Source organism: Acartia tonsa, chromosome 2 (assembly GCF_053477335.1).
Source record: "Acartia tonsa isolate MP-2025a chromosome 2, ASM5347733v1, whole genome shotgun sequence".
NCBI classification, from domain to species: Eukaryota; Metazoa; Arthropoda; class Copepoda; order Calanoida; family Acartiidae; genus Acartia; species Acartia tonsa.
In genome coordinates, this window is record NC_137261.1 from 54,887,911 (window position 1) to 54,954,451 (window position 66,541).

Here is a 66,541-nt window from a genome sequence, read left to right on the forward strand (position 1 = left end):
ATGCAACAGATAAAATTAACCTTAAAAACATTTCTGACCGAAAAAAGAATTTAAAAAAATTGAGTTTTAGAACACGACCACTTAAAAATATAATTCATTTCTTACTAGTATGCAAAGACGACATTCAAAAATAATTTTGAATCAGAACTATGGCTTCATGGTGCTCCCTGGAAAGGCCTTGAGGAGCTGAATCAGGAACTTTTGTCCGTTTCAAAATATCTCGTTCCTAGCCTTAGAAATCACTAAAAAACCAAATTTTTTTAAGGTTTATTGAGAATTGTCCAATTTGTAGAGGTTTTTTAGATTTTCTCAGGCTAGGAACGAGATTTTTTGAAACGGACAAAAGTTCCTGACTCAGCTCCTCAAGGCATTTCCAGGGAGCACATTGAAGCCATAATTCTGATTCAATAAATTTTTGACTCCCATTTTCAAATAGCTATACAATTGAATGTCTGGTCGTCAGCGGTTTTAAGACTTAGGATAAATTTTAAATCATCCAGAGGTGTATTATATCTATATAAATTGAGTGCAGATCCCCGCTTTGGCCTCAGAAAAAAAATGTCCAAAATCGACCCACCCTAATAAGTATAGATAACTACCTAGATCCAGTGTTGGGGACTTTTTTCGTCTGCTAAGCAAATTACTTTCTGCACTTTTGTAGCGACTGTGTTAGCATTTACGACGCTAATGGCTAATATTCAAAGACCCCATGGAAAGTATGCACAGGGTCCACGGGGGATGGGGACATACAGTTATTTAACGTTTCCCACTATGTTGTTTTAATTTAATATTCATGAAATATGGATATCTGTAAGTAGCGCGGCACAGTAACATATATTAAAACACATAAAACACCCTGCAAAATATTTTTTTGATATTGAAGAGAAAATTATCTGTTTTTGATTTAATACTTAATTTATAACATCTATTCGAATTTAAGGGTCATATGTATAAACCTTATTTGAACTTTTTATTTCAATTTATAGAGACTAGTGGCTGCGTCCCTGGCATCTAGAGGTAGGAAAATAGCCTGAAACCATCCAATGACCTATGTAAACCTTCCCTATTAGCGAGAACACAATCTGATCATTGAAACCTTAAGCTTCAAACAAAAAAACTTACTTCTTTGTATAAAAGGATAGTGCTTTAAAAAAATTGAAATGTCTGTAAAAAAACATAGATGTCCTTGGGTTGGGGTAAAGGGGTGTTTTTTACCCCCCTCAAACTTCGAAACATCAAACTTGCCCCACTCAAAATGTATAAAATACATTAAATTATCCTACTCAAATATTTAAAACCCCTCATTTTACCCCCCTCAAAATAAAAAGCTTGGACGTCCCTGAAGACACATTCGTACAGGAAATGCTTCGTTTTTATTTTTATTTCAAGTGTCACATCCCTGTTCATGAGTTATTTACTGCACCATCAAGTTTGTGTAGAAAACATGAAGAAAAACAATCTTTGAATAAAACAACTTTTGCATAAACTAATTGGATCAACTGCAGTTCACGGTAAAATATTCCTGGTAACGAATATATTCAAAAATCTAGGAATTTTAAAGGCTGCTAGATGCCAAACGGTTGAATGTACAGATCATACCCGCCCACCATTTTAAGCGGAATAAGAAGGACTACAAATAATCTGAAATAGCAAAGATCCAATAATGCACAGGGAAAGCTTCAATGAAGAAAAAACGCGTAAAATGTGTCTTTTTCGCGCATTTCTCTGCACTGCGAGATGACTATGCATTATTGATTTATTGCTATTCCAGATTATTTGTAGGCCTTTTTATGCCGCGTAAAATAGTGTGTGGGCATGATCTGTACGTTCAGCCGTTTGGCAGCTAGTAGCCTTTAAAATTCATAGATTTTGGAAATATTCGTTACCAGGAATATTTTACCGTGAACTGCAGTTGATCCAACTAATTCCCTATGGGCCAACTCTATAGTAACAAGGATGACAACACCAATAATAGTGAAGCTCTAAAACGGTAGGACAAATTGACATTAACACTTATAGTGTCAGAACTGAATAAGCAGAATATAAATATTAAGTCTTAACAAAATGGTAAGTAAATGTGTTGCAAAGCTGTTTTACATAGATGTACGGACTTTCTGGTAACGTTTATAGAGTTGCTACACTTGATATTGTATCTAACAGGAATCATCATCCAATGTTCGAAATAACTTGTACAATTCTGATAATACAAGATTAAGGAGAAAGAGATATTCTTTGCCGAAAATATGCTGTCTTGTTCAAACAATCATCTTAAGTTTAAAGTCCGATACTATACTCCTAAATTAACAACAACAACAAAAAGCTAACCGTGACGGAGGTCGTAGAGGCGGACGGAAGTAGATATCTATATTATAGAAAAGTTTCGCTTTTGTAAAATAGTAAGCATATTATTTAAATAAAAATACTACAATAAAGTTAGTAAAAAAAACCTGGTTGAAAAGGTTTTAAAATTCAAAATTTGATTCCAATGAGAATGTAGTAAGTAGCATGTAGGAGTTCCTGTCTGTATACATTAAAAGATCTGACGGTAAAACTGATGTTAATCCAATAAAATTGCGCAGCTCCTAATAAAAAATAAGAATAGTTATTTCTCGCATCGTATTATAAACGGCTTTCCGCGGATATAGAATGTACAATTATAAGATTAAAACTAGTTTTTTTAGCCCCGAGGTGCCAAAGGCACCGGCTAAAAAAAATAGTTTTAATCTTATGATTGTACATTTTTATATTCGTAGAAAGCTGGATATAATACGATGGTAGACATAGCTTTTTCGTATGGATGAGAACCGGTTCCTATCCACCGGATTCGAATGAATACGAAAAATGTTTTTGTCAGATGCAAAATATACCTAAACGACTAAGATTTTATTTGTTTTATAGTTTTGTATAAACGTTATTTATCGCATCATATTAAACAGCTTAACGCAGATTTGAAATGAAAAAGGCCTAGGCTAACAAACAAAACTTATTTTTCTCGTATTTATTCGAATCCGGTGGATAGGAACCGGTTCTCATCCATACGAAAAAACTATGTCTAGCATCGTATTATATCCAGCTTTCTACGAATATAAAAATGTACAATCATAAGATAACTATAACTATTATATTCGTGAAAAAATTCTGTAATACAATGCTATACATGATTTTTTAGTATGTCTGAAAAGCGGTAAGAGTCGAGCGGATAGTAATCAGATTCGAAGCCATACTGTAAAAGAAGATTACACCTCCTTGAAATTATTTTAACAGCGGCTAGAAAATTATTTCTGTGTAAAGAAACACAAAAAGAAAGTAATTGTACATAAAATCCAGGTATCTAAAAGGATAAGACAACCGCCGATAAATTGATGTACGTCCCCAATGATGATACACAAAATTGGACATTCTGTATATTACAAATAGTAGCTCAAACGTTTGGACACTCAAGAAATGAACCAAACAATAAAAATTAAATTAAAGTCCCCAAAGTTTTTAAGGAAACAAATAAGAAAAACATTATATAAAACTTTGGGGACTCAATCTCCTCTCCCTCCCTGCATAAAAGCGCAGTTTGCAATAATCAGGTTATAAATATCCAATAAAATCTCTTATATCCTCTCTAATTTGGACTCTAGGGAGATATTTAATACAACAATTTCATAAAAGTAATTCTTCCCCACTTATTTCCAATATTGTTTTATTTAATACCAGCGGCTGCGTTCAAACGGACAGAGAGGGGCTGAAATATAGCATAAAACAATCCCAAAACTTAAATCTGAAAATGAAATAGCCCAAAAATCAGTTGCTCAATATATGTAAATCTTACCTAAAAAATAAAAGAGAACAAAATCAGTTCAGAAGTTCTTAACATCTTAAGCCTAAGAAAAAAAACCTTACTACTTTATATAATAGGATTTCTCGTATTCATTCGAATCCGGTGGATAGGAACCGGTTCTCATCCATACGAAAAAACTATGTCTAGCATCGTATTATATCCAGTTTTCTACGAATATAGAAATGTACAATCATAAAATTAAAACCAGTTTTTTTAGCCGTTGCCTTCGGCACCTCGGGGCTAAAAAAACTAGTTTTAATCTTATAATTGTACATTCTATATCCGCGGAAAGCCGTTTATAATACGATACGAGAAATAACTATTATGTTATCTTGGCATTTTTTCAGAAGCGCATCAACTCATGAAAAGTGGATTTGTAGGTCCCACAGCAACAGATTTAATTCTTAGAATTAGTATTTTGTTATTATCCAATTAATTTTTTGAAAAGACTGGTTTAATCATTTTACAACCGTTGAATAGTTCTCTTAATAAAGTGAATCACGCAACGGGCTAAAATAACGATTCACCCTTCCACCCCCATTACTTCATCTCCTCCTAATGAAAGAAAAACTGAGAAATAGCATGTTCCATAATATCAAGCTAAATTGACGACAATTCTTCCCCTGTCATAATATCCACGTATATTCTACATCCATTGCCCTAAGGCATTATATCAGAAACATATTTATATTTTTTAAGTTATAACAATTTCTATTATGGTCATATAATCATATTTATTGATAAAAACAAGCAGAAATAAAATATATTTAATATATATTGTATTTTATATATCTTTACATACAGTAATTTTAAATGATGGAGTATTATATTTTTAAAAATATCAAGCAATTCAAGTTTTATAAGATTTAAATTTTGTCGTTTTAGATTGAAAATACTTAGTTACAATAAAAAGAAAAGAAAAATAAATTGAAAAGATTTTAAACGTAGTTTTTAGAACAATCTTTTATTCCAGCAAAATATGAATGACATTCCCTATTATGATTTTTCAACAGAATTTAATTAATGTTCTAAATTGTTTGTCCTTGTATATATAACTGCTAAATATGAAACTTGCTTGCATAGAAGTCCAATGTCTAAACTTAGAAATCAGCAATACCCCCCCCCTCTCTAAATTTTAAAAATATTAGATTGACCCTTCAAACCTTTGAAATCCCTCATTTTACCCCCCTCGAACCCTTGAAACCCCTCATTATACCCCCTCAAAAAAGCTTGGACGTCCCTGCTAGCATAGCAATATATTTAATAGATTATATTTTAAGTTCAATATACATCAATCTTTATAGGTCATCTTGAAATAAAACAACAAAAAATGTAATACTAGGAATGCGCAATTTAATTATCAAAAAAAATCTGGGAAAATATTGAGGAGATTATCACAGCCAGAGGAGGGAGAGAATGATGGAGGGAAGGATTGTTGCCACCAGGGCCATGGTGTTCAGGGAGGGGGCTGAGTTGCAGAGGTCCCCCCGACACATACACATGAACACCTCACGATGTTGCTCCTCAAGAAAAACATTTCCACACCTGACAACAACAAAAAACAATTAATCTCTAATTATGGTTAATTTTATGATTTTTATTTTAATATTCATGGAAAATTGTTTGTAAAACGATGCTTTACATGACTTTTTTTAGAATGACTGAGAACACCGAATATAAATCTGTTTAGAAGCCATACTGCTAAATTAAATTACTTAAAAGGAAATAAGTGAGTGTATCTCTGATACTGTCAGACAAGTAATCAAAACTTGTGAAAAACAGGTGTAATTTAACAAACTAACAAATGATTAGATTTCTATACTTTTATCGTACCCAACTACACTAAAAGTGATTGTGACCGTCAGTCTCTTAGTCTGTCATTATGTCTGACGTAATGCTACGTTGGTCCGTTTTATATACAGCTTCGCCCCTAGCCTCTAGGGGCTTTGGCCCAAGAGGTAATTAATGAAAAAAAAATTAAGTACCTTGTGAGAAGACAACACTCCACCACTAATTTTAAATAATAGAAAAAAAATTGAGGGGGGGGATTTTTTCATTTTTAGGGGGGTTGGGGGCCATTCCACAAGAAAATAGCTTAAAACCACCACAGGACCAATATATAAATAAATAACCAATAAATACCCTGAAGAGTAGAATCCGATCGGTTCAGTGGTTACCGAGATCTTAAGGGACAGACAGACGGACAGATAGACATCAAGCTACTTTGTATTATAGATAAACTTTTACCACAAGAATGTTTGCAAAATAAGGAGAATAGTTATTTCTCTCGTCGTATTATAAACAGCTTTCCGCGGATATCAAATGTACAATCTTAAGATTAAAACCAGTTTTTTTGGCCCTGAAATCCCGAAGTTACGGGCTAAACAAACTGTTTTTAATTTTATGATTGTATATTTTTATATTTGTAGAAAACTGGATTTAATACGATGCTAGACATAGTTTTTTTCGTATGGATGAGAACCGGTTTCTAATCCACCGGATATTAATCAGTTTCGAATGAATAAGAGAAAATTATTTAGGCTACTTTTTTTCGTTTTATTTCTTTTCTTAATTCTCTACCTAATTCTCTCAGTGGTTTCCATACAATTATTTCTTATTTTGAATAGTATTGCTACTATTGGATATAATCACCCTTGTAAGACTGAAACAAATCAACTTTTACATAACCATAAATTAAATGTCTACAACAACAAAAATTGTACTTAATGTAAGAACTGTAAATTTAAACACTATAAATCAATTAATTGACATCCTATCATATAAAGTAGTAAGGTTTTTCTGTCTGATGCTTAAGATTTCAATAACTACTTCTACGATTAAATTCTCCGTTTTAGATAATTCTCAAATAGGTTTCTACCTTCGAAAAACCTTATATATAAAAATAAACAGTGTGTGTGTCTGTCTGTCTGTACCAAAGGATCAATCTAGCCGCTGGAACGATATGTTTCTCTTTTAAAATGTAGCTTCTAATAGGTCCTGGGAAGGTTTATAACTCTTTTTGGGGAGGGTACCAATAACCTCTCAACAGAAATCACCCTGTTTACATTATAATATAGGAATCATTTGCTTGACAATCCCAGTAGTTATCAAAAAGCGGGTCATGGAAAGAAAACGAAGTTGCGGGTTTCATCGTATTTTCACAGTAGCTTTTAAAAGGTTATTTTAGGTTAGGTTAAGTTTATGTTATATGAAAAAACAATGCTTAACATTTCAAAGTTTTTTTTCATATAAAACCATGGTGAAACCTAACTTATTAGTCGATAAAGCAAATATTCAGCATAAACCTAGAATATTTTATAAAAATATACTATGCTGGAAGATGCTTAGAATCACTTGCTCTTGTTCGTGGATAGTCCTCTTTACCTTTCTTGTCCATCACTAGGCCCTCTGGCCAGACAATCCCTTTCCGTGGCCAGATCAAAGTTCTCAATTGTGTTCTTATCATTTCCATCTAGAACCTTGGAACACCATCCTGAAAAATAAATCATTTGTCAGTATGGCTTCGAAACCGTTTAATATTCGCTGGATTAGAACCGGTTCTAAGACATGCTGAAAAATCATGTACCATATCCAGATTTTTATGAATATGAAAATGTATATTTTATATTAACCCCCGGATGCGATACTCTTAACACCCAAGGATATTAGGTAAAGTATTATCCAACATGTTACAAACTATTTTACTGCACGACATTTGTTTGTAAGTCCTATCTGAGTTGCGCCTGTTTATGGGCCAAGGCATTCCTCCTACTCTCACTACTAGTGTCACGTGCCGGACATAGCAGCAGATTTTACTATTTTTAACAACTCTAGTACGCTGTAGATTACAATTAGTGGTTGTAACGTTTGGACACTAAACTTAATAAATAAAAATTCATTAAAAGTCCCCATAGTTGTTAAGCCAACGAATAAAAAAAGGTTATAATTAAACTTTAGGGACTAGTGTAATAAACAGCCCATTGTCCCCTCCCTCCTACTATGCTGTACCTGAAGAACATGGAAGCTCTGAAATAGGATTGGAGTGTGCCTCAGTTAGGGCCCCGGGTACTTTAGATTCGGGGGTTATGAACGGGTCCCGACAATCACCTTTCTCGCCCCGGGAACGGCAAACATAGCACCTAAAACAATAAATCATATATCCTTGAAATAAAGGAACAGTTTTTTCTGTCTGTCTGTACCGAAATATCTCGCTAACCACAGAACCGATGGTTCTCATTTACAGTGTAGCTTTTCATAGGTCCTGGGAAGGTTTATAACTATTTTGGGGGAGAGTAACACCATTATCCCAAGAGAAATTGTTGACTAAGAACTATAGTCAGAGAGAAGGGATAATTACCTTTGTTGTGTAGATTTACTAAGAACTATAGCAGGGAGAAGGGATAATTACCTTCATTGTGTAGATTGACTAAGAACTATAGCAGGGTGAAGGGATAATTACCTTTGTTGTGTAGATTGACTAAGAACTATAGCAGGGAGAAGGGATAATTACCTTTGTTGTGTAGATTGATTAAGAACTATTGCAGGGAGAAGGGATAATTACCTTCGTTGTGTAGATTGACTAAGAACTATAGCAGGGAGAAGGAATAATTACCTTTGTTGTGTAGATTAGCTAATAATAATACCAGGGAGAAGGGATAATTAACTTCGTTGTGTAGTATGACAAATAACTATAGCAGGGAGAAGGGATAATTACCTTTGTTGTGTAGATTGACTAGAACTACACCAGGAAGAAGGTATAATTACCTTCGTTGTGTAGATTGACTAAGAACTATACCAGGGAGAAGGATAATTACCTTCGTTGTGTAGATTTACCAAGAACTATACCGAGGAGAAGTGATAATGACCTTCGTTGTGTAGATTGACAAAGAACTATAGCAGGGAGAAGGGATAATTACCTTCGTTGTGTAGATTGACTAAGAACTATAGCAGGGAGAAGGGATAATTACCTTCGCTGTGTAGATTTACTAAGAATTATAGCAGGGAGAAGGGATAATTACCTTCATTCTTTAGATTGAGTAAGAACTAAAGCAGGGAGAAGGGATAATTACCTTCGTTGTGTAGATTGACTAAGAACTATAGCAAGGAGCAGGAGAAGAATTAATGAATTCTTTGTTGTGTAGATTTACTAAGAATTATAGCAGGGAGAAGGGATAATTACCTTAGTTGTTTAGATTGACTAAGAACTATAGCAGGGAGAAGGGATAATTACCTTAGTTGTTTAGATTGACTAAGAACTATAGCAGGGAGAAGGGATAATTACCTTCGTTGTGTAGATAAATTAAGAACTATAGCAGGGAGAAGGGATAATTACCTTCGTTGTGTAGATTGACTAAGAACTATAGCAGGGAGAAGGGATAATTACCTTCGTTGTGTAGATTGACTAAGAACTATAGCAGGGAGAAGGAATAATTACCTTCGCTGTGTAGATTGACTAAGAACTATAGCAGGGAGAAGGGATAATTACCTTCGCTGTGTAGATTGACTAAGAACTATAGCAGGGAGAAGGGATAATTACCTTCGTTGTGTAGATTGACTAAAAAATATAGCAGGAAGAAGGGATAATTACCTTTGTTGTGTAGATTGACTAAGAACTATAGCAGGGAGAAGGGATAATTACATTCGCTATGTAGATTTACTAAGAATTATAGCAGGGAGAAGGGATAATTACCTTTGTTGTGTAGATTAACTAAGAACTATACCAGGGAGAAGGGATAATTACCTTCGTTGTGTAGATTGACTAAGAACTATAGCAGGGAGCAGGAGAAGAATTAATGTTCTTACATTCCAATCCATTCTAAAATAATCATAAAGAAATAAGTAAAAAGACAAAAAAATAATTCAATACAAACTTTTGTCTGCTAGAAATTGTGTTATTTATTTTTATTGATTGTTGTCTGCTAAGATCATAACAAATTCAGTGGCAATTGTGCGCGAGTCCCCAAAGACAGTCAGAACCAGCAAAATCCTTCACAAACACTTCATATTGAATATTAGATTCATTGTCCTATCTCTAGGGCCCTACTATTGCGCCAACCCTTAAAAGATTTTGTGTGAAAAAAAAACTATCCACCTATAGTAAAGAAAATCAAAATAAAAAAAAGGCGAGTTGAAAAGTTATTTCTCGCATCGTATTATAAACAAATTTCCGCGGTTATAGAATGTACAATTATAAGATTAAAACCCCGAGATGCCGAAGGCAGGGGCTAAAAAACTGGTTTTAATTTTATGATTGTACATTTCTATATCCGTAGAAAACTGGTTATAATGCGATGATAGAAATAGTTTTTTCTTATGGATGAGAACCGGTTCTAATCCACCGGTTTCGAATAAATACGAGAAAATATTTTACGTTACCTGTAGTTATAAAATATGTGTATTTTATTATATATTTTTATAAAATTCTTTAAGCAATAAACATCTAATCTATTGTCTAAATTCTTATTTCACTTAAAACATTTTTTTCTGAAAAAAAAATAATTATAGTATTCTATTATATAGTAAGGTTTTTTGTCTTATGTTTTATAGGATTTCGTTAACTGCTCAATCAATTGATATCTCCATTTTATGGAAACTTATTATATGGTTCCTGGATGGTTTTAGGCTTTTCAATTTTTATATCTAAGTTTGGATTTGGTCTATTTTTCTACTTTTCTTTCGAATACACTGATCCAAGATGCTATGAGAGTAACCGCTAGTAGTTTAAATGACACACTTCAAATACGTTCCTCCATGGTTAGGGTAGGGGGTGGGGTAAAGTCAAAAGGGGGAAGATTATTGATATATTAGCCAGCTCGGAAAAACATTTTATTATTGTAGGCGAAAATCTTTAACAATGTCTATATATTATACTAGCGGTTGCGCCCTTAGCATCTTGGGGTTCTATATATTCGAAGGGTAAAAAAAAGCATAAAACAATACCCAGACTTATTTTTAAAAATTAAATAGCCTAAAACAATCTCAGAGCCTATAGGAGGCTTCACTTTAAAGAAGAACCATATCGGTTCAGCAGTTAGCGAGATCCTTCGATACAGACAAATAAAGCTTCCTACTTTATATTATAGGATATCCATTAATAAACATGAGCAAACAAGGATGATAACATCCATAAAAGCGAAGCTCTGAAAGGGTAGGACAAACGGACATTAACACTTGTATAATGTCAGAACTGAATAATCAGAATACGAATGTATAAGAGTCAAAGCAAAATTGTAAGTAAATTTGTTGAAAAACTGCTTGATGATAATTGTTTCGGTACAACGGCATTTGGCTGGCCGTTTACCAGATCTTTACGTACAAACGTACGAAACCTGCTACTTCCCACAAGAATCAAAACCAGCATAGTTACTAATACAATTTATTGTATGAAAACGGTCATGCTGAAATAGAAAATAACAAAATTAATAATCAAATATTAAAATGTTAAATACATTATAAAATAAATTTTGTAAAAGAAAATAAATCTTTTTCTTATTTGGAACAATCGTCTATTCCTTATAAAAGGTTGCGTGACTTTGAAATTATATTTCAAAATGTATAAAAAAGCTAGGGTTATTTTTTGCTTAAAATTTAATCAAAATTGAATGCGAGTTTGAAATTCACAAATAAAATCATCATAGACTACTATTAAAATATTCTGGTACAAAAATAAATTAATTACTTGGTCTAATTTTAGTAAAAATGAAAAGATTAATTTGCCATCTTAAAAAAATCACTCCACTCTATTATAAATGCTTAAAGAAAGAATTCTTACCGAGGTCATTGATCTTGTCAAGCCGGGAAGCACTCAAAGGTATTTTTCAGTACGGATAACACCACAATTTTGACTATACATGGTTTTTTATCACACAGATATTCCGCACATCTTGAAAGAAAGATTAAAGATGGCTGCGCTAGCTTTGTTTTGGTTTGCGCAAGCGTTGTTTTGATTGCCGCGTTCAATTATGAACTTTATTTAAACTTGGGCACTTTCCAAACTGCCATTAATGATAAGGAAAACAAAAGGATAAAGGTTCGAGTTCACAAACGCATCACACTATTATACTTCCAATACAATAATGATTATGGACATACTTACATTTTTAGTACTTGATTATAGAGTTGCTTCGCTTATAATGTTGTACTTTGTTGTCCCAGGAATCAGTATACCAAAAATTTGACCAATCGGATAATTAGGTCACATACAAATTTGTTGTTAAAATGTAAAAAAAATCAACATGTTTAAAATGGGAGTACGAACATTCTGGTAATGATTATAGAGTTGCTACGCTTTCTAACTCGTACCTAACTGTTACAGGAATCACCATGCAAAATTTGAAATCGATAGGACAATTCTAACATGCCTAAATTAACGAAAAAAGCTATTTAAAAAAGTAAAAAAATCAACATGTTTAAAATGGACGCACGGACATTTTGGTAGTGAATATAGAGTTGCTACGCTTTCTAAATCGTGCCTAACTACTAAAGGAATCACCATGCAAAATTTGAAATCGATAGGACAATTCTAATATGTCTAAATTAACGAAAAAAGCTATCCGTTACGGACGGACGGACCGACCCTAATTATAGAAAAGCTTCGCTTTTAAAAATGTTGTTTTTTACTTAAACACGAAATGATAAAATGTATTTAGCAAAAATTTTAATAATTACGAAAAATGTTCAAAATTTCACATAATTTTCTTGTATATAATTAATTATGTAATGTTGCAAGCAAACAGAAAGTTAATAGATTAACAAGGATGACAACCTCCATAAAAGCGAAGCTCTTTAACGGTAGGACAAACTAACATTAACACTTGTAGAGTGTCAGAACTGAATAAGCAGAATATGAATGTTTATTATTTAACAAAACTGTAAGTATATTTGTTCAAAAATCCCTAACTACGGGATAATGTTTAAGGACATACTTACATTTTAGAACTTGATTATAGAGATTCGTCGCAAAAAATGTACCTTGCTGTAATAGATATCTTTGTTCTAAAAATTAGATAAATATGATAATTACATTACATAAAATTCTTTTGTCAAAATGGTAAAAATGGCATGTTTTAATTGGACATGCGAACATTCTGGTAACGATAATAGAGATGCTTTGCTTTCTAAATTGTAACCAACTACTACAAAAACCACTATGCAAAGTTTGAAATCGATAAAACAATTCTAACATGCATAAATTAACGAAAAGAGCTATAGGTACGGACCGACCATAATTATAGAAAAGCTTCGCTTTTAAAAGGTAAAAATATATAGACAATTGCTGAACTTCATGTAAAATGATTTTGTGTATAAAGATATAACATCATAACTACAATTTTCAGTTAAGTTTACTATTAGTCTAGGGCAGAAAAAAAACTTAAAATTTTATTGAACATTTATAGTTCAAATCACTTACAAAATGCCTTTACAAATAAGTCTATAATCATAATTAATCAATTATAACAAAAAATATCGAATAAAATGATCACAAACAAAAGTATAATAATCTAACACACAGATACAGTCTCCTTGCGTTACAATCACTGACATTTTCCCTTGCACTAGCGCTATGAACTGGCAGGCTAGTTCTAAGGACCAAAAATTGATACGTTGCCCTTCTGTTACAGGGTAGTCTTCATCGAAAAGTAACTGTGACTTGATCATATTATAAGGATTTAGAAACAGGCTATTATCCTTGCCCCAATACAGCTTATGGAGATTTTTTCTCTTGTATGCATACCAAAAAGCTAGCTTGTAAAAAAATTTATATTTTAAATTTTTAAGTGAATTTTAGCCTGAAGGGTCAAAAAAAGTGGTTGATTTTTTTTAAAGTCAGCTTTATGAAGAGAAAGTGTTGAAAAAATTCAGATTGAAGGCTGGTTCTACCTCAAGGTCAGATTCACGCAACTCGCGCATTTTTGTAAATTCCATTTTTAAAAAGAAAAAAACTTGTTTTAATTTTAATGTTATTTGTAATCATTTATTAAAATTAAATTCTTGCTTTAAAATTATGAAACATATACACTCAAAGATATTTTTATACGTTAGATTATTTTTAAAATATCAAACTAAGAGATTTATTAGTGAATCAATTTTGTGAATAAGGGCTGTGAAGGGTTTAGCCACTTTTTCTTAAATTTCATGGGCGAGCTAATGTATTCTGAAAAAAAAATATTGAAACAAAGCATCCAAAAATTTAAATTAATGGTTGTAGTTAAAAATTATAGGTTTTTTTATAATAGTTGTTTATCGCATAGTATTATAGACAGATTTCTGTGGCTCCGGACTGATTTTAATCTTATATTTTTTGTTTTAAGATTCATTGAAAAATGTCTGTTATGCAATGTTATACGAGATTTTTCAGTATGACTGAGAACCAGTTCTAATCCAGCGGATATTTATCGTTTTCGAAGCCATACTGGAAATAAATTTAATTTTTTTTCAGAATTGTTATCTCTAACTGGTGGACACTGTAGTTGGTTTGGGCCTTTATAGATTAATGATAAGGCATTAAGTAGGCCACGATTTGGAGCAGTGCTTCGAGGTGTAGCTCTTCTACAATACAGGTGATTCAAGTCAAAAACAAGTCATACCCTCTTGAGAAAAAAAAACGACTATAAGGTTTTATAAATACCATCCCTTTTACTGTAAGAAATGACTCATTAGACTTAGGATAGGCTATATAGATAAACTTGCTTTGTGTTTGTGATTCTATATTATGTGTATTTTCATCCTTGTTGTTAGTTAGCGCCACGTAATGTATATCACAAATGCTACTGAAACACGCCCTCTACAATCAAAGCATACTTGGACAACAGATCTATAGTATATATGTATATACATACAGACAACTACCTCCTTTCCTTTTTCAAAGACGCCTTTCGTCTGCTTCTAAATTATTTTCTGCTACTTGGCTGTGTTAATATAAGCGACACCATTGGTTGATTTTCAATAAACCAATAGAAAGGTTGTTCCAATGTACAAGGTGGTTGCGATGGGGACATACAGTTATTTAACCCATTCTCCCTCTAGTGTTTTACTCTAATACTTGGACAATTCTTTAGAAAATAAATGTATAAGCATAGATGTATAACCCAGACAAATACCTGGGGCAATTGGTCTGGACCTTTTATGTCTGCTAGCAAATTGCCTGTGTGTGCATAGTTATTGACTCTGGGCAGCTTTAATGCCATTTAATAATAGATAGTTGAACCCTTATCTGCCTTGTTCTACAAAAATATATTTGCCCTTATTCAGATTTGATTCAAACGTATTTCTTGATCACTAAAACACCCTCTGCCCACCATAATTATACAGGGATGTCCAAGGGGGGGGGGTGTAAAGTGGTGATTAACCCTCCCCCCCCCCTTGCGAATTTGGGGCGCAATTTTACCTCCCCCATATAGAAATCTCCCCCCCTAAAGTTTTTTTACCACCTCCCCCCCTAAATAAAAAGCTTGGAAAGACGTTCTTATCCTTATGTATAGTTTTTTAAAAACAATTATCTGGCGTCTGAGGGGTGCTCTAACTGTACAGGTCCCTTATATCAATCTTCTACCCTTTGAATAACCTTTCCTAAACAACAATAATATGTTTTTCAAAAAGTTTGTCTTGGTCCAAATTTGATAAGAGGGAAGCCACCGGACTAACTATATTGTACGATCAGCAATTGGAAAGAAACAATTTTAAACTGAATTAAATTTAATTTAAAATTGTGTTTTGATAAAGCTAAACTAAATAAATTAAGATGAGCTAAATAATGGATGCATTCTAAAAATGTTAAATTTTATTAAATAACAACACGTAATAATGGTATCTTTTACTTGAAGTCTATTGTGAATGTGATTATACTTTTGGAGGAAACAGAAATATAAAACAGAGAAAAAGCAAGAGTAGGGAGACATGTATTCTCACAGAAAAAAAGTGGTAGGATGTCTCAATGAAAGAACAGAAGAATAAAAATGTAAATCCTGATTTAAAATTTGATGTTGACTAACTTGTCTGATTTTTGTGTCTTAATATAAGTTTAACTATTGGAGATAAATATATATTTTATATTCTTTTTTAATCTCACCTAGTTTAGAGCTACAAAAAATTTGGCCCGCCATTTTAACGTCACCCCCATCCCCCTCCCAACAAAAATAATAAAAAGCTTGGACGTCCTTGTTCTGTATAACACAATTTTTCTGTAACAACATGTCCCTAGCCCTGCGGGGAGTGAAAGGGATGAGAGAGAGAACGGACATTCCTAACCAATCAAAACTTTGTCAGAGGAATTGTGTATTTTAGTCCGGGGATGATTAGTCGTCTGTGAAATGAACCTCGGATTTCAGACCAAAATGAATAGGTATATTCAAAAAATAGAGTAAAATACTAGAGGGAGGACGGGTTAAATAACTGTATCTCCCCATCGCAACCGCCTTTTGCAACCTTTCTATTGGTTCATTGAAAATCAACCAATAATGTCGCTTATATTAACACAGCCAAGTAGCAGAAAATAATTAAGAAGCAGACGAAAGGGAGGTAGTTGTCTGTATATACATCTATACTATAGATCTGTTATTCAAAATATTGAAAATCATTCTTATAGAAAAGTAACAGGATGTGTTTGTAGTAGTAGTAAAGGATCTTTTTAATGGCTAAATTGATATGGTTCTCCTTTACAATATAGCTTATCATGAAAGGTTTATAATCATTTTGAATTCCCTACCTCTCTTAAGTGACCCTAGAGGCCTCTAGGGGCATATCCGCTAGTATCATAGAAAGTAGTAAGGTTTCTTTCTTCAGAATACTATTTATTTAAGGGAAGCTTCACACAGGTTCGGTCATTAAGATTTTTAAATCTTTTTTTATTTCTAAATAAAAGATTTTGGATGGTTTAAGACTATTTCATTTCATGACGGAAAGTCAGATGGACGGGTATAATTACAAAGTTGATTCGATGCTGAAGGAAGGAGAAAAAGTTCACCAATAGTAGCTAATCTTTTATCTCTGAACTAGAAACACACTTATACACAAAAATACACAAAACACAATCTGTAACACCAAAACACACACACACACACTCACACACAGACACAGGCACACACAAAAGATGTACTGTACAAAATTAAAGGGAGAATTTTTCAGTTTTTTTTCTTATTTGGGATTAAATAATCTGAAGTGGGGCTTTGTACATAAGGAATGTATCAATAATAATATAAAGGCATATTTTAAAAAGCGAATCTTTTCTATAATTAGGGTCGGTCCGTCCGTACGTACGGAACGGATAGCTTTATTCGTTAATTCAGGCATGTTAGAATTGTCCTATGGATTTTAAACTTTGCATGGTGATTCCTTTAGTAGTTAGGTACGATTTAGAAAGCGTAGCAACTCTAGAATCATTACCAGAATGTCCGCACGTCCATTTTAAACATGTTGATTTTTTTTTACTTTTTTAACAACAAATTTTCATGTGATCTAATTATCCGATTGATCTGATTTTTGATATATTGATTCCTGGGACAAAAAAGTAAAGTAACTCTATAATCAAGTCCTTAAAATGTAAGTATGTCCATAAACATTAACCTGTATCAAGCAGTTTTTCAACAAATTTACTTACAATTTTGCTTTGACATTTATATTCTGATTTTTCAGTTCTGACACTATACAGGTGTTAATGTCAGTTTTTCCTACTGTTGCAGTGCTTTGCTTTTATGGATGTTGTCATCCTTGTTTATCATACGGTACGAGACGGTCATTAAAAAGATAAAGTATCTTGGAATTTAATACAATTTTTTTGTTCTTTTGCAGAGGCGTATAGAAGGAGTATTAGGGGGGGGGGGGGGTCAATTCACCTCCTCTGGCAAAATTAAGGCCGGCTGGATACACTTCCCTAGTGATCCACTCCTTAAAACCCTAAACACTCCTCTTGACACATGTCTACACCCTACTGGTAATACCCCCGCATGCAGCCTAAGGGGGTGTCAATTAGCAGAGTCACACCCCCCTTGAAATTACCATTATAGGTGAAGTTAAATTCAAATTTCTAGACATGAATTTTGGCGGCTTTTTGACTCAAGAAAGTAGCTACGGAAAATGAACACAGTAATAGTGTCTGACTGATTATGACGTAACAAAAAAATTAGCCAATGAGAGGCCACTATAAATTTTACCATTGGTCAATAACGGCCTCTCATTGGCTAATTGTTTTTTGTTACGTCATAATCAGTCAGACACTATTACTGTGTTCACGGAAAATCACAAAATTTATTACGTCTTTTCGACATAAAAGACAAGCGGATCAGGACCTGTTCCTGCAGGTTTGTACCTGGAATCTAAACATGCAGGGATCTAAAGGGATAAGACAAAGGTCGATGAATTGATTTACATCCCCAATGATGATACACAAAATCACTCCTGCAGATTAAAAATAGTTTGAACATTCAACTTAAATAGTAAACCAATCAAAGACACCAAAGTCCCAAAAGTTGGTAAGCTAACGAATTAGAAAACGTTATTTTAAAACTTTGGGGACTAGAGTAATAAACGGCCCATTGTCCCCTCTCTCTCTCTCTCTCTCTCTCTCTCTCTCTCTCTCTCTCTCTCTCTCTCTCTCTCTCTCTCTCTCTCTCTCTCTCTCTCTCTCTCTCTCTCTCTCTCTCTCTCTCTCTCTCTCTCTCTTTGTAAAAATGACAATTTTTTTAAATTTTCACTTCGGATTTATTCATAGCAAGTAAACTTTATGTAAGTTTTCAAACAAATTTTAGAAAATCTAATTTAATCAGACTTGTTTAATTTCAACTTCAAAATTAGTTTTTTTAAGCGAAGCGTTACTATAATCAGAGTCTGTCTATTCGAACATAACGGTTAGCTCTTCTCGTTAATCTAAACGTGTTAGAATTGTATATCATCTTCATTTGCGTTATGATTTCTTTTTAAACAGATAGCTACGATTTAGAAAGCGTGTAGCAACTCTATAATCATCATCAAAAAGTCCATTTAGAAAATGCTGAATTTTGTTTAGAACTAAAGATAATATTATGTTTAATAAGTTCTTACACTCTACAAGTGTTCATGTCCATTTGTCATAATGCCTTAATTTAGAGCTTCGCAATTATCGATGTTGTCATCCTTGTCTAATACAAATTTATCAATTTAAAAATGTTAAAAATAACATAACTGACAATGATTAAATGGCATTAATTTATCAAGGCATAATCACTGAGACCATTTTTAAAGCGAGGCTTTTCTATAATTAGAGTCTCGACGTACGTAATGGTTTGCTTTTATCGTCAATTTAAGCTTGTTAGAATTGTCTTATCGACTTTGTACGGTGATTCCTGTAACAGCTAGGTACGAGTTAGAAAGCGTAGTAACTCTATAATCATTACCGGGAGTCCGTACTTCCATGAAAAGTTATTTTGACAACATTTTTGGGATGATATCCTTATCCTTTTTATCTGATTTTTGGAATATTGATTCCTAGAACAACAAGGCATAACATTATAGGTATTTCTTTAATCAAGTCTTATAAAATGCAAGTTTGTCCTAAACATTTTACTGTATTTAAATAATTTTTTATAATATTTATATACAATATTGTTAAGAAATTAAAAATATTCTGCTTATTAAGGTCTGACACTCTTCATGTGTTAATATTCGTTTGTCATACCATTCTACTACTATTCTTAGTGCTTAGCTAATATGGATGTTGTCATCCTTGTAATATTTAGCTTTAATCAACATAAGTACTTTTTTTACGTCAAGCCAATATTTCTTTTCTATTTACTTTCATGAATAACTTTCAACAATTCCAAATTAGGATTTGATTTATTTTTTATTTAAGTTAGGTATATAAATAGAATAATAATTTAATCTAAAACGTATAATAAAATCTGTTGTTAAAAATTTTACTTTATTCAAAACAATTGGATACTATCCTGGCAGAGTATTGAGCTAAAGTTGTGGGACAAAGTGTCTCAAAAATTAGCCAATCGACGTCATAAAAGAAAAGGATTATCCATCTCTTTTTAGTGGTCCGTATCTCCCTCATTTTTACTACGGCCCATGGCTAATTTTTGAGACATTTAGTCCCGCTACTAGCTAAAACTTTTTTGGGCCAAAAATTAATCTAAAATGCGTCATGTTCCGCCTTTAGAAAGTGATGAATAATTACTACACGAAACAGTACATGGACAACCGTTAAGCTTATGTCTCGGTTAATATTGGGAGGTAATAATATTAGGTGTGTTGTCAGAAAGAATATTTTTGTTATTACTTGGATCTTATACCAAATTATCATGTACTGTAATACAATGAAACTTGTAGTTGGCTAAAATAACAATCCCCAAATCCACCCCCTTTAAACTCTATTCCCTCTCCTCCTACTGTCATAATATCCACGTAAATTCTATCTTTTTTTTTCATTTAGAAGGTTGCATAATTCATATCATTAATCTAAGAGTAAGGTCCTATTATCTATATGTGAATATTTTTAAAGGCTAAGGATTTCTATAATTAGGGTTATAATTGTTCGTCATAAGAATGTCAGTAGGGTCATCTTAAAACTGGTTGATTTTATAACTTTTTTGACCACAATCTTGTATATGATTTAATTATCCTATTCATCTTATTTTTGGAATGATTCATAGTACAACAGGGTTCAATATCATAAGCAAAGTATCTCTATAATTAAGTCCTAGAAGATTAAGTATGTCCATAAACAGTATCATTATTTAGTCAATTTCCCAACAAATAATATACTATTTTGTTTAGACTTAAAAATTTATATTATATTGTTTAATTTCTGTCACTCTACAAGTGCTTATTTCCGTTTGTATTAAGGTGTGATTTTAGAATTTTTCCTTTTGTGGATGTGTTCATCCTTGATTTAATTCAATAAAAAATGACGAACAAATTAACTAAGAGTAGCTTTATAAATAAAAAAATAAACAAGGATGACGTCATTCATAAAAGCGAAGCTCTGAAACGGTAGGACAAACGAACATTAACATTGATTGAGTGTCATAACTGAAAAATCAGAACATAAATGTATCAATGTCGAATCAAAATTGTAAGTAAATTTGTTGAAAAACTACTTAAATACAGGATAATGTTTAAGGACATACTTATTACTTACGTTTTTAGGACTTGATTATAGAGATGTTTCGCTTATAACATTGTACTTTGTTGTCGTAGGAATCGGTATTCCAAAAATCAGATCAATCGGATAATTTTATCACGGGAAAATTTATTGTTTAAAAAAGTTAAAATTCAACATGTTTAAAATGGACGTACGGACATTCAAGTAACGGTTATAGAGTTGCTACGCTTTCTAAATCGTACCTAACTACTACAGAAATCACAATGCAAAGTTTGAAATCGATAGGATAATTCTAAAATGCCTAAATTATGGAGAAAAAAAACAATCCGTTCCAGACGTGCGTGGACAGACGGACGGACGGACCGACCCTAATTATAGAAGAGTTTCGCTTTTGATTATAAGAAAAAAAACTATCGACTAAACAGTTGTTATTACATATTATTTATTAGAATGTATTTAACCTTTATTTACACTAATCAGAAGGGTTTTAAGTAAATTACTTAGGGAATATTTACATTTTTATATTTTAGCAGCGCTTCTACTCTATCATCTAGTTTCTCAGTATGTCTGTACGTCAATGCGTAACTTTGTCATGGAAATTACCGTATTGACTATAAGTTTCTTATTTGTACATTTATAAACTTAGATTAATATGTAAATTATTTAAAATATATTTCTTAAAAATCTGTACCTTATGTATCACACCTGCCAAAAATACTTAAAAATAATAATCCTATTTAAAAATTTCCAAATATCAAGATGTAATCAAAATACTTTTACTGTATTACAGATATTTTGGAAACGAAGTAGCGGGTTTCGTTGTATTTCCACAGTAGCTTTTCTCTTATTTCTGCGCGGATCCCTAACCCTGCGGGGTCAATTTTCTAACCCTACTGGGGTTCTGTCAAAGCTACTGTAAAAATACGACGAGACCCGCTACTTCATTTTCATTCCATGATCCCAGATATTTTATTTAAATTTTTGTTAGCTTGATACAGCTTCGCTACTTTTGGATGTAATTACCCTGTATGGGTGATTTGCAGAAAAAAAATGAGAAATGTTTTATTTTTCACTAGCTTTACTCTTTAAATGTAAAGAAGACAATGAAAAGTATTCGGGAAAAAAATCATAGTCTACAGCAAAAACGTCCAAGCTTTTTTTATTTGGTGGGGGGATAAAAAAATTGAGGTTGCCGCCTTCATTCATTCATTTGGGGGGTGTTTTTTAGTTGGGGGGGGGGGGGGGGGGGGTAAAAATATAAAATTTAAAATTGAACGTCCTTGGCCTAGAGAACAGGGATAATTGAGAAAACCTATTTTATGAGTCACCTATAATGATTTAGGTAAATAAAATTAATCTTCCTCAATATAAGTGTTAATTTAAAGTTAGAATGGAGGTATGATAATCTTTGTCTCCTACTCTAATTTATTACAGAATACTTTTTTGTTGTCAATGGTTCAGGTTTTAAAAACAATAAACAAGGTACAAATATCTATTTATAAAAATTTTAATCAACAATTTAGCAAACTAAGATGTATACATATTATTTGAATCTTATAATTGTACATTCTTTATCCGCGGAAAGCTGTTTATAATACGATGCGAGAAATAACTATTACTTTTTCTTTACGCTGTCTCTCAAGAATTTCAAGACATTTTTTCATTATCAACAAAATATCTCATTGATAAACTCACTTTAAGGTAATTTTGAGAATAGTCCTTTTCGAGGCAACGCCCCTTAAGGGGCGATTCGTCGTATTTTTAAAATGACTTTTTACAGGTTATTTTAGGTTAGGGTAGGTTATATTGGGTTAGGTGATATCCCCACAGGGTTAGGCAATTGGCCCCGCAGGGTTAGAGCCCCCCCCCGCTGGGGCTAGAATTAGTAGAAAAGCTACAGTCAAAAATACGAAGAATCGCTCCTTAAGGTTCGTTGTCACGAAAGGGACTATACCCGAAATTTTATTCTAAAGAAAATTTATGTTAAAATATTACATAAACTTTTTTTTAATAATGCTTGATTATCAATTTAAGTAAAAAAAAGGATTAAAACCACTTGTACATCTAAAATGTTCGCTATGGATTATATAAAATTTTTGTTCGAAATGGATAATGATATATGATGGGTTACACAGTTGACAGTAGAAAATGGCTCAACTCGACCTAAAAAAAAAAAATTAGATAAAATAAATAATAATGTATTTTTTTTTAATTTCATCTTTAACTAAATAGTGTTAAAAAGATTTATTTTCTTATGAAAATCTATAACATGAGAATATAATTTCCAGTATGGCTTCGAAACCGATTAATATCCGCTGGAATAAAACAGGTTCTTAACCATAATGAAAAATCATGTATAGCATCGTATTATGGAAAATTTTCCACGAATGTTAAATAAAAATAGCACGGACCTTCGGTCCCTCGTGGCTGACAAAACTGGTTTAAATACTATATTTTATTATTTAATATTTATTCCGCGGAAAGCTGTCTATAATACTATTAATATTCATTAATTTACCTTAATATTAATCTTCTAATTTATTTGAATTATTAAACTACACTGACACCTAAAATATAAATTTGTTTAAATTGATGAAAATCATTTGAAATTAGATCTGATGGAATCTAATCGTTTTTTAAAACCTGTCCTGGACGAATAAAAAGCTTTCCTGAAATGAATAATATAATTGGTACAGTGTTTAGCTAGAACTCAAAGAACAGAAAAAAAATTAAACGCAAAATTATATTGATATTTGCGGTTATTCCCCTAGAGGCCTCTAGGGGCACTTTAAGTGGAAGGGGGGGAAGTGGACACCGCCCCATTTTTCAATTTCATAAAGAAAAGTAAAACATATTTGTAACAAATTAATCATTAAAATCTTATTTTTACTGATTTGGGTAGTTTAATTTATTTTAACGAGGTTATTTCTAAATCAAATTTATAATCTTAACCTAAAATAATCAATACTTATGCATTATTCTTAATTGAAACTTGGATCTAGTGCAGTTCACGGTAAAATGTTCCTAAGAACAATTATCTAAAAAAATCTATGAACTTTAAAGGCTACTAGCTGCCGTACATGCCGTTAGCTTGACTGAAGAAAATCAATCTTTTTTCGCGCATTTAATGCGCTGCAAGATAACTCTAATTTTTAAATAATGGATATTCTCGATTTGTGTAGGCCTTCGATAGGCTCATATTGATGTGCGGGAATAATGTGTTAGTTCAGTCTAGTCGTTTAGCCGCTAGCAGCATTAAAGTTCATCGATTTTGGTAGGTAATTGATCCCAGGAGATTTTTACCCTGAACTGCACTAGATCCTGAAACTTTAATGTATGTATTGTTTACAAGAGTTAGGTGTTAATAGTATAATTGCAAATATATTTAGCTAGTTCCTAAAATATATAATCACATAAGAATTCTAGCTCTTATTGGCCTAGAATTGTTTTGTAATTACTTTTGCCGATGTGTCGACAGAATGGCACTTTTAATTAGTTTAAGTGTCAATTGGGAACCTGATATGTTTAACTTTGGGGTGTTTCTCTCTTTATACAATATTCATAAATGCCAAAGATCTAAAGGGATAAGACAATGGCCGATAAATCGATGTAGATCTCCAAAGATGATACACAAAATCACCCCTTCTGTACAATAAATTATAGGTTAAAACGTTTGAACACTCAACTAATAAAAAATTCATTAAAGTCTCCAAAGTTGTTAAGCCAACGATTAAGAAACCGTTATTATAAAACTTTGGGGACTAGTGCAATAAACAGCCCATAGTCCCCTAGCTCTCTTAATAAATGCAGTAAGCTGGTATATGGAATCCGAAGGAAATAAATTTCTCCCCTAATCTTTTAACAGGTTACAATAAATTATCTTTTGTTTAATTGGTTGACTTTAACTAGATTCTTTTTACACTTCTATTGCATTTTTTGACAAGCTGATACATAAAACAGTATATAAAGTTTTAGAATTACTTTAAAATATAATTTTTGTTGAATAGCTGTCATTTAAGGTTAATCCGTATAATAAAGTAACAGGATGTGTGTTTGTCTGTACCGAAGGATTTCGCTAACCGCTGAACAGGGTAGCTTCTTATAGGTCCCGGAAAGATTTATAACTATTTTGGGGGAGGTTACAACCACCCTCCCCAGAGAAATCGAGAAAAAAAAATAAAAATAACGGACAAATTAGCAATTAGCTAAAAACATAACTAACACCATCTATCGACAAAAAAAAATATTTATAGTAATTAGCTGATTTAAAATAGATCGAAAAGAAACAATTTTACGTGTCCCTAAAGGCCTCTAGGGGCGTGGCTGCTAGTTAAAGTTATAGAGTAGATGTGTCTTGCTTAAAGGAAATCTGAGTGAAAAACTAACCCAATACAGTTTCAAACAGACAGATTAATAATTGGAATTATCCTCGCAGTTTTATATAATGAGAACATTAAAAGACAAGTTTAATTAATATGTACTTAGTAACAACAAGTAAAAGAATAGAGGGGGCATGAGACATAATCAACTCTGTCCTGATTTTACATTGGGTCTTTGAAATAAGCTAATAGCGTCGAAAATATTAACACAGCCGAGTCCCTACAAAAGAATAGAATGCAATTTGCCAGCAGATGAAAAGGGTCTCCTCCACATATGGTCAGGTAGTTGTCTGGAATATTCATCTATACTCATACATTTATTGTATTGACCACAGTTGAGTATATCCAGCCCCCCTCCCCCCTCTACCGCAAACACACGCGCACGCACCTGCAAATTTACCCAAGCCCCCCCCCCCCCCCCACCTTCTAATAATTAATTATGATATTGCCTCCCTCTTTATTCCACAAGTAAGTAGTAACAACAAAACAAGAGAGGGAGAGGAAATTTACATTTAAATCTACAACCTTTCATCCCCCAATATTTATCAGTACCACTACCTATAGCCAAAATTTTACAAGTATTTTTGAAAAAAATAATAAATCGTCCATTGTCTTATCTCTGTATCCATCAGGGATAAGGCAATGTCCGATAAATTGATGTACATCCCCAATGATGATACAGAAAATAACCCCATGCTGTAGATCACAATTAATGGCTGATACGTTTAGGCACTCAACTTAGATAACCAACCAATCATAATTCAATGAAAATTCCCAAGGTTTTTAAGCCAACGAATAAAAAAACAAGTTTATATAATAATTTGGTATTAGTATATATAATATGCAAACCAATATCCCCTTCCTCCCTGAACTAAAACCACCTATGACATGATGCCTTGTGGTTTCTACTATTCCAGACTTTTGTAAATCAAGGACAGGAGTTATTTATAATAGTTTGGGTACTAGTATAATACACTTTCTAATATCCCCCCCCGCCCCCCCCCCCCTCCCTGAACTAAAACCACCTATGATATGATGCCTTGTGATTTCTACTATTCCAGAATCCGGTGGACAGGAACCGGTTCTCATCCATACGAAAAAACTATTTCTAGCATCGTATCATATCCAGCTTTCTACGAATATAGAAATGTACAATCATAAGATTTAACCAGTTTTTTTAGCCGGTGCCTTCGGCACCTCGGGGCTAAAAAACTAGTCTTGATCTTATAATTGTACATTCTATATCCACGGAAAGCTGTTTATAATACGATGCGAGAAATAGCTATTCTAATATCCACTCCCTCCCTGAACTAAAACCACTTATGACATGATGCCTTGTGGTTTCTACTATTCCAGACTTTTGTAAATCAAGGACAGGGCTTATTTTCTGAGATAAAAATGATACTTTGTTATATTGATGCCAATCAGTATTGTCAATAAATCACTAAATAAGACATTTGTTAGCTGTAAGTTTAATGTTTGTAGGTGTAACTGGAACTGGACAAAGTGTCTCAAAAATTTGGCGTGTTACGTCATAAAAATGAGGGATTGTCCATCTCTTTTTTAAGAGTTTCTACTTCTTCTCTCATCTCTCTTATTTTTATGATGTCACATGGCTAATTTTTGAGACACTTTGTCCAGTTACTTGTTGGTTAATTATTGCTATTTACAAAAAAAATCTGCAAAAAATACTTATTTAAAGTTAAATGTCAATATTAACAACATTAAGAGGGGGGGGGTATTTTTTCAAGGGAGATTTCGCTTGAGATATTTTAAGAGTTATAACCTTCCCTGGACCTAAAAGAAGCTTGAATAAAAAGGAGAAAATCGATCCAGCTGTTAGCAAGATCTTGTGGTACAGCCACACACACACAGACAAACATCCTGTTACTTTATAAACGAATAATTTTTCAATAATTACATATCATATTCGTATCTGCGGTTAAATATATTTATTGTTTATTCAATAATATAGATATCATGGACAGGAATAAGTATTGTAAAGATAATTTTATTAACATGGAACATATTGTACTTTCACAACTCAGCAGTTGCAGCCTGAAGGGTTGCTTTGATGTGGCTATGGATTATTAAATACTAGATTAGCTTCAGATATAGTGTTAATGATTTGTTGAATGCTGCAAATGTCAACAGTGACCATTTAAAAAGACTGTAGCTAAATATTGTTATTTGAGAGTGTTTTAGTCTTGTGTAAATTAGACTGAGCTGGATCTTTAAATCATTTCAATGGTGCGCCGAATTTCAGCCAATCACAGCGCGGCATTTCGTAAAATGCTGTGCTCTCATTGGTGGGAAGTTGGCTCACCCCGATTTGGCGCACCATTGAAATGATTTAAAGATCCAGGTCAGGTAACCAAAGTTTTAAAATTGTGTTATGTTTTTTGGTTAAAAACTTTTGGTACTTTTATTAAATTTTGTTTGGTTGCTTCAAAACTTAATAGTATCCAAACTTTTCAACCACTAATTTAATCTGCAGAAAGGATAATTTTGATTACACAAGGAAAAGAATTAGAGGTTGAACACTCACCTTTATTTCCAGAAAGAGCATCGGTATGTGCATTAGGATATATAAGTTGGAAGGAATTTTAATGTTAGAGGGAGATTTGAAATCTGCATCAAATTTTAAGGATTTTTTTTTATAAAATTCATTTTTGTATAATTCTTTATCTAAAAGCGGAAATACAATTTACGTTCATATATTTTGACCAATAGGATAGGTGAATTGGAAACTACCTGCGCTCTAACCGGTTGAATGATGTGCGACACTTCAGCTTCTCCAATCAAAGCGCAGATAATTTTCTATCCACTAATCACAGATGTCAAAATTAATTAACTTAAATTGTATTTCCGCTTTTAGATAAAGAATTATACAAAAAACGAATTTTATAAAAAAAAAATCCTTAAAATTTGATGCAGATTTCAAATCTCCCTCTAACATTAAAATTCTTTCCAACTTATATATCTTAATGTGCATTATATTTTCTAATCTTAATATGTATATTTAATTACCTCTATCATTTTATTATCTTCTCCAGTATTAGTGTCTTCTTATTTGTTTTATATTCTTTTAATAACAACATCTTACTGATACTTATCTGTTTTCTATTATCATCCTCAGAAAGAGGATCCGTATGTGCATTATATTTTAATTCATATATTTACTTACTTCTATCATTTTATTATCATCTCCAGTATTAGTGTCTTCCTCTCTGTCTTCTATTCTTTCAATATCAACAACCTATTTATCATGGATTATTTAATTAAGGTAAATAATAATAATATGTTATAATATGTATTGTTAAACTGAAAGCTGTAAGCTCAGTCAAGGAGATCTTGAAAATAGCAGCAGAATAAATGGCATAACAGGGTAAAATTTAATGGAAGCTTTAGCTGTCTACAGTGTTTACAGTAACAAAATGGGGATAAATGTCACTGCGTTTGGCTTACATGTTCTAAAGCGTCATAGTAGAGAGAAAGAGAAAGGGAAGGAGAAGGAACCCCTCTAGAAAAGAGATGGGGTATAGCCTATAGAGTATTTTATGACGCCAATAAAATAGGCACGTCAAAAGTGGTGACATGTATCCCTATTTTGTTACCCTTCAAAATGCGTTGAAAACAAATTTATGAATGGGAAAAACTCGAAGAATCGCAAACTTCGCTTATAAGATATCATTGGACAAAGACTTAATTTTAATTATACAACTTTAATTTAATAGTCCTTGACCTCGTCAGTATCTCCTTCACTGTCCTCCACTTCAGCCTCGCTGGGAGGTCGGTACACACTAGATCCTAAAAAACGAGTTCTTGTAAATATCAAAGATTATTAATTACTAATTACACCATTACTTTCTGACTTTTTTTGGGGGGGGGGGGCGGGGGGTGATTTTTTATTTATTAGGGTGGGAGGGGGGGTGTATTTCCCTTGATTCTACCATGTTCATAACTTAACTTTATCATGCAAAGGTTTAATTTAACAAATTAATTAATGTGTTTAGAAAATTTCGAAATTTAGCGGTTGCGCTATTCGAATGAGTAATTAATGTAAAAAACAGCATAAAACCAAACTTAGAAATGAAAATTAAATAGCCTAATAACAACCAGGAACCTATAGGAAGCTTCCATAAACTGAAGAACTTAGTTTAGTAGTTGTCAAAATCTTAAGCTACGGACAAAATACTATACTACTTTGTATAATGGATAACTAATGTACATATTATCATACCTTGTTTAGGTGATATGTTTTCTTCTTTAGTTTCTTGTTTAGGAATTGGCTGGAAAGCTGACTCTCGAAATCCAGGCCTACAAAAATTTAATCAAGATGTATTATCTATAATATAAAGTAGCTTGATGTCTGCCTATCCGTCTGTCCTTCCGTCCCTTAAGATCTCGATAACCACTGAACCGATCGGATTCTACTCTTCAGGGTATATACCTATTGGTCCTGTGGTGGTTTTAAGCTATTTTCTAAGAAAAGAAAATCTACCCCAGTTTTTTTGTTTATGGGGAATTTAGTTCACTTAAAACTACTGGCAGCACCAGAAGTTCTTAATTTTTTTTTTAATTACCTCTTGGGGCAAAGCCGCTAGTTCCTTATATTAAACTAACAACATCTCTGTGTATGTATGTCTGTTTGTAGGATCTCGCTAACTGCTGAACCGATATGGTTCTCCTTACATTTAGCTTTCTACAGGTCCTGGGATAGGAGGGTTTATAACTGTTTATTTGGAGGGTTGATAACAACAAATCACCAAGAACAATCGCCAAAAAAACAATTAAAAATCTGTTAAGTGCCGCTTTGTCAACTATCCCTCAAAGTCCTCTAGAAGCTTAGCTGCTATATAGTATTGTAAATGATTGATATTGACATACTTTTAGAATTAAAATACAACTCTAAGTGCTTTGATCTTTCTGCATATAAAATGTTGCTTTGCTTGTTATATTTTATGATAACAAAGCTTCTCTGAAAAATAAAGCGGTGGTAACCATTTGTTCTAAAACCGTTTGGCTAGTATAGTCCTTGTTGGCTTTAAGTTTGATTTTATCCTCTACAGTGGCGTGCACAAAGACTCACAAGGGAAAAGTAAAAAAAAGAGTAAGGCAGGCCTTACCCCCTTCTTCACGCTTATAATTATATTTGGTTCTTTATAAGATAAAATAAGAAAATCTAAATAATTTAAGATTCCTACTCTGCTGTGTAAATATTGATGGAAAAATCAATTTTGTTGATTTGTTAATAATGTTGGTAAAAATTGTTCACACAAGCAGAAAATAATTTCATCACATCAAAATTCTGATTGTTTTCAGAGCAGGGTTTTACAGACATTGAAAAGAGTGATATCACAATAGTATTTCAGCATTTAATACACTAGAGGTAAACTGTTGTCTACTGATTTGGATGATTTTTTTAGAACCAACCTCAAATTAGTTGGGAAATGAAATTGAATATATATTTGGTTGGTTGTTTAGTTATAAAAGAGTTAGGGAGAAAAAAAATAAAACAGACAGATGATAGAAAGAGATGTTTATCCTTACAGAAAAGTAACAGGATGTGTGTCTGTGTGTGTGTGTTCTCCTTAACAGTTTAGCTTCTCATAGAACCTGGGATGGTTATTAAGAATTTTGGGGGAGGGTATCCTCACCCTTTCAAGAGAAAGCACACCTGGAAAGAAATTACCATCCCCCCCCCCCCACAGCTAGCTTAAGCCAGGTACAATTTTACCTGAGCATACCAAAGAAACTAACTAGCAGGGGTGTTCTTGGAAGGTATTGTGAGTTCATAACCACTCTTACTTAAATCGTAGCTGTAGCTTCCCTACTATGATTATTTTCAAAATACATTTTCTTGGCTGCTGGGTTTCAATTTTTCATTCTACAAGAATTATGAAATGAATTGTTTGTTTCAGCAAGCTAGTTTATAAAGTTTAAAGAGCAAATCTAACTGTTAACTGGATATTTCAATCATATAATCTAATCAATCAATGAAAAATAATAAAAAAATTCATATTCTTTTACTAATTATAAAATTTTAAAGCAAATACTTTCAAAGTTACATAATCTACATTTAGGCTAATAAACCATCCTTATCTTTTATTCAATTGATGAAAGCAATGATAAAAGCCTGGTGAATCTGTATCAGATTGTCCCAGAATATTTCTGAGACAATTCTGAAACACCTAGTCTATTTTTAATTTCTCTACTGCAAATTATATCTTTGATTCAAAGATAAATAAGATTATTTTAAACTTAATCATCTGAAACAAGTAAACTGAAATATTTCTTACACTAACATTAAAATATGGCATGGTCTGTGTCTATTGTGGCAAAAATATAAGGAGAGTAGGTGATACTGAAATAGTTTATAGTATATTTAATTCTCAAAAAACGCATGGTTAGAGCTATACTACACAACAAGAACAAACTTCTTAGTAGAAAATATAGAGATGGTGATGGAGATGGTGACAGAGAAGGTGATGGAGGGGGTGAGAATTGAGATGGTGTCCCAATGGTCAACCTTATTCTATTTGGTCCTGATTGTGGTATCTGCCTAGGGTAAATGGCAGACACCAGAGTTCGAATAAAGACTACGGCAGTGTGAACAGACGTGGACACCTTACTATAGAGAAGCTACGCTTCTCTAGCATTCACTAGACAAGAATCAACATCTATTTCAGTTGTCACTTTATTGAAGGTGTAAAGGATACTAAAGCTATATACAACAAACAATAACTACATGGATAGGAATAAATGATCATAACATAAAAGCATTATAATACATATACAATAGTCAGTTTGGGCAATCATGATTCCCCATCCCTGGAAAGGGTGGGGGGGATTAAGAATACAGTTAACCATAATATAAATACATATGGATTAGGAATAAAGATGGTTAAAGATAAATCATACAGTAAAACATAGATAATTGCAATGGTTAGGTAGATGGCTATCCCTGTCTGGGGCAGGCAGGATAGCCCATGGAGCAGCACAATAGGTAGATAAGCATAGAGGGGTTGAGTGGTAGGTCTGGGTACTAAAGAGGGAAGGTTTGATGATTACTTGTGACAACAACAGTCTGTGTGGGGGCAGGTTTAGATCCTTTATCCTCAGGGTTAAGGTGGTGCTGATAACTTGGTGGTTGAAGGGGAAGGTTCCGGTGCTTAAGATGGGAGAGGGAGGGGTAACACCCCTCCCTCCATTTGCAGGACAACTGAGAGATAAAATCAGTACCGTTATCTGACATCTTTTCAGGTGGCTTCATAATTGTAGAATAACAGGATTTAACTAGGTGCGTAGCATCACTATAATGTCTTGGTTTCTGCATGGTCCAGAGCTGCCGCATACCACAACTCTCCCCTCGGAAGGCTGGAGGGGTTGTCTGCACCGCCAGACTTCCGACAGTGGTGGCGGCCTTCAGTTTGTTGTCCTTGTGGAATGGGTCCGCCAGGATACCAGTTGCTGGACGGTGGTGGACTCCAGCCCTCCCCAGGTCTAACGGAATCGGCTATATCTGCTGGAGTAGCTGGTCCTGTTGGATCTTCTGGCCGTTGGATGTGTACCTCTGAGGCCACCCTGGCAACCTCCAGGGGTGGCACAGCACATGAGGGGGCTTGGACCAACAGCCGCCTGGTGTACACCTCTGCAGATTTCTCCACTGGGCTGGTGGTCTCCATCGTGTTGGTCACCTTGCTGCTGGCAGGCTGGCTACTGGATGCAGGCGCAGTTTCTTCGCCCTCGGGGCTGATCAGGTTCATTCGGCTTCCAGGGTCTCTGTCAACGCGGGCAGGTGGTGGTTGGCATACTGTAGGAGCGTTGCCTCCTTCAGGCTCATTCTGGACATTGGCAGGGTGGTGCATGGCAATCCGACCTGCGGGGTAGGGAAAGGTAACAGTCCACCCTTTATGCCGGAGGCTGTCTTGGATCTGCAAGGGTGGCTCCGCTCTAGTTGGCTGGGAGACAGGCCCATCCACGGACACTGCTGCTAGTGGACTGGAGGCACAAGGCTCCGGATTTCCTCCCCTAGCCTGAAGGGGTCCAGGCACATTGTCTCCATCTTGGGTAGACATAATTGTTGGGGATCCTCTACTTCTATGGTTAGGCTCGGCACTTGGCGCATCTAGTTGTGTTACTCCCCAGGCAGCGGTCAAAGCTTCTTCAGTTTGGCTGGTAATGGCTGATACCCTGGCTCCTGGGGCAGATGCAGGGGGCGCAGGCAAGTTTGGCCCAGCCCAAACTTCCTGGTACACCAGTGCAATACAATTACCCTGGCTTGGTTGAGGGAGGTAGACAGCTGGATGCAGTTGAAGGTGAGGGACAGCTGGACTCTCCCTGCTGGCTGGGGGCTCTGGCTGGCTGGGGGTGACGGGTGTCACCCCTTCCTCTGGGGCTGCGGGCTCATTCCGGGGTCCAGGTATCTCGGTGGCGGCGACGGTTGTCGCCCCAGGCACCAGTGTGGGGGCGCTGGATAGCACCCCCCAGTCTTCACAGGGGTCCAGGTCTCTCGGTGGCGGCGACGGTTGTCGCCCCAGGCACCAGCGTGGGGCGCTGGATAGCACCCCCCAGTCTTCACAGGTGGCGGCGACGGTTGTCGCCCCAGACATCAGCTTGGTGGTGCAGGGAAGCACCTCTCGTTCCTTCCAGGTGGCGACGCCGGTTGGCGTCCCATACATCGACTCAGACTCGCTGGCTAGCGCCTCTTGCCTCTCCCACTCGGCGGCCGCCAGGGCCTCCCCGTACACCGTCCCGGTGGCGCTGGGTAGCGCCCCTCGGCTCTTGCTGGGGGTGACAGGGGTTACGGACACCGGTCCCCTGTGGTTGCGGCTGAGGTCCAGGCCAACCCGGTTGGGTTCAGCCGCTCCTCCCAGCACGTTGATCCTGGCCACCATGGTCCCAATCTGAGACACAGACTCCTGGGTAGCCGCGGCCCCAGCGGCGGCAGCTAGTTGGGGTGACGGCTGGGCATCTCCCTCCAGGTGGACCTGGGTGGCAGACTGGTTGCATGCAGGTTGTTGGGCGGCCTGGTGTTTCTTCGTTGCCCGGTCCCAACCGGTTCTACACTTGGCGGCTGTGTGGCCGTTGAAGCGGCAGCGCCCCTTCGTCCAGCTGGGTCCCATCAGGCCGGCTTCCCCAGGGTGTATCAACCTGCCAGGTCTCTCCTCCTCCAGTTGGGGCACCAGCTGACAAACAGGGTCTCCCCTACTAGGGGTCAGGCGGTGCTGGGCTGCTTGTGGTGGCTCCTTGGTTACATTCAGCCTCCTCCCCATACACACAGGTTCCTTCCATCCAACAGCGGCTCTCCTCCCCTGGGTGGCGAGGCCAGCCTCGGCCTTAGCTTCTGCAGGTGCTTCTCCACATGAGGGATCCTGCCTCTGGGTATGCCAGGTGGTTGGTAGCAAAGGCTGTTGATGGTGCCAGTCGGAAAGGGGGCTATGATCTCTGGGGGGTACCTGTGGCCAGTGTGTGGACAGGTACCCACAGGTGGACCAGCAAGGCCCAGAAGATGCCATACTGATGGTAGCCTGAACTGTATTCCGGACTGTCAGCAGACTGTTGGTAGCCACCTGAGTTGGGCCAGAGTTGCCAGCTAGTATTGCGTCCCTGCCAGGCTCCGTCAGCGGCTGGTGGGGAGCCCCTGCGGTGGTTCTGGTTTTGGCAAGGGGTGGCCTTCTTGTTGACTTTCCTAGTTGGAGCTCTGCATCCTGGTGGGCCTCCATCTTCAGCAGCATGGGGGAACTTGGCTGGGACATGTGCAGTGGTTCAACAGAGTAGCGGCATCTGGTCTTGGAATGTGGGGGAACAGCCTCACTGCTGCTGGTCAACCCTGCTCTCTCCGTGCTGGGTAAAGTCTTCCACTGCAGCAGGTCACCAGTCCCCATCCTTAGGCCGGTCCCCAGTCGTTCCATGTCTGGGGGCTCCCAGGGAGGCTTGGGTGGCGGCTCCCCCACCCCCAGGTACGCGTCGGGCATCTGGGTGAAGAGCCTATTCCCCTGGGACAGCTCCCCATCCTCCAGATTGGTGAGGCCAGTGCCAGGGAGGACCTTTCCACCCCAGAAACAGGTGGTACTGGCCCTAGGGCTGGGCCCCTTTGAAATCTCAGTTCTGGTAGTAGTGTCCATCTTGGGGCTGGCCACTAAGTCTCTGAAGCTTGTCACCTTCTCATTAGGCTCAGTTGCATCGTTCAACACCCCCAGGAGGACACCTACAGGTTCAGCAACCCCCAGTCCAGTATTGCTATTTCTCGTACGTTGAGCACCAACTGAACAGGAGCTGTGCAGCGGACATTCAGTCACCCTTCCAGACAAGGGCATCTCAGGGACCAGGGGTCTGTGACCTGGCATGTGTTTGATGTTCACTGTACTCGACACAGTAGGCCAAAGTAATAACAGAAGCAGTATCTTGTAGATATAGGAGCAGAGTAGAGTAGCCGCACCGCAAGGAGGTTCGAGCCGGCTCACCCCTAGTATAAATACTATAGCTGTGTAATTAGGGTGGTAGTCCACGTAGCCGTAGGCTCGGTCCTCCTGGCTCAAGAGTTTCTGTGGCTGGCGCGCCCCCATGATAAGTAGTAGGGGGTTGGTCTGTTGGTGCCAGCGTCTTGTTTAACTGTTGAGCCTGAGTTGTTCTCCTTTCCAGTATAGCTCTTGATTTCTGTGGCAACCAGCGGATCTTAGCTTAAAGGTAACAGGGAATATGTTAGGTATCACAGATGTCTCTAGGAGCGTATCCGCTAGTGGATATGTGGATAGGTAGGTTATCTATATATATACATGGCTACACGCCCATATATATATATATACGTGTATAGGAATATCCCCAGAGCTAGATAGCTTTTCCTCCTTGCTTCAAAAAAAATCACGCTTCCTCTGTATATAGTTCACAACTATGAAGGTCGATGGTCCAGGTACACACCACCACTGCCCAGTGTGGGGCAGCAAGTCAGGCTATGTCCACAGGGTGGGCGTACTTTCGTTCAGTTATCATATCAGTTTCCAGTGTTGTTTGGTGAGGTTAGTATTCACTTACTTGTACCCATGATACAAAAAAAACAACCTTATTTATCACTTGGGTATTTATATATACATATATTTGTTTCACTAACCATTCAGCTTTGAAGTAGGGTTGGCAGGCTAGGAAGATGTTGAGGGTCTGAGCGGGTTTAAGGAACTGGTTTAGTTTTCCTTATCACACTGTAGACAGGGAGGGAGGAGCTTGCAAGTTTTTCTCCTAAAAAAATATCTCTGATGTATGCTATAGAATGGCCCCTCTCCTGTGTGGGTGTGTGTGTGTGTGCGTGGAATCTCCTGTCCTTGTAACGCGCGTCCGCGCCGTCAAATCCGCGCACACGGGGAAAACGCGCTCTCACCCCTCAACTCGCTCTCTCATTGGTCCGCTTCGTCCGTTGGATTTATGATATTTTCCGCACTCTGTTGCGCTATCCGTGAATGGCGCTCTGTGTGTCCGATCGCTAGCCCCACACTACAGACGGACTTAGTCTAGTGTGGGTAGGAAGGGGGAAGCGCGTGAGGGGACGGGGGTAACTCCGTCCGTTCCCCCTGTGAGGGAGGGGGGTAACTGTGTGCTGGTGTAATAGGGCCTTTTCTTCTTAATCCTAGGTTTATCTATTATATCACCCTGATTGTATTTGCCTTCAATGTAGAGGGGCCCCTCCCCTTCCCTTGGAATAAGGGGTGTATTGTTGTTGTTGTGCTGTGGGCTTGAGATTGTTTTGATTGTATATCAGGGTCTTTATTATGTTACATCTAGCTTCTATTTCTGTCCTTATCACAATTGCATAACAGATTTGTTTACCAACTCTGTTCTATTTTTAGCTGTTATCACAATACACAATAATCCAAGCCTGTTCTATTCTTAGATTTATCACAACACAACAATTTGTTTGCCAAGCTTTGCTCATAAATCTATTGTTTGGCCATCACACTAGGGTGGTAATCCCTGAAAATGTGATATAATATCTGTTTTCTAGATGGGTGGCTGCGTTGTAGCCTCTCAGGATACTCGGGGTTGACGTAGTTTTTCTCTGTTCTGGTGCACTACACTCGTATGTTAGCTCGCAGCTTGCAGCTATGTGGCATGTTTCAGCCTATCGGCGGCAGGGAATGTCCCGTCCTGCTAGCGCCGCTTGCAGCTATGTGGCGTGTGTCAGCCTATCGGCGGCAGGGAATGTCCCGTCCTGCTAGCGCCGCTTATCCAAATCCAGCTGATGGCGGCAGGGAATGTCCCGTCCTGCTAGCGCCACTGGTTCGGATCCTGCTATCTCTTGCAGTAAAATTGGCCTATTTTCAGCCGTTTACACTTATTTGGCTTGTTTCAGCCGGTCCGCAGGCCTGTTTCAGCCCTTTTGGCGCTCAATTCTCCGTTAGATATCAGCGCTGCTCGCGGTTATTCATCAAATTTCGCTGTCTCGCTTCCACAACTGCCGGATGCAGAGTTAAACTTTGCTGTCCAGGGTGGGTAATTCAGGTTGCTTGCGTCAGTTTTGCCAGATTCACTGCTGGGAGTACCTTAGCCTCAGATGCGCGTCTGCTCTACACTTGTGGTTCGCCGTAATCTCACACAGCTGTCACCAAAGTTGTGGTATCTGCCTAGGGTAAATGGCAGACACCAGAGTTCGAATAAAGACTACGGCAGTGTGAACAGACGTGGACACCTTACTATAGAGAAGCTACGCTTCTCTAGCATTCACTAGACAAGAATCAACATCTATTTCAGTTGTCACTTTATTGAAGGTGTAAAGGATACTAAAGCTATATACAACAAACAATAACTACATGGATAGGAATAAATGATCATAACATAAAAGCATTATAATACATATACAATAGTCAGTTTGGGCAATCATGATTCCCCATCCCTGGAAAGGGTGGGGGGGATTAAGAATACAGTTAACCATAATATAAATACATATGGATTAGGAATAAAGATGGTTAAAGATAAATCATACAGTAAAACATAGATAATTGCAATGGTTAGGTAGATGGCTATCCCTGTCTGGGGCAGGCAGGATAGCCCATGGAGCAGCACAATAGGTAGATAAGCATAGAGGGGTTGAGTGGTAGGTCTGGGTACTAAAGAGGGAAGGTTTGATGATTACTTGTGACAACAACAGTCTGTGTGGGGGCAGGTTTAGATCCTTTATCCTCAGGGTTAAGGTGGTGCTGATAACTTGGTGGTTGAAGGGGAAGGTTCCGGTGCTTAAGATGGGAGAGGGAGGGGTAACACCCCTCCCTCCATTTGCAGGACAACTGAGAGATAAAATCAGTACCGTTATCTGACATCTTTTCAGGTGGCTTCATAATTGTAGAATAACAGGATTTAACTAGGTGCGTAGCATCACTATAATGTCTTGGTTTCTGCATGGTCCAGAGCTGCCGCATACCACACTGATGAGGACCAATTATATCCCCATAATGACCGTATTGGGGTTATACAAGAAGGGAGAAACTTTTGTTGACGATATACGAGTAGCAGGATGATCTGACATATTCTTGGAAATGGACCCCCCAAGATCCAGAAGAGGAAGGCATTAATCCTTATCCGCTGAACCCTAACCTAACCAAATACTTAAACCCATGGCATTTTCCATGGATCATACCTGAACTAGAAATCAAACAGAACTTCTTCCTCACCCCTAATCAGTTTTTGAGGTCAGGGAAAAATATGTGAGAAATGCCATCATTCCACCTAAATCTGTGACATATGATTGCGTAACAGCACTTTTACTGGTAAAGTTTTACCAGAATCCTCCCTATTCGAGGATGGCACTGATGACTGGATTAGGAAAGACAACTATTCACAGATGGTTCCATAAAATCATGCAATTCATTTTTGCAAATGCACCTTTTATTCAAAGGCAGAGGAATCTTAGACAACCAAATGTCCTAAGAGAATTTTTGGAGGAGGCCCAAGCAGCAACCATAAGGAATAAGAGAACTACAGAAATATACCAGCCATGGCTGCAAGCATATGCAGATAGGTTTAGACTTAACTCCTCTGATTAAAACATTGTTGTGTTAGCTTGGGACTCTACCAGCTTTGAGATCCCAACGCTATCGGAGCATCATTCCCAAAGACGGACCTACAGCACAAAGGGGAAATTTAATGTCCTAGTTAAATTGATTGCAGCAAATATGGAAGGAAGGATGGTTTGTGCATGTAAGTGCAGCTTCCACATCCCCATCGTGTATTGATGAAAGTATGATTAAGTTCTTGTACAACATGGAAACCGCATTTCCAGATGAGGTGCAAGCCCTTATATTAATACTGCAAGGAGCACCCGATAACTATTAAGTTGTCCATCTATTTGACAAGGGATATGCTCCATTTATCCAGCTCCTAGGTCCAACTTTCAAAATGATTTAGGACATGATGGAGGAAGAAACTGGGGGTAGATGCAGATACTCTTGGCCACTCAGAGATAGTTATGGATGGTTCAAGAGAAGCCAATACACCTTGTTTTATTCCTAAGCCTCAACATATCTTGATGGATGAAACGGCTAATTCTTCAAGAAATAGCTGTACTGCATCAAGATACAATGTAGAAGTAGATTTCCTGACTGATTACCAGTTCCACATTTTAAGCAACTATGCTGCCTGTGACTACCATTACCTGGATCCAGGTTTATATGAGCCTGCACCACAAATACCTAAGAAAACATGCTTCCACCTTGTTAAATCGTCCTTGGTACATGAATACAGAAGAGGGCATACATTAACTTTCCCACTAAGAGAGAATGAATTAGAACCCACAGACACGGTGACCTATGCAGACATAGGAAGGCGTATGTCTTTAAATACAAATACCATCAACTGGCTGGATCCGCTTAGGAATGGAGGGGGCATGTTTCCCATGAATTTATACAGACAACCAACTGCTGCTCAGCTGTGTAATTTGGAAGCCATTGGGAACTTTATGATAGTAAATGTTAGAGACCAAGACACCACACAATTTCCGCGCCTCAACAGAGAACTGCTCAATGAATTTTGTAGTGGTGCCTACCTTGCAGACCTTGCAGATAGCTATGCAACTGATATGAGGAGGGCCATGGTCTAAAATGATGCTTATGATGACCTGGAATCCCATCATACAGCTTTGGAGGAAATTCCTGAGTATGTCAAAGGATACCTAATTAGACAAAGAGAAATGCCAGAAAATGGATTGGGGTACCTGGGATGGTATTTTCAACAATTTAGAGAATCAGCATCTGTATGAAAACCCTGGCTGGGTGGAATGCTGGATTCTCGTTATTTCAGGTATCCCATCCCGGAAGAAGGGTGTGGCATTGGCGAGTGGAGTGGAAATTAAGTATACCCATCATAGAGTAAATATGATAGATACTGCTCAATCAAATGAGCACAATTTAGATATTCTAAGGTTTTTTTTTATAAATTCATCATAAAAAAAATTATTATAAAAATGTGATGTAAAAATAGTTGTCATATTCTACCAGTATATTGTTACATGCTATTTTTTTAGATTATTAAACATTTACCCATTGAAATGTTATGTTATATTGTTATATGTTATTATTTTAGATTATTAAACATTTACCTACCAAATGAAAAAAAATATATATATTTCACTTTATTCAAGCCTTCTCAATTTTAATCATTTAAGAGTTTCTGTATATTTAATGAATGTGAACTATAACATTAACAATCCTGTGTTTCCAACTGGCACATGCAGTACATGTTGAAATGTCTTAAGTACTGCCATTAAAATACGGTAATTTACTGCTAAATTACTTGCTATGCTTGATTATGAAGATCTTATTCTGCAAAGAAATACATGTTTAGATGATAAAACAGAGCAGAAGAGACCTTCTTTAATAATTTGTTCAACAAACAAGAAATAGGTTCTGGTATCAATCATTAATGTAATTTGTGTCAATTATCTAATAATATTGTTAAACATGTACTGATATTACCTGTCAGAAACTCTCAAATGATTAAAATTAAGAAGGCTTGAATATAGCAAAATATAATTTCTACTAAGAAGTTTGTTCATGTTGTGTAGTATAGCTCTAACCACGCGTTTTTTGAGAATTAAATATACTATGTAAACTATTTCAGTATCACCTACTCTCCTGATATTTTTTGCTACAATGGACACAGACCTTGCCATATTTACCTGTTAGTGTAAGGATTTTTTCAGTTTACTCGTTTCAGACATATTATAGTTTAGATGATTAAGTTTAAAATACTCTTATTTATCTTTGACTTCAAAGATATAATTTGCAGTAGAGAAATTAAAAATAGACTAGGTGTTTCAGAATTGTCTGGGACAGTCTGATACAGATTCACCAGGCTTTTATCATTGCTTTCATCAATTAAATAAAAGATAAGTTCATCAATTAAATAAAAGATAAAGATGGTGTATTAGCCTAGATGTGACTTTGAAAGTATCTACTTTAAAATTTTATAATTAGTAAAAGAATATGAATTTTTTATTATGTTTCATTGATGGATTGGATTATATAATTGAAATATCCATTAAACAGTTAGATTTGCTCTTTAAACTTTGTAAACTAGCTCACTGAAACAAACAATTCATTTCATAATTCTTGTTGAAAGAAAAATTACGATTTAAGTAAGAGTGGTTATGAACTCACAATACCTTCATAGAACACCCCTGCTATGTTAGTCTCTTTGGTATGCTCAGGTAAACCTGTACCTGGCTTAAGCTAGCTGTGCCCCCCACCCCATGATTTTTTTTGTAGTATTATAGAAGTAAGAAACTAAAAAAGTGGTAAGTTTTTTGTTTGTTTTTTCTAGGTGTAATAAACTCAGGGAAATCCATTTAGGTTTCTGTAGGCACCCCATATTTTTAATTCTCCCCCCCCCCCCCAAATAAAAAAGCTTGGACGTTCTTGCCTATCATATAATATGAATATTACCCCCCCCCCCACAAAAACAAAATCATTAATAATTTTTACCTCCCCCCCAAAATAAAAAAAGCTTGGGCTTCCTTTATATCTCTAGAGGCTTAAGGTGAAACCAGTAGTATAAAAAAAGAAAAGGCAAAATAAGTTTCTGCAGATAAAATATCATTCCCTAGAGATTTATAGAAAACTGAATGAAGAATGAGAGAGCATATCTGTGGGAAATCTAATTTTTTATTTAATCAACAAAGCTGCTCAAATTTTGTAGCTCATTACATACAGATTCTTCCTTTATCATGTAGAATATTTTAGGGCTCTTAAAAGGGATAAGACAATGGCTGATAAATTAATGTACTCCCAAATGATGATAAACAAAATTACCCCTTATGTAGATTAAATTTAGTGGTTAAAACGTTTGAACACTCAACTTAATGAAGCAACCAATAAAAAATCACTAAAGACCCAAAAGTTGTTAAGCCAACGAATATGAAAACGTTATTATAAAACTTTGGGGATTAGCTAATAAACATATTTTATACATAAGATGCAAAGCATCTTGCTAAAATTTAACTTCCCTTCATCGCTGCTTTCCCTCAAAGTGTCTATTAAGCACAAAAATCTCCTCCCATTATTTACTAAGTATATTTGCGATTACTTTTATTTAATGAAATCTTCCAATTTTTAACATTTACAAAACAGCCTGCTTTATTGCATCAAGATCCATGACAGATCTATATAGGAAATAAATGTCTATATATGAGCTCAAGTCTTCCAAGGGATAAATGTTTAAAACTCATAGTGCTCCAATAATCCATAATAAACTCTCATTGCCCAGAACGATAAGACCCAATATTTTACTTTATTAGGAATAAATTCATCTTTTTTATTTCATGTTGCTATTTACATAATGTTGAAGTATTTAATTACTATTCTTAAAACAGAAAATTTAAATTCATAATATAGTAAATTTAAGAAAACTTAGTTTTAAAACAAATTGATTCTAGCGCCACTTTTAATGTGTTCAGATTTACAAACAAAAATTAAAAACATTTTAACCCTTTCGTGACGGTTATATAAAAAAATATATATTGGAAAATAAATTCCTTAATTCAAATTTCATTTTTGAAAGAATGAAAAAAGCATTATTATAAATACGTATCTGAAGATCAAATAAAGAAATCAAAAGAAAAATGGAAGAAAAAGCAAGTGTGAGAGAGAATTTAAAAAAAAAAAAAAAACGCTAAGGCAGAATGTTATTACGTTCATAGTATCAAAGGCTTTTATTTTAAAATAAATAACTGAAATCAGCCAGACAGAAATTCCAACGTAAGTAGTTGAACTTGAAGTAATCTTTATGTGCAATTTAATATATTTATATTTATTTTCTAATATTTCCCCTGTGAATATACAGTGAACCCCCCGCCCCCCCCTCCCCCAAAGAAAAACGGGCATAGAATTGTCAGGGAAATTTTAACAATATCCATATTTCTAATTCTGAATAAAAGAATGCATACCTAGCGGATGCGTACCTAGCATCCAGGGGCTCTGTAATTAAAGGGGCAGAAACAGGCTAGAAAAAATAGCTTAAAACCATCTAAAAATGAAATAACCTAATGCCCCCATGGGACCTATTTGAAGCTTACCTAAAACTGAGAACCCAATTGCTTTAGTAGTTATTGAGATTTTAACCTTCAGACAAAAAAACTTTATATATTATTAGCGTTTGCCCCTTTATCATCTACGGACTAGAAAAAAAGCTTAAACCCATCCCAAGACTTAAATCTAAAAATTAAATAGCCTAAAACCATCACCGGACCGATGTTAAGTTTATATAAAATAGAGAACCCAATCAGTTAAGTAGATTAGATATTAAGAATGAGACATTGAAATCAAATTGACAATGTATTTACAAATAAAAATATTTTTATTAGTTATTTATTGTTGTATGTTGTAAATCATACAAAACTTGAATAGAAGATAAGATAAGATAATAAAGTCTTCCTTGGAAATACTAAAAGCTATACTGACAGACCGACGGCATATAAAGTGGAAAAATACATTCTTAATTTATAATTAAAGCCGTCTATCTTTAATAGCAGATGAAGAATTATGTTTTACCCTCAGATGGACATTTCTAATTATAGAGGTGCTTCGTGTAAAAAATATATTTAATAATAATTAAGCAAGTGATGTTTAGGGTGCTTTCCCATATCGAGTACATATCAAGCATTGAAAATACACTTCCATATTTTATAAACTAGCGGCTTCGCCCCAAGAGGTTTAATCAATCCAATTTTTCGTATTTTTTTTTGGGGGGGGGGGGTAGTTGACCCCACTATTTTAATTTTAGTTTTAAAAAGAAAAAAAAGTATTTTTTTTTTGGGGGGGGGTATTTTACATTTAGGGAGTTGGGGGTGTCCCACCCCCCAAGAAAATAGATATAAACCTTCCCGGGACCTATGAGAAGCTACCCTGTAAAGGAGAACCCGATCGGTTCAGCGGTTAGGAAGATCCTTTGCTACAAACAGACAGACATCGTTCTACTTTGTATTATAGACTTTGTATTATAGATAAACTAGCAGCGGCTATGCCCCTAGAGGCATCCAGGGACCCTTGGGTTAGGGGGGAGTCAAACCACCACTTTCAAGTACAGTTTTTTAAAGAAAAAGTAAAAAAAATTTTTGAGAGGGGTTTATTATTTTCTAGGGGTGATTTCTCCTAGGGCGGTTGTGGTACTCTCCCCCAAAATAGTTATAAACCTTACCAGTTCCTATGAGAAGCTACAATGTAAAGGAGAACCATATCGTTTCAGTGGTCAGTGAGATCCCTTAGTACACAAACACATGTAGAATGTATATCCTGTTACTTTATTATAAAGATTGTAAATTAGAAGGGATAGGTTTTTCCCATAAGCCTAATTCTTGCAAGGGGCCCTAACCCACCGAGGTTTACACTTGATGTGCCTTTACTCTTGATAGGATAAGGATAAGAATTTCTAAGAAATTTTAAAGCTTAACAAGGATAACATTATTTATAAGTCTTTAGTAAAGCTAAAAAACATGGAAAGGTTTACAATAGATTTATACAAAATCTTTGATAGTAGATGCATATCAAAGCTTTCCAACAGACGGACGGACAAAGTAAGTTATATACTGGATGTTCATCAGTATGGGGATGTTTTTTTTTTAATTCCAGTCATTTATCTTTAATAACTGAAGAGAAATTCACAATTACTTCTTTACGGTTTCTTACTGACAGACAGACATTTCAATTAGAGTACAAAGAAACATATGATAACATCCATAAACTTAGTGAACTTAATAAAAATCTAATAAGATAGACAATGTGGTTAAAACATTAGATTTCAATAGAAATATATACAGTAAACTTTAAACATACATCTCTAAAAGCATAAAATCTAATTACTAAAACTTTAGCATAATGGACGGACTGACTGACAAAGATAATTGAATATATGATGCTTTTTAGTCAGCGAAATCCTCACAGACAAATTTGCTTTCTATTTTTATTTTAAAGTAAATCATAATTCTGATTGTGTACCAGACAGACATATAAAGTTCATGTAAGATTTTCTGCTAAAATATTTTTTAGTAGAGAAGCTACTCTATAATTTGAAATGTCCCTCTGTTTTTTTCTAATAACTCGGACCCTAAGGCGGCCTAAGGCCGCTTTGTCACTAGTTCTTAAATACCAGCTGTGCCCCTAGTATCTAGGTACTTTTTTAGAAAAGAAAAAAGGCCTAAAACCATCCAAAGACTTAAATCTAAATAATAGAATAGGCTAAAAACATCACAAGACCTAGTATAAGCTTCCCTTAAAGGAAGAGCTCAATCGTTTCAGTTGTTATTGAAATCTTTCTTTTTTATATAATAGGATTACATATATAACATATAAGTATACACAAAGTAAACACAAATTGATACTAATCAATTTGTTCATGGCTCACCAGAAGAAAGGTCCATCCATAGATTCTGACAAAGGATGTCTTATTTTAGTTTCATCCTTCTCTTGTGTTGGAGAACTATTTGCTAATCTATAGTCCATCACATGGCTAATTACCTGAAGAAAGGTCCATCCATAAATTCTGACAAGGGGTGTCTTATTTTAGTTTTATCCTTCTCTTGTAAAGGAGAACCATATCTTACCTGAAGAAAGGTCCATCCATAAATTCTGACAAGGGGTGTCTCATTTTAGTTTTATCCTTCTCTTGTAGTGGAGAACTATTTCTACTTCTATCTTTCTCTTCACAATCTAAATAAGAGAAGCTCTGTATAGTTCCTATAAAAAGAGACGTCATACTGGCCTACCATTGGTCAATTAAAATGTGTACTAACGTGCCATTGGTAATTTAGTCTATGTATTGACCAATTGGACATTTGTATTGTATGACGTCATTTTCATAGGCACAGCCCGCACAATAAAAGGCTTAAAAATAAATTTTCCAAAACCTAGAAAATTATTTCTCGTATTCATTCGAATCCGGTGGATAGGAACCGGTTCTCATCCATACGAAAAAACTATGTCTAGCATCGTATTATATCCAGTTTTCTACGAATATAGAAATGTACAATCATAAGATTAAAACCAGTTTTTTTAGCCGGTGCCTCCGGCACCTCGGGGCTAAAAAAACTAGCTTTAATCTTATGATTGTACATTCTATATCCGCGGAAAGCCGTTTATAATACGATATGAGAAATAACTATTATTAGATAAATGTTAAGACAAGGAGTTTGAATAAAAAGAAATTTTCTACGCAGTGGCGTGCACAGTGATTCATCAAAGGGATGTAAAACCATTAGGGGGTGAAAAAAGGGAATGCAGGCATTCCCTATTTCAGTTTTAAGGAAGGTACATTTTTATGTAAAAAACTGCATTGTCTTAGGGAAACACAGAAAAAAAGCCCCGAGGTACATTTTTATATTCGTAGAAAGCTGGATATAATACGATCCTAGACATAGTTTTTCCGTATGGATGAGAACCGTTTCCTATCCACCGGATTCGAATGAATATGAGAAAAACTATACTTTAGTATTTGTATTAGGAGTCTAAATTAAATATTTCAAAAATTTTACAAGACTAAAATATATAAATATACCTTTGTTAAGCCAGTATCTGTTTTTGTGTAAGAATTCTTGTTTGGTTTTATCTGAACTGCCTTGCACAATATCATCCTGGTTACCAGCATCTGTAACGCCCATACCTGCACAAACAATAGAGATAATCTAGAGACATGCTCGCTAAATCAGCCAATAGGATACCAGTTGAGGTAAATTCCAGACATGTGATTGGTGAAAACATTGTACAGATTTTGGTACATTTTTCTCGTTCGCTTTATGAGTCAGCTATAAATTGTCGCATATCTTAGGATAAAGCTTTTCTTGGGTAAATTATTTCGTATAAAAATTTCCTTTGAATAATGTGAAGCATATGATAAAACACATATAATAGGTTAGTTATGATTAGTTTAATTTCTTAGGATAAAGCTAGCTTTCTTAAACTAAATCGTCTAAAATTTAGTCGCATTTATTTCGTAAATAACAAAAAAAATATGTCTGCTAAAATTCCCTTTTTAAGTTTGACGAAAAATGTTGTCAGATTAAGCATCTAGATATGTTATGTCTATTACCTGGACCCAAATGGCGGCTCTGTACTCCTGGAATACCTGCAATAGCAAAATTTTGCATAAGCAGTCCTGTAACAATAAGGAATAATTTTGAAAGCGTAGCAACTCTATAATCATTATCAGAAAGTCCATATGTTCATTTTAAGCATGTTGATTTTTTACACCAACTTTTCACATGAAATAGTTTCCACATTTAAGCATCATTTAAAAATGTGATTCATAAGATAATTAGGCATACTGTTGTAAGCGTAGAATTAGTATGATTATTTTGTAAAAGTAAGGGTAATTTTAAAAACGCAGTCACTCTATATTAATGTTTGTTTGTCTTACCGTCTAATTTCTTCAGCCGGGCTCACTTTTATGGACGTCGTTTCTTACTTTTTTTGTTATTAGAATATTTATGTTTAAAACCCGTATTATAGACAGCTTTCCGCGGATATCAAATTGAAAAGTTTTAAGAATATTCGTGAAAACTTGTCTGTAATACGATGCTGTACATGATTTTTCAGTGTGGCTGAGGACCAGTTCTAATCCAGCGGATATCAATCGGTATCGTAGCCATACTGAAAAAGATGTTTACCTGTCTCAGTTTCATTGTCCAGACCAGCGTTGTGACTGAAAAAGATGTTTACCTGTCTCGGTTTCATTGTCCAGACCAGCGTTGTGACTGAAAAGAAATCCGAGGAAAGGTCGGGTGTTTAGTGCTCCCGGTTGTAAACCATCTTTCAATAAACCTAAACCATATAAGAACTTCTATTATACGAAGATCAAGCTTCGGAAAATTGCTATGGCAATTCCTGTCAAAAAATATTTTTGTTATTATACCATCGATATGTCGAAATCATGCCAGCAATGATTACTTTTTGTTATTTTTCAGAATCAATGTATTTAAATATTGCTTTAAAAGGGCAAATCTATAACATGTAAACGTTAAGTGCTTTTTATTAAAGTCATACAGTCCATATACATAAATCCTTGAAATCGATAAAATGCCAAACTTGTATTCCCAATTTTAAAACACAATGTTCTAATGGGTTAGAAAGAAAACATTTGAAGATTATAATGCTATGTCTAACTTTATCTTAGATTTTGGTTGTTGAAAATAAGCTGTTAAAAATAATTTTTACTTCATATGTATGTAATATGCTTAAAAGCATTGTTGAAAATTTGAAACAAATAAAATTCAGGGGTCTAAAGGGATAAGACAATTTCAGATAAATTGATGTGCATGACCCCAATGATAATACACAAAATTATTCATTCTTTAGATTAGTTGTTTAAACCTAATGAACTTTAAAACCAATCAAAATTCAAAAGAAAATCCCCAGAGATGTTAAACCAACGAATAAGAAAAAGTTATTATAAAACTTTGGGGACTAGTTTAATAAACAGCCCGATGTCCCCTCCCTCCCTGAATATTTCAACAATCTATTAGTGATAAATTTTTAGGTTTTTTTTGTTTTCTTTGTTAATTACTTTAAAATTATTATTTATCAAAATATAAGCCTACCTGAAAAGCACGGATTTGGCGGGAATGGCGGGATAGGTCTGTCCTGCCAGAGAAATGGATATGGATTTCTGGCTGGCCACAGGTAGTCCCGCAGGTCACGTGCCGCTGGTGGTAGGTTCAACTTGTACTGGCTGCTGTGTAGGTCATTCTCCATCATGTCGCCATCTAAAAATTTTATATCTATCATTTTTAAATATAATAATATTTTGGACAACTCTAGATAAAATTCATAGCAGGGCAAAGTTGACCGTAAGATCTAGCTAAATGCTGGGATAGATAAAGTAAAAGAACCTCTGTCTGTCTGTTTGTCTGTATGTTTGTTTGTCTATCTGTATTTGCCGAAGGTTCTCGTTAACCGCTGAACCGATTTTGTTCTCCTTTACATTGTAGCTTCTCATAGGTCCGTATAAGGTTTATATAGCTATTTGAGGGAAGGGTACCACCACCCTTCCAGAGAAATCACCAAAAATATAAATCACTAGCTGATCTTGACATAGTTTGAAAAAAAAAAACATTTTACGTGCCCCTTGAGGCCTCTAGGGGCGCAACCGCTAGCATTAAATAAGGAATTTACCCGGCATTAGCTCCTGTTTAATCCTCTTAGTTGGTGGTGAAGGTGATAGCAAGGAGGGTGTAGGGGTTAGAGAATTTGATGAGCTGGGACTCGAACATCCGGGTAACATCCTTTTACGTGTCCCTCCATTAAACATGGCCTAAATATTATAACATTCAATGAAGTAATTTGTTGGTCCGTTAAGATCTCACTAACCACAACATCAATTGAGCTCTTCATTTTAGAGAAGCTTCACACAAGTTTTTTTTACTTTTAAATCAAAACTATTTCTCCACCCCCTCTATCCCCTCTGTAAATACAAAGCTTAAAATGATAAAATTTATGAGAGGAGGGGTTGAATCTTGAACTTAAGCGCGTCAAAAGTAAAGACTAAATTTAATTATATTATATTTTATCAGACTGATGAAAAATAATAGGAAATGTTACAGCGATTAAGCTGGGAACTATACTAAAATATAAGTGGATGTCAAGACAGGGGGAAAATTGTCGTCAATTTAGGTTGGTAACATGGATTTCATTTATTAGTCAGTTCGTCCATCAAGTAGAAGGGGAGGAGATTGGGGATATCTTTATCTTAGCCCGCTGCGAGTTTCACTATATTAGAAAACATAGAAATCTGGTTTAACATCCATGTAATAATATATCCATTGCTGAAGAATTATATAGGACTTTCAAACAAAAAGACGTACAATACAAGGGTTAGTGACACGTGACTCATCACACACACACATCTACATACCTTGACATCTTCCCAGGCGTGGACAATATTGTCAGGCGGGTCACCAACCAGGCGGATGTGCCGCCTCCAGGAATTAAAATTGGCGGCATCCGGCTGCACGTACTTGGTTTCATCGGATACTCTAAATAAATGGATATTATTACTTGGTTCTTACACCAGATTTTCATATTCTCTAATAAAGTGAACCCTGAAGCAAGCTAAAATGATGATCTCCCCTATTCTACGTTTACCCTATCTTTCCCCTCCTACTGAATAAATTAACTGACCAATAAATGACTGGGGAAATTACATCGTATATTGACGACAATTTTCTCCTGTTTTAATATCTACGCATAATCATATAATAAATAAAGACTGTTTTGTCCGTTGGTAAAACCCCTATAAATGTAATGCAAAAAATAAAAGTAATGTGTTTTATAGAAGGGGAGTTCAAGTTTATAGATGATAAAATGGCGTGCGAATCACAGGAAAAAAATGTTATTTGTTGAGGGGTTTCAAATACTCCCCCCCCAAAATTAAGGGGTTTCTCTATAGTGGTAAAATATGATATATTTGTTGGTTGGGGGCGGGTAATCACCCCCTTGGACTTCCCTGCTGTAGAGTAGAAACTTGTTTGAAACCTGTTGTTATTACTTGGTTCATTTATACATATTACATAAGTATATTACGACAAAGTTTAATTGTCACTGCACCAAAGTCAATGGTTAGGACTGTAAGTGATTTCTTGAATTGCTTGATTCAAGAAAATCACAGTGTAATTACAACGCAATAAGCTGGCTCATCATATGAATGTGATTTGAGTTTCAAAATTATTACAGAAACAATGTTAGGTAATTAACCCTTTATTAAGAATTATAACTATTTACAGTATAGCAGGGAGGGATGGGACATTGGGCTGTTTATTTTACTAGTCCCAAAAGTTTTATAATAATATTTTTCGTTGGTAATTTTTTTTTTAAATTTTGATTGGTTGGTCAACTAAGTTGAATGTCCAAACGTTTTAACCACTAATTGGTAATCTATAGAGGGGTAACATTGTGCATCATCAATAGGTATGTACATTAATTCAACGACCATTGTCTTATCCCTTTAAATCCCTGACAGAATAGTCTCTGTTCACCTACAGTCGCATTAAGCAAAATCACATAGTAGATATGTAAACCTATTACCCTTCTTTTGGAGATAGATACAACTATTTAAAATGTTTAATTAAAGTTTCTTTGTAACATTATTAAAGGTATGCAGAAAGTGTCATATGTGATGTCATAAAAATACGTATAAAGAGGAAGGATGGGAGGTAAAGTGGGAAAGGAAACTCTAAAAAAGAGATAATAATAGACGTATTTTTATTATGTCACACATGACACTTTTCGCATACCCCGCTATTAACCAACATCCCTCTTAGTTAAGCATATTTTTAAATTTATACATACAACAAGGATGACAACATCCATAAAAGTGAAGTTCTCAAACGGTTGGACAAACGGACATTAACACTTGTATAGTGTCAGAACTGAATAATCAGAATATAAATGAATACGAGACTAAGCAAAATTGTGAGTAAATTTGTTGAAAAACTTCTTGATACAGGATATTGTTAAATTGGAATTGTTAAATTCCAGTCAATGCCCCTTTTATTTGCATTTTACAACCCGAATTAAAAGCGAACAAAAACTTTTTTAACCACTTGTACAGAATATTATTATAACAAAAATCCTTTTGTCAAAGTGGAACACTCAAAACCCTCAATTAAGATCTCGGTAACCACAAGACCGTTATGTTTCTTCTTTATGTGAATCTTGCAATAGATCCAGAAAAGATTTATAACTATTTTAAGGATGTTACATTTAGCCATCCAAGAGAAATCGCCCCTGGAAAAATCCCCTTCCATTATTAGTCGCGAAGCTACTCTATAATTCACTTTGTCTGTCCGTCCGTCCGTCAGTCCGTAACGCTATGGGGGAAATGGGATTTACTCAGCTCCAATAAAAGATAGAATGCTGAAACTTTTAGACAACAATCCCTATATTATGGAACATAATTAACAATAAAACATCAATGGCGGTCGGGCTGATTTTAGAAATTAAAAGGTGTATCCACTAACTCTATATACGACTAAGGAAATATAGAACTGCTGTTTTGGTTAACTATCAACAATTATAAACATTAAATGTTTTACTTTACAAGTCTTTGACTATAAATAATATTATTTTTTTGTCCTAACTTAATTATATCTGTGTTATAAAGTTGTTTTGGTATCATTACTTTCCAATAATCACTTTTTCAAACTAACTTTTACAAAAAAAAACTTTCAGGGCTCGGCCTTAGCCGCGCACAAGCCTCAAATTTAAACCAGCTTGTGTGAAGAAAAAATACCCAATGGATTGTCTGTTTAGGTACAGGTTAAGATATTCAGCGAAATTTTAAAGTTGTACTATGACAATTTCAATGAGGTTTACACGCGGCTGGCGGGCAGCTGCCGAGCCCTAACAACTTTCCAAATAAAGTTGATTGTTTAATCTGGTGGAATACTTTATGTGAATGAAACTATTTTGTCTTTTTTTTCACCTGTCAAAAAATAATTTTTATTCTAATTTTCAAGTTTTATAATTAGGTTTTCATGTTTGTTGGCTTAACATCTTTGGGGGACTTATTTTTTAATTTTGATTGGTTGGTTCATTTAGTTAAGTGTCGAGACGTTTCAACCACTTATTATACTCTACAGAAGGGGTAATTTTGTGCATCATCGTTGGGGATCTACACTAATATATCGGCCATTGTCTTATCCCTTCAGATTCCTGGAGTTAAGTACAGGTCAATTGGAATAACTTTACAAACCAGAACAACCAAAAGTTGGTTCTAGAATTTACAAATACAATATTATCACAATACATAGAAACAAGGATGACAACATCTATAGAAGCTAAGCTCTTGCGATCATTAACTCTTCTAGAGTGTCAGAACTGAATATACAAAATATAAATATATTGACAGAATTATACGTAAATCTGTTGCAATTCTGCAGGATACTGTTTAAGGACATACTGAGATTTTTAGGACTTGATTATAGAGATGCTTCGCCTATAATATTGTACCTTATTGTAATAGGAATCAGTACTTCAAAAATCAGATCAATCGGATGATTATATCACATAAAACATTGTTATTAAAAAGTTTAAAATCGACATGTTTAAAATGGACGTACGGACATTCTGCCAAATCAAAGTTTGAAATCAATAGGACAATTCTAACATGCCTAAATTAACGAAAAAAGGCTATCCACTACTGACGTACGGACTGACCCTAACTATGGAAAATCTTTACTTTAAAAAAACTTGAACCTTCCTATTGTTGTGTGCTATTAGCGCATTTATAAGACTATAGAATTCTCTGTAATACTGCATTAAGTTTTCTGTTACATTAATCAATACAAATATTTATTAATAATAGTGTAATAATTTGTATTCTTTGAACAGTAACAGGATGTCTGTTTGTTTGTCTTTAATTAGGATCTTGCTAACTGCTGAACCGATACGCTTGTCCTTTATAGCGAAGATGTTTATAGACGTCCAGGGAAGACTTATAAATGTACTTTTTTGGGGAGGGGGGAGAGGGGTGGGTTAACTTCACCATCCCACAAAGAAGAGGGTTCAACTTCCTAACCCCCCCCCCCCCTTAACACATAAAGGCCCCCCAGAGGAAGGAAATATTTTAGGCATCCTTAATTCAGGGGTAAATTTTTTATTTGATGGAGGGTTTATTCTACTTCCCCATCTTTTTTAATGTCCGTTCCTACCCCCCCAACCCCCCACTAATAAATAATTTTTTTAAAGCAAAGCTTTTCTATAATTAGGGTAGGTCCGTCCGTCCGTCCGAGACTGAAAGCTTATTTCGTTAATTTAGGCATGTTAGAATTGTCCTATCGATTTCAAACTTTGCATGGTGATTCCTGTAGTAGTTAGGTACGATTAAAAAAGCGAAGCAACTCTATAATCATTACAAAAATGTAATAAAAATGTAAGTATGTCCATAAACATATCCTGTATTAATAAGTTTTTCGATAAATTTACTCACAATAATGCATTGACTCTTATTCATATATATTCTGATTATATAGTTCTGGCACTACTGTCCGTTTGTCCTACCGTTTGAGAGCTTTGCTTTTATGGATTTTGTCATCCTTGTTTAAGAACAAAAAGACAGACATTCTACCTCTTTTATTTAAGGCTAGTTAATGAAGGATTAATTACTATGACTGGTCTTAATTATTGCACTTTATAAAGAAGTAATTAAACTTTCAGCTGTACTTAGACTTTGTATTGTAATTCAAATATTATGCTATTTTTCTATCTATAATACTTTATAGAATGATATCTGTCCGTCTGTCCGTCCGTCCGTCCGTCAACCCGTCTGAAGCTTAAGAGCTTGGTAAACACTGAACCGATTGGATTATACTTTACAGGGAATATATCTACTGGTCCTGTTGTGGTTTTAAGCTATTTTATTTGGGGGTGGGACAACCCCAACCACCCCAAAAACAAAAAATCCCCCCCCCATTTTTTTTTAATCAATTGAAATTAGTGGTGGCAGCTCCAGTAGAACTTAATTTTTTTCTTTTTTTTAAATTACCTCTTGGGGCAAAGCCTTTAGAGGCTAGGAGCGAAGCCGATAGTAGAGACTAACTATAACTATAGAAATTTTATACTGTTTTTTTTTCAATTTTTCGATTATTTACAAAATATTTGATTCACAAAATTGTACAAATTTCTATGGTAATAATACAGAGTGTTTTTTTTGTGAGCACTTTTTTGAAAGCAATTTTACCCCACTTATAGTTATCAGAATTTAATGATTAATGGCTTATTTTCTTCGTTTTTTAAGGGAAATTATGAAACAACAAAAAAAATTACAGTTTTTGTTGAAAAAGTACAGTAAAGTTGAAAATTAAAAACTTAGGTGTCAACATCTAAAAATGGTTTTAGCGCATTTTTCTTATGCTCAAATAATCAACCTTTTGCAAGAATGGCTGCTAAACACTTCAAAGTTGAGATATAGAGCTAAAAATGTATACAGATACTATTAGGGACATGTACTAGAACATATCAAAGTTTGAAGGTCATATCTCAACCAGGGAGGGAGTACTGGCCCCCCCAAAGTCGACTACAGAAAATCCATTTTTTTAGAAAAATGCGCTAAAACCATTTTTATATGTTGACACCTAAGTTTTTAATTTTCAACTTTACTGTACTTTTTCAACAAAAACTGTAATTTTTTTTGTTGTTTCATAATTTCCCTTAAAAAAACGAAGAAAATAAGCCATTAATCATCAAATTCTGATAACTATAAGTGGGGTAAAATTGCTTTCAAAAAAGTGCTCATAAAAAAACACACTGTATTATTAATGTTAAAGTTAAAGGCCATATAGTTTTTCGGTAATTAATATTATCCTCAAACTGCCTAGAGAGCCATTTTAAAATTAATTGATATAGTTTTTCTTTATGCCTTACCCATGCAGTTTCTAAAACTACGGTTCACTAAACCCCCTAACAACCTAAATATTCTAACCTATAGTAAAACACTAACACTCGAAAACTACCCCCTCCCAGGGAGGGAAGAAGGGGACATGTGGCTGTTTATTACACTAGTCCCCAAGTTATATAAAAATGTTTTCTTATTCGATGGCTTAACAACTTTGGGGACTTATATTAAATTTAATTGGTTGCTTTATTAAGTTGAGTGTCCAAGGGTTTTAATCACTAATTGTAATCTACAGAAGAGGTAATTTTGTGTTATATCATTGGGGATGTACATCAATTTACCAGTTATGTTAGCCCCTAGATGCGGAAGGCACGGTCAAACCAAACTGGTTTTATTATAATTGTACATTTTTATCTTCATAGAAACTGGAAATAATATGATACGATATAGGAATTTTCAGTGTGGCTGAGAACCGGTTCTAATCAAGCGGATATTAATCGGTTTCGAAACCATACTGGAAAAAACCCTTAGATGGACCAATGTAAAGCTTACCTATGAGAGTGGAAAACAAATTTATTCGGTGAGAAGAAAACTGAACAATAGACACACTTTATGCACTTAGCCCTAAAAATATAAAGAATGGTCATTTAATTTTCTAAAGGCGTGTACTTTAACCCAAGTGATTAACACTAGTCCCCAAAGTTTTATAATAATAATTCGTTTGCTTAACAACTTTGGGGCTTTTTTCTGAAATTTGATAGGTTGGTTCGATAAGTTGAGTGTCCAAACGTTTTAACCACTAATTACGTCTGTAAAGGGATAATTATGTGCGTCATCATTGGGGATTTACATTAATATATAGGCCATTGTCTTATCTCTTTCGATACCTGACTCTAACTCTTCTTAAAATACCCCTTTAACTGGAAATGTTAAGCCACCTAGCCTTATAATTAAAAATACATAATTCCTTAATTTTCTTAATATCTAAATAAAACTAACCTGGATGAATTATATCTGGAGGGAGAGAACTGTCCCCGACACCCCCAGGCGCACTCATGATAAATCTCGAAGGCGAAGGAGTCAGGGAGGCGAGGGGGTGAGTTGTCCCCCAGAAAACTTTTGCACAATCTCTCCGCCTCCCTTCGTGTAATCATTCCGCATCGCCTGTGTAATTAACAAGAAGATTACTACAGTTGAAGGACCAGGAACCTAATTTTACTAGCTTAAACAAATTTATCTCGGTCGAAAATACAGAGAGTGAGGAGAAATTCAGCTGTTTATTACACTAGTCCCCAAAGTTTTATAATAATGTTTTCTTATTGGATGGCTTAACAAGCTTGGGGACTTTTATTAAATTTTGACTGATTTAAATGGTTGTGAGTATTTAAACGTTTAAACAACTAATTGTAATCTACAGAAGGGCTAATTTTGTGTATCATCATTAGGGATGTACAATCATTTATCGGCCGTTGTCTTATCCCTTTAGATCCCTGACACTCGATACTGGTTAGAAACCAATGATATTAAATTGGACAAACGCAGGAGTCCCAAACGTCAAAGTAGAAAAACGCAGGAGTGTTTTAATTTTAATAATTGGATTAAGTATTTCTATACAGGTTAAGTTAGGTTAAGATATGAATATACAAATAAGCCCCCCGCAGGGGTTAGGCATTTAAAAAACCTATAATATAGTTTAAAATAAGTTAGGTTTGGTTAAGTTTCCACTTCGACGTTGGGAACTCCTGCGTTTGTTCTAGGACCATTAAATGTATACCTGGAAGATATAGGCATGGCTCCAGCACGTCTGAGTATCTCCAGCTGGACTGGAGTACACTGGACACAGGTTATGCCAAGGGCAACGCGTCTGTTGTGTATCTCATTGTAGGAAAAGTCCTAAATTAAAAGCAAATGATCAAATATGACAAAAAAAGTTAAGAATAGCGTATAAATCAAAATGAAAATATTTTTGATCAATTTTAGATATTTTTTCCAGTATGGCTTCAATATCCTTTGGATTAGAGCAGGTTCTTAGCCATACTGAAAAATCATGTATAACATCGTATTAAAGACAATTTTTAAAGAAAATTTTGAAAAATCATAAAATTAATAACTGTTTTTTAACCTAGTTTAACAAAACTGGTGTCAATCTTATAATTTTTCATTTTATTATCTGCGGAGAGCTGTCTATAATACGATGCGATAAATTATACATTTTCATTTAAGAGGAATTTTGTAATAAATACCTTTAAAAGTGTGTTAGATATTTGTGCAAGGCACAACCTCTCCTTGGCATCAATTATTAGGGATACCATCCTTACTCCATGGAGCACTACTGTTCCTACCTATAATAATAGAAAGAGTAATGAAGGTTATGAGCACCAAAAAAGATCAATTATCAGGACATCATCCTCACTCCATGGAGCACTACTGTTCCTACCTATGATAAAATAGTATTTAAAGGGAATGAGCACTAAAAAAAGATAATATCCTCACTTAGTGGAGTTCCTACCTAGAGTAATAAAAAAAACATAAAGGGAATGAGCACCAAAGAAGATCAAATTAATAGAGACACCATCCATACTCCATGGAGGACTACTGTTCCTACCTAGAGTAATAAAAAGAGGGAATGAGCACCAAAACAATCAATTACTCAATGGAGCACTACCTAGAGGAATAAAGAGAGTAAATAAAGGGAATGAGCACCAAAAATATTTATTAGCTATATCATTTTGTGTTTGTGTAGGGGGGGTTGGTTGGGTTATTATATTTACCAATTAAGGGAAGGGGGTTAAAAAATAAGTTTGAACGTGCTTTAAAGATATGTACCTGATTCTGCTTCATTTGTTCTAATCTTCGTCTCTCCTCTTCTGGATCTTTTATCAGGGGGTAGGGATACCTATATCATTAATCATAATGTAAACGTAAAACTTATAATTAAGTATCAGGATCTGTGTGTGTGTATCAAAAGGTGACGGTAACCGCTGAACTAATGGTTCATCTTTACAATGTAGCTTCTTATAGGTCCTGGAAAGTTATATAAATATTTTGGAAGAGGGTATCACTATCTTCCCTAGACAAATCGCTCCTAGAAAAAATCCTTGTATAAAAGTAACAGGATCTGTGTGTGTCTGTCTGTTTGTACCAAAGTATCTCACTAACCGCTGAACCTTTAGGTCCTGGGAACGTTTCTAACAATTTTGGGGGAGGGTATCAATGTCTCTTCCTCCCTGAGGTTTTCTGTTTTAGGAAATTTTAATGATTAAAAAAAAATATCTAATAAAAAAGGACGACAAAATCTATACGAAGCTAATAAAATAGTTATGAAGTAGCATCGCTATATAAAAAAAAAACATAAAAACCTTATTTCTGGTTCAATATAAAAATTGTTAAAATCGTTGTTTTGACTTGAATCAGCACCAACTAGCATCCCGATTATAACTCAAACATCAAGAATCTCCAGGCAAATCTTTCCTCTGAATCATAGCACCCTGTTAAACTTATGTCATAGCATTATCAATCATTACAATGGATGTAGAATTTAGGTGGATATTATCACAGGGTAAAGTTGTATTTAATTCATGTTGCTATTCCCGATGTCATTTATTGTTCAGTTTGTTCATGCTTTAGGGGGGGGGAGGGGATTGGATGGGGTAAAGTGGGTGGAGGGTGTTATCGTTATTTTAACCCGCTACAAGTTTTACTTTATTAGGGTACAAGATAAACTGGTGTAAGATCTAAGTTATAATTAATCCGTTATCATAACAAGGTAAGCGGTTCAGAAGTTAATAAGATCTTAAGCTTCAGACAAAAATCCTTACTACTTTATATTATAAGATTACTTAAAGGGGACAACCATTGATATGAAGTTAATTATATGTCAGTATAGTGTAGAGTTTAACAGGGGTATGTTCCTTGCATAAACAAATCTTGTACAAATCAAGCTTGATTTTTTTCTATCACAACGACGATTCTTTTTTCTTCTTTACCTAAAATATTTATACTTACTTACAAAAAGAATTAATGGAATTCAAGCCTTTTAAAAAAGAACAAGGATGACATCATCCATAAAAGCATAGCTCTAAAATCAGAAGGAAGGACAAACGAACAATAACTCTTGATAAAGAGATCATTGATTTGTAAGTCAAAACAAAATCATGAGAAAAGTTGTTGTCAAAAATTTTAAATGGACGTACGGACTTTCTGCTAACGATTATAGAGTTGCAACGCTTCCTAAATCGTACCTAACTGTAGTAGAAATCATCATGCAAAGTTTGAAATCGATTGAACAATTCTAATATGTCTAAATTAATGAAAAGTGCGAATCGTTACGGACTAATACTAATTATAGAAAAGCTTTGTTTTAAAATTGGAAATTTTATTATCAATTTCTTATTCTATAGATATAAACAAGGATGACAACATCCATAAGTAGCGAAGCATTAACAATTGAATAAGAATTTAGATATAGTTGACAAAAGCATGTATATTAGGAAAAAATCACGAAACCTTTTCAACATTTGTTTTTAATTTCTTAATATTTATTTATATTTCAGTACTATGACTAACAGACTGACGGTCAAAGTAAATTACATACTGGATGCTCAGAACAACGGGAAATTTAATTTTGATATTTTTAAATACAAAAATTAAAAAAAAACGGACCATAAACACCAAAGATATGAAGAAAAATGTGAAAAATATAAAAATAGCCAAAAACCTGCAAAAAGGCAGTCTGACCGCCATTGATGTGTTCTTGAAACGAAAGGAAATTTAATTTTGATATCTATAACTGAAAAACTTTGGAAATTGGGCCATAAACACCAAAGGTATGGAGAAAAATGTGAAAAATACAAAAATAGCCTAAAACCTGCTTAAAGGCAGTCTGACCGTCATAGTTGTTTTCTTGAAACGACAGGAAATTTAATTTTGATTCTATAACTGAAAAAATTTTGGAAATCGGACTATAAACACCAAAGATATGGAGAAAAATGTGAAAAATACAAAAATAGCCTAAAACCTGTTAAAAAGCGGTCCTATCGCCATTGATGTTTCATAGTTAATTGTGCTCCTTGATAATAGAAATGTTGTCAAAAAATTTCAGCCTTTTATCTTTTATAGGAGCCGAGAAAATCATGTTTCCCCCAAACTAAGACGGACATACGGACAGACGGACAGACGGACATTTCAAATTATAGAGTAGCTTCGCTACTAAAAATATGAAGGCTTCGCTGAAAGTCATATAAATAGCAAAATGCAGTAACTCAATTAATATTAATTTCAGAGAAATTTTTTTTTCTGAGAAAAATTACAATGTTTGAAAAATTTTGTTTGGCATTAACTGTAAGATAATGTCATAACTAAAATCAAATTTATCGTATTTATTCGAAACCGATTAATATCCGATGGATTAGAACCGGTTCTCATCCATACAAAAAAAACCTATGTCTAGCATCGAATTATATCCAGTTTTCTACGAGTAAAAATGTACAATCATAAGATTAAAACCCCTGTTTTAGCCCTTGCCTTCAGCATCTCGGGACTAAAAAACGAGTTTTGATCTTATAATTGTACGTTTTTTTTATCCGCGGAAATATGTTTGTAATACGATGCGAGAAATAACTATTCTGGCGTTAAAGTTATGGACAAAAGTTTTCTTTATCACTAATATTAAAAAATTCATGCTTCAACCTATTTCATTCGCATAATTAATGCTTATTCAACTATTATAAATTATATGTAAGAAGATTTAAAACCTTTCAAAAATTTCTGATTAATCCGTACGCATGTGAAACTACCAGAATACTAACCAAAACATCTGTATTCAATATCTCTCAATCTCTCAATTACCTCTAGACCATTTTAAACCATTCTCTCGGAGAAATAATCCCGCGCTCCCATTGGTCCAAAGTCCAGCTGGGCCGGCCTCTGATTGGTCTAAGTGTGGCGGCAACTTTATGGCAAGTTGGCGGCACTTATGGTCCAATGTTTGCGTGGTCTGGGGGATTATGTGTAAGTATGAAAGTTTTAGCTGACTCTGGAAGAATTATCCCCCCCATAGTTAGATTGGACGCTTAGAATATTTACCAAAGGTTCGAAAATGAATGATTTAACGACAATACCTACTATTTATCGATATTAATGTCAGTATTACAAAGTTATAGTTGCACGAAATGCATTGAAACTGCATATTTTTTTTTTTTTTCAATGGTTTTAACTATATCTAAAGGGCATATATTTGAAAAATTTCTACCATGTAGTTTTAAAAATATTGAGACTTGAAAATCGTATTTTTGAGATACATACAATTTTTATATCTAGCTTATTTTCACAAAAACAGCATGACGACTAATTTAGAGATGTCTAAATGTATGTTATTTATTGTAATAAAATTATATGATGGTATTTTTGTAACTTATGCTTGAAATCATTTATCTGAAATGCACTTCAGGCAACTATCCCTTTTTATTGCCTATTATAGGCGACAAAAGCATGATTTTTTTTTTGCAAAATAAATTCCTAATCTTTAATAATGTTATCCTTGTTTAAAAGTAAAGCTTAAATTAAGCTTTAGAACTAGACATATGTATTTTTCTCTTTTACAATTAATTGAAAAAAACATATTTAATATTTTTATATGTTCCAGAAAATTAATATTTTGAGTAGTTCTAAAAGTAACAAGGATCGTTATTTTTTTTCAGTGTGGCTTCGAAACCGATTTATTGGAACTGCATCAAGTCATACTGCAAAATCATGTATCAAATCGTATTATAGACAATTTTCTACGAATAAAAAATAAAGTTTTATTAGCTTTCAAAACTCGAATTAATATTATAATTTTTCATCTTCTGTCTGTCTACGTTTCAATGCGATGAATAACTATTTTAAAATAATAAAAACCCATACTAAAGTTTAGTTTAAATAACAGAAAATTTATAGAGGGCACTTGAAACTTTTTTCTCTCGATTTTGAAAATTTTTATATGATTATATTTTTAATTTAGTGACTTCAGACAATTTCTTCAAAATTGTTTTTTTATGTATTATTTTTTAAAATTTATAAAAGAGGGTTAAACGCCTGAGACTTATCCTTCTTTTTTCTCTTTTCTTTCTCTCTTTTTCCTCCTCTATTCATTATATCTCTGAATCAAACTTTTATGTTTAGAATATTATTTTAAACTACTTTGCTTCTTTTGAATACATTATTCCTTGGTTATAAGAATATGAAATCCTCAGGTTTAGAACCAGTTCTTAGCTCAGGGGCGTCCAAGCTTTTTATTTTGGGGGGGGTAAAATTTTTTTAAGGGGGGGGTAATTTGGTTTTGGGGGGGGTAAAATGGCGCGCGAAGCGCGCCGCAAATTTTTTTTACCCCCCCCAAAATTTTTACCCCGGGGGTAAAATTTGCTTGGGGGGGTAATTACCCCCCCTGAAATCTGTTGGCAGGGGTAAAATTTGTTTACCCCCCCCAAAATTTACCCCCGGGGTAAAATTTTTGGGGGGGGTAATTTAAATTTTATAAAAAATTTAGTATTAAAAATGCGCGCGAAGCGCGCAAAAATTTTTTTATTAGAGATTTTCTATTTTTGGGGGGGTAAATACCCCCCCCAAAATCGTTGGGGGTGCCTACGGCACCCCCAAGGTAGGGGTAATTTTTTTTTGGGGGGGGTATTGTTCACAAAATTTTGGGGGTGCCTACGGCACCCCCAAAATCGTTTGGGGGTGCCAAATGGCCCATTACCCCCCCCCTTGGACGCCTATGTCTTAGCTATACTGAAAAATCATGTATCGCATCGTATTCTTTATTCATTTTCTGCGAAAAGCTGTCTATAATACGATGCGATAAATAACTTTTCTATTAACGATACAATAAAACACTTGAAATCGAATAAGTTAATAAGTTGGCTATTATTCTTTTCAAGTAGTATTAACACAACACAGAATACTTGTAGAATATACGTAGATATTATGCCAGGGAAAAATTGTCGTCAATTGCCTGCTAACATGTAACTAATTTATTGGTCATTTTGTTCGTCCAGTAGGAGGAGGGTATGTGGTGGGGTAAAGGGAGTAATCGTTATTTTAGCCCGCTTCGCATTTCAATTTATTAGAACTAGGGTATGTCTGTCAGGGATCTTAAGGGTTAAGACAATGAAACATAAATTGATAAAGATCCCCAATGATGGTAATTTAAATTAACCCTTCTGTAGATTAAAATTTGTTAGCTTAAACCAACAAATCAGGATTTAATAGACATTCCAAAATTTTATTAATCCAGCAAATGAGAGAATTTAATGATAAAAACTTTGAGGTCATGTAGTATATATAATTTTTCCATGTCCCCTCCCTCCCTGAGAATGAAAACAATAAAAGTGTCGAACTATGACGTCAGAAAAAAAATAACAATTAACATCGTATTATATCCAGCTTTCTACGAATATAAAAATGTACAATTTAGCACTTCGGGGCTAAAAAAACTGGTTTTAATCTTATAATTGTACGGAAAGTCGTTTATAATACGATGAAAGAAATAAATAATATATTTGTTGAATTTTAATCTGAAATGATATGCTGCGCTACTTTGGAAAATCATTTCCTTAGTATGATTCCAGGACAAACGCAGGAGCAGGGACAAGGGAATGTCTGTCTGACAAACAATTCTATTAAATTCATGCCAATTTATCACGAAACCTCACCAAGTATGTAATGTTATGAATGGTGCAACTATTACAAAAAAGGGCTCTTAGTATAATACATAAGGGTATTCATAAGGGTAATTCACTAAACCTCATGAGAATAGTGTACACTATTAAATAATAAAATAGCAGACGGATTCATAAAAACATCTTACTAAACAAGTCAGATGTAGGGAGATTAAAAAAATATTTTTAAATATTTCCTAAAATTAAAATCTTTAAATTTTTTTCTTATCCATAAAATTTGTAACTGTTTAAAGACAAAAAACAAAATATTTTGACAAATTTTTACTTCGACTCATTTTTAAACACCACAATTAACCCCTTAGAGCAAGTTTAGGCATAAGTTTCAAATTGATTTAATAACTAAAAACATCTTACTTTAAAGTTAAAAATAAAATTCATTGTTCATTTCTTATTAAAACAAGGATGACAACATTCATAAAAGCGAAGCTCTGAAATGGAAAGACAAATGGACATTAACAGTGTCAGAACTGAATAAACTGAATATTAATGCCTTTACAAAATTGTAAGTAAATTTGTTGCAAAACTGATTAAATACATGTTACGGTTTTAGAACATACTGACATTTTTAGGACTTGATTTTAGAGATGCTTTGCTTATGTATTTTGTTGTAATACGAATCAGAATTAAAAAAATTAGATGACTAGGATAATTTTAACATACAAAAATTTGTTGTAAAAAAAGTAAAAAATCAGCTTGTTTTAAATGAACATACGGACTTTCTAGTAACGATTATAGAGTTGCTGCTCTTTCTAAATCGTACCTAACTGCTATGGGAATTAGCATGTAAAACTTGAAATCGATAGGACAATTCTAACCTTTTTAAATTATCAAACAAAGCTAACTGTAACGGATGGACGTACAGATGGACGCACGGACCGACCCTAATCATGGAAAAGCTTTGCTTTTAAAAAATAATAACCATAAATCATACAATACTAAATCTATTTGACGTTCAACTTAATTTAAAATAAACATAAAAAAACATATATTGGTGCCTTACAACAAAGTTGCCTATGAAGCACTGATTCTCCCCCCCCCCCCCCATATTTAAATTATATCTGCTGGTTTCCTTAATGCTATACCTAAAGCACTCCCGCCCCTTTGATCGTTTACAGTTTGTTTTAAAATTAATGCTAGGGAAAGAAGGATTCTGTGCTCCACTAGGCACTTTGGGAGAAACTACCCATATTTTAAATTCTGTAAACTTCCTTCCAACTTGTTTCGCAATTAGGGGCAAGATGTTGTCGAGAAATACAAAATTAAACCACAACAAAAATTATAAAATGTTTGATTTGGAAAAGCATAGTTATATAGTTCAAAACTTTATTGCTAGGTGTCGCAAAAACTTTTTTTCTTTTTAATTTTTAGATGGGATAAATGTTTAAACAATCTGAAATATGTTTTAAAGTATTACAGCTATTCACTGTTTGGATTTTCAATAAATTTTATTTACTATTTAACCTATAATTTACGAATAGTCTATGATTTAGATAAAATATCTAAATAATGTAAAAAGCTTACTCTATGTTCATTTATCTCAAAAATGAACATAGTACTAATCTCTAAAAATCATTTTTTAATGGCTTATAGTAAATTAAGCAAAAACTGACAAAATAATGTTTTAGATTCTTGTCAAATTCTGCCAAAAGTTGCTTAATCTCATCATCTAGTTTAAACTGGA

General features: G+C 34.8%; 3 protein-coding genes across 3 annotated transcripts; all 3 read right to left on the reverse strand.

Moving 5' to 3' along the window:
* Positions 1-5,070: 5,070 nt before the first annotated feature.
* Positions 5,071-10,314, reverse strand: LOC145312186 (UPAR/Ly6 domain-containing protein rtv-like). The gene is made up of 5 exons (XM_080151376.1): positions 10,205-10,314; positions 9,570-9,644; positions 7,838-7,968; positions 7,214-7,322; positions 5,071-5,374 (listed from the first exon to the last, which is right to left on the reverse strand). Exons 2-5 carry the CDS (start codon positions 9,641-9,643, stop codon positions 5,224-5,226), a joined length of 465 nt encoding a protein of 154 aa, XP_080007502.1. The 5' UTR covers position 9,644; positions 10,205-10,314; the 3' UTR covers positions 5,071-5,223.
* A 12,166-nt stretch (positions 10,315-22,480) lies between these two features.
* Positions 22,481-47,456, reverse strand: LOC145312873 (uncharacterized). Its single transcript, XM_080152100.1, has 7 exons — positions 47,315-47,456; positions 46,365-46,470; positions 29,529-29,605; positions 29,031-29,095; positions 28,473-28,544; positions 23,425-23,473; positions 22,481-23,069 (listed from the first exon to the last, which is right to left on the reverse strand). Exons 1-6 carry the CDS (start codon positions 47,415-47,417, stop codon positions 23,462-23,464), a joined length of 435 nt encoding a protein of 144 aa, XP_080008226.1. The 5' UTR covers positions 47,418-47,456; the 3' UTR covers positions 22,481-23,069; positions 23,425-23,461.
* A 255-nt stretch (positions 47,457-47,711) lies between these two features.
* Positions 47,712-59,613, reverse strand: LOC145312623 (SKI family transcriptional corepressor 2-like). Its single transcript, XM_080151883.1, has 12 exons — positions 59,503-59,613; positions 58,970-59,039; positions 58,387-58,485; positions 57,918-58,036; positions 57,143-57,307; positions 56,696-56,767; positions 50,666-50,786; positions 49,927-50,065; positions 49,353-49,517; positions 48,475-48,576; positions 47,846-47,881; positions 47,712-47,725 (listed from the first exon to the last, which is right to left on the reverse strand). The coding sequence occupies exons 1-12, from the start codon at positions 59,568-59,570 to the stop codon at positions 47,712-47,714; spliced, it is 1,170 nt and encodes a 389-aa protein (XP_080008009.1). The 5' UTR covers positions 59,571-59,613.
* Positions 59,614-66,541: the final 6,928 nt, after the last annotated feature.

What these genes read in the sequence shown, in the direction of transcription:
- LOC145312186 (XM_080151376.1), bottom strand. Translation starts at nt 9,643, where the DNA reads ATGGATTGGAATGTAAGAACATTAATTCTTCTCCTGCTCCCTGCTATA. An exon ending in AGTCAATCTACACAACGAAG is followed by an intron (nt 7,969 to 9,569) that starts GTAATTATCCCT and finishes TTATTGTTTTAG; the next exon opens with GTGCTATGTTTGCCGTTCCC. An exon ending in CCTAGTGATGGACAAGAAAG is followed by an intron (nt 5,375 to 7,213) that starts GTAAAGAGGACT and finishes TGTTGTTGTCAG; the next exon opens with GTGTGGAAATGTTTTTCTTG.
- LOC145312623 (XM_080151883.1), bottom strand. Translation starts at nt 59,570, where the DNA reads ATGCTAGTTGGTGCTGATTCAAGTCAAAACAACGATTTTAACAATTTT. An exon ending in TATCTAACACACTTTTAAAG is followed by an intron (nt 58,037 to 58,386) that starts GTATTTATTACA and finishes CTTTTAATTTAG; the next exon opens with GACTTTTCCTACAATGAGAT. An exon ending in GCCATGCCTATATCTTCCAG is followed by an intron (nt 57,308 to 57,917) that starts GTATACATTTAA and finishes TTAATTACACAG; the next exon opens with GCGATGCGGAATGATTACAC.
- LOC145312873 (XM_080152100.1), bottom strand. Translation starts at nt 47,417, where the DNA reads ATGGGCGTTACAGATGCTGGTAACCAGGATGATATTGTGCAAGGCAGT. An exon ending in ATGGATGGACCTTTCTTCAG is followed by an intron (nt 29,606 to 46,364) that starts GTAAGATATGGT and finishes AAATTTTTGTAG; the next exon opens with GCCTGGATTTCGAGAGTCAG. An exon ending in GTGAAGGAGATACTGACGAG is followed by an intron (nt 28,545 to 29,030) that starts GTCAAGGACTAT and finishes CATGATAAATAG; the next exon opens with GTTGTTGATATTGAAAGAAT.